General features: G+C 39.2%; 1 protein-coding gene and 1 pseudogene across 1 annotated transcript; both read left to right on the top strand.

The window, feature by feature from the left end:
• The first annotated feature begins 49,292 nt into the window (after positions 1-49,292).
• On the top strand, positions 49,293-50,817 carry LOC122039998 (annotated as a pseudogene).
• A 7,092-nt stretch (positions 50,818-57,909) lies between these two features.
• LOC122042268 (cystathionine gamma-synthase 1, chloroplastic-like) lies at positions 57,910-63,670 on the top strand. The gene is made up of 11 exons (XM_042602285.1): positions 57,910-58,382; positions 59,011-59,114; positions 59,304-59,377; positions 59,463-59,631; positions 59,864-59,923; positions 60,080-60,283; positions 60,356-60,442; positions 60,818-60,925; positions 62,938-63,033; positions 63,118-63,236; positions 63,360-63,670. The coding sequence occupies exons 1-11, from the start codon at positions 57,947-57,949 to the stop codon at positions 63,487-63,489; spliced, it is 1,587 nt and encodes a 528-aa protein (XP_042458219.1). The 5' UTR covers positions 57,910-57,946; the 3' UTR covers positions 63,490-63,670.
• Positions 63,671-72,089: the final 8,419 nt, after the last annotated feature.

The raw sequence follows: 72,089 nt of genomic DNA, 5'->3' as shown, positions 1-72,089 counted from the left end.
GCTGGATTCAGGCTAGTGTTTGAGTTAAATAAATATGTATTGACAAAAAATGGTCAATTCATAGGCAGAGAGTTCGTGAAGAATGGTTTATTCAAAATGAATATAAAGGTTGTTCACTGTGAATTCAAGGACAATAAAATTATAAATTTTGTTTATTTGGTTGAGTGTTCCAATTTATGGCGTGTTAGACTTGGATATGTAAATTATAACACTTTGCAACTGTTGGTGCAACCTTAGGTCAAGGTTGACCTGGGTGACCAGACTCGAGTTGACCTGACTCGAGGTATATTTTGATGTTTGACAAGAATGGAGAAGTTATACTTTGATGTTTGACAAGAATAGGAACTTGGGGGATTGTGGGTGCAACCTTTGGTCAAGGTTGACCTGGTTGACCCGACTTGAGTTGACCTGACACGGGAAAAGTCCAAGTATGGAGACTTGGCACGGAAAAGTCCAAGCAAGGAGCTTGGCACAGGGAAAGTTCAAGCAGGGAGCTTGGCACGGGAAAAGTCCAAGTATGGAGACTTGGCACGGAAAAGTCCAAGCAGGGAGCTTGGCACGGGAAAAGTCCAAGTATGGAAGTTTGGCATGGGAGGTCAGAGAGGGCTCGGTAGCTCGTTCTCTGGACCGGACGTGGAAGTCGGAGAGGGCTCGGTAGCTCGTTCTCCGGACTAGGTCAGAGAGGGCTCGGTAGCTCGTTCTCTGGACCGGACGTGGAAGTCGGAGAGGGCTCGGTAGCTCGTTCTCCGGATTAGGTCAGAGAGGGCTCGGTAGCTCGTTCTCTGGACCGGACGTGGAAGTCGGAGAGGGCTCGGTAGCTCGTTCTCCGGACTAGGTCAGAGAGGGCTCGGTAGCTCGTTCTCTGGACCAAGAAGACGTTAGGGTTTAGGGCTGGGAAGCTCTAAAACCAACAGAGGCATTGGATCGGTCTGTTGACCGATCCAGTGATACTTTGGCTGTCTGGATCGGTCCAGTGATACCTTAGTTATCTGATCGGTCTCGTGACCGATCAGTAACCATACAGTAGCTCTCTGTGGATTATCTGATCGGTCCGGTGACCGATCAGTAAGAAGAGAACAATAGGGGGATCGGTCTGTGGACCGATCCACCTATGGCCTGATCGGTCCACAGACCGATCAGGAATCGGCAACCCCTCACTGTGAAGAGTTGGGATCGGCCTGGGGGCCGATCAGACTAGGGCCTGATCGGTCCACAGACCGATCAGGGATGTCCTGGACCGATCAGGCTATGGGCTGATCGGTCCAGGCCTAGCCGTTGAGACACAACGACTAGATTTCTGTCTTCTTCTTCGCAGGTTGAAGTTATATAACGAGGTGGAGGGCCTCTACAGAACTTCTTCTTCTTCTTCTTCCTCCTTGCGATCTGAGCTTTGTTGAGCTCTCTACTGCTGAAACTTCGTGTGAGCTTCCCTCGGCTGGGTCTCCAACAACAGTTGCTGCTGTGGTTGGCATCCGTGAAGTTGCTGCTTCATCAACAGTCGACGAGAAGGAAAGCAAACTAGTGTTTTTACATTCATATTGTTCTTGGCTTCTTGCTGTATTTCTTGTACACTGATCTTGTTGTTGCAAGAGAGATTGTGGCGAGGTTTCTCCACCCAGAAGGAGTTTTTATTAGCCGGTTTTCCGGGGTCTCATCCACCGACGGATTGATAGGATTCATCCACCTTACGGACACGCCGAGGAGTAGGAGTATCATCTCCGAACCTCGTTACATCGTCGCGTTTGAGGTTTGATATTCTTCCGTTTCGTTTCTATCTTTTATTTCCGCTGCGCTAACTCAAATTGTAGGAAGAAACGAGAATTTGGGGTCGGCTATTCACACCCCCCCCCTCTCTAGCCGCATCCGAAGATCCTAACAAGTGGTATCAGAGCAAGGTCGCTCTTCGTCGGATTAACACCCGGGGGAGCACGAGCTAGAGAATGGATCAACTTGGAGAAGACATCACGATTCCACCCTTCTACGATCGCGACGACTTCGCGTATTGGAAGGTAAGAATGAAGTATTTTCTTATGACTAACCTAGTATATTGGAATTGTGTACAAGTAGGTTTTATTTCTCCGATGGATAAAGAAGGAGAACCTCTTGAGAAGAAGAAGTGGACGAAGGAACAAATCCACCAATCCATAATCAACGACGAGGTAACGAAAATCTTTGAATTTTCATTACCTAATGATATCTTGTGTAAGATAGGTGGATACAACAATGCCAAGGAGTTGTGGAACAACTTGGCTAAGTTCCATGAGGAGAGCTCCAATTCAAGTCATGAAGAGGAGTCAAGTGAGCCAAGTAGCTCACATCATGGAGGTATGGAATTAGAAGTTGAGGGCTACTCAACATCTAAGGAAGAAGAGGAGGAGAGTTCTTCTTCAAGATTGGAGCAAGAAGAAGAAGCCTCTACCTCCGGAAGGGATGAAGGAGAGAGCTTATATCCATCCTCAACCCTAGGTAACTCAAGCAACTTAATTTCAAGTAAATTACATATAATGTGCTTTGAGTGTAGGGAATATGGGCATTACAAAAGTAAATGTCCAAAGAGGATTAGGAAGACTCCACCGGCACCAAAAGTCAAGGAAGCCGGAGTCCCGATACGCAAGGGCAAGGAGCACGTGGTGTGCTTCCAATGCAAGCAAAGGGGACATTATAGGAGCCAATGTCCAAGGGGGAGGCAACCTCACAAGGACAAGAGATCAAGCACATCTATAGGGGGAGCTAAGGCAAACCCTAAGGTATCCTTTAAGGCACATTCTTACAATTCCAATAAGACACATGCTAGTAGTGTTATTGCAATTGTCAATAGTGATAAGCATGATAACTATAGAAACCGATACTTGTCCTTAGGTGCCAAACATGTTAGCCTAGATAAGGACAATGCTAGAAATGCCAACCCTAGAGTTAACTCATCTAAGGTTAAGGAAAACCTAGATAGGAATCCCAAAACAACTAGACATAAGCCTAGGAATACCTCAAAGAAAAATGGAAAATTAAAGCTTGAGGTATTAAAGAAGGAAAATCAAGTCTTGAGGTCAAGACTTGACACTTTAGAAAAGGCTCTTAAGAATTTGGAGAAGTCAACTCTAGGGTCTAAGGGTCAAAAATCAAAGCCCAAGGACATGAGAGGTTTGGGTCACAAACCTAAGTCTCAAGTGGTCAAGCCCGCTTATCATAATGTTCCATTCGATTATGGAACAAGACCTAGGGCTAAGAAGACCATCACCAAGGTCACAAGGGGAGTCACCCCTAGAGTTGATCTTGATGAGTCCCAAATGACCAAGGCTTTAAAGCCTAGGAGGGTCATTAGGAGGGTTGCTAGGGAAGTCATCCCTAGTGAATATTTAGTGAACCCAATGAGCTCAAATAGGTATTGGGTTCCTAGGAGCGTGATTCCTTCACGCTAGATGGATTAGGGTGTGCCAACCTTAATTGGATAGGTAGTTAACCTACTCATGGCAAAATGTGGCATTTTAAGAATTTTCAAGGTGTAATCAAGCCTTGAAAATGAAATTGAAAAAAAAATATAAATATTCCTAAGGTGATTAGGATGTGCCAACCATATTTGAGGAGTTTCCTAGGATCAATCTAATTGGCACATAGTGATCTAAGAATCTTGAGTATATGATTTTAGGTCTATTACACTTAGGAATATAGAATTTATGGTAAAATGATCAAAATTATCAAAAATGACAACTAAGGCTAGAATTAGGTATTTTCTATACCTTTATATGTTAATTGCCATACATTGTTTGTCATATGCCATGTCATGACATCATATTTATTTTATTATCATTTGAAATGTCATGATAATACTTAGGTTAGTGATATGTCATGCCTTATTTAAGTTTCATACTTGATGACATGACATCATGACATTGGTACATGTTTCCACTTATGATATTATTTTATACCATGTCATCATCTCTTGCATTTATGATCAAATAATTTGATTTAAGGATAGAAACACAATTTGATATGGAGATCAAATTGTTGTTTAGAAAATGCATGAGAACTTAGCTTAAGATGACCTAAACCCATATCTCACATCAAAATTGATTTGGATGTGTTTGATACACCTTAGATGTGTGTGAGATATTAGGATTATGAGTTAGGATCAAGGTGCATAGTTCTTGTACCTAGATGAGCCTAATTTGAATTTGAGGATCATAGGGAAAACTTGTGTACAAGTCATGTACATTTAGTCCTAAGATTGTGGTCCTAAATTGAATGGTTTAAGATCATTTCAAAATTGATTTGAAAAACCTTGATGAAGCTTTTCTAGTGATAGCATTCATCATTGAGCAAGTTGATACAAAGATGGATTAACCTTGAGCTATTTCAAAGTCTTTCGAACTTTGTATCAAGATTTAAAAATGGAAGTTATTTTCTTAGAAAACTATTTTTCCATGATAATATACGTTATGAGGAATGTATCCTCAAAACTTTACAATTTTTGGAATTTTCTGTAATTTTTTAGGGGTTTCTGAATTTCGGGAGAAAAATCAGAAATTCTTATCAGAGAATCGTGGACCGATCAGAGAAGAATCTGATCGGTCCAGGGCAGTGTGGATCGGTCACTGGACCGATCCAGGGCAGTGTGGATCGGTCTGGTGACCGATCCAGTGAAGTCCTGATCGGTCTGGTGACCGATCAGAGCGTGCCAAATTGCTGATTTTCGACTGTTGTCTGAAATTTCAGCTATGGAAGTTGTGTTTTAGATTTCTAAAGGGTTGAAACTCTCCAAGACATTGTTGGTGCAATGGTCAAGGAGGAGTTGACCTTTAGGGGGAGTTTTACCTATTGGTCAAGGGGGAGTTGACTTTTAGGGGGAGTTTTTACTCGTCAAGATTTCTGAGGATGAGTGATATGGGATTATCACTGAGTTGATTGTTGATCTTAGTATCAAGGGGGAAATTAAGTGTTTCAATGAAAGGTATGAGACTTTCATTAGGAAGAAACTCTTGACCTTGATTCACTCCTTTTTGATGTGTGTCAAAAAGGGGGAGAATGTCTAGAGAATGTTCAAGGAAGAACATTGGAGTTTGGGGAGAATGTTCGAGGAAAACATTGGAGAACTATTGGAAAACCTAAGTTAGGTTATCAGGTTAACCTAACTTGATTAAGGTTTTTGTCAAACATAAAAAAGGGGGAGATTATTGGTGCAACCTTAGGTCAAGGTTGACCTGGGTGACCCGACTCGAGTTGACCTGACTCGAGGTATATTTTGATGTTTGACAAGAATGGAGAAGTTATACTTTGATGTTTGACAAGAATAGGAACTTGGGGGATTGTGAGTGCAACCTTTGGTCAAGGTTGACCTGGTTGACCCGACTTGAGTTGACCTGACACGGGAAAAGTCCAAGCAGGGAGCTTGGCACGGGGAAAGTCCAAGCAGGGAGCTTGGCACGGGGAAAGTTCAAGAAGGGAGCTTGGCACGGGAAAAGTCCAAGTATGGAGACTTGGCACGGAAAAGTCCAAGCAGGGAGCTTGGCACGGGAAAAGTCCAAGTATGGAAGTTTGGCATGGGAGGTCAGAGAGGGCTCGGTAGCTCGTTCTCTGGACCGAACGTGGAAGTCGGAGAGGGCTCGGTAGCTCGTTCTCCGGACTAGGTCAGAGAGGGCTCGGTAGCTCGTTCTCTGGACCGGACGTGGAAGTCGGAGAGGGCTCGGTAGCTCGTTCTCCGGATTAGGTCAGAGAGGGCTCGGTAGCTCGTTCTCTGGACCAAGAAGACGTTAGGGTTTAGGGCTGGGAAGCTCTAAAACCAACAGAGGTATTGGATCGGTCTGTTGACCGATCCAGTGATACTTTGGCTGTTTGGATCGGTCTGTCGACCGATCCAGTGATACCTTAGTTATCTGATCGGTCTCGTGACCGATCAGTAACCACACAGTAGCTTTCTGTGGGTTATCTGGGTCTGGTGACCGATCAGTAAGAAGCGAGACAACAGGGGATCAATAGGGGGATTGGTCTGTGGACCGATCCACCTATGACCTGATCGGTCCACAGACCGATCAGGAATCGACAACCCCTCACTGTGAAGAGTTGGGATCGGTCTGGGGACCAATCAGACTAGGGCCTGATCGGTCCACAGACCGATCAGGGATGTCCTGGACCGATCAGGCTATGGGCTGATCGGTCCAGGCCTAGCCGTTGAGACACAACGGCTAGATTTCTGTCTTCTTCTTCGCAGGTTGAAGTTATATAACGAGGTGGAGGGCCTCTACAGAACTTCTTCTTCTTCTTCTTCCTCCTTGCGATCTGAGCTTTGTTGAGCTCTCTATTGCTGAAGCTTCGTGTGAGCTTCCCTCGGTTGTGTCTCCAACAACAGTTGCTGCTGTGGTTGGCATCCGTGAAGTTGCTGCTTCATCAACAGTCGACGAGAAGGCAAGCAAACTAGTGTTTTTACGTTCATATTGTTCTTGACTTCTTGCTGTATTTCTTGTACACTGATCTTGCTGTTGCAAGAGAGATTGTGGCGAGGTTTCTCCACCCAGAAGGAGTTTTTATTAGCCGGTTTTCCGGGGTCTCATCCACCGACGGATTGATAGGATTCGTCCACCTTACGGACACGCCGAGGAGTAGGAGTATCATCTCCGAACCTCGTTACATCGTCGCGTTTGAGGTTTGATATTCTTCCGTTTCGTTTCTATCTTTTATTTTCGCTGCGCTAACTCAAATTGTAGGAAGAAACGAGAATTTGGGGCCGGCTATTCACCCCCCCCTCTCTAGCCACATCCGAAGATCCTAACAGCAACGACTTATGAATTTAAATTTATTGCTAACATTTAATGTTAATCCAATACATAAATATGAAATATGTGTTAAAGCTAAAATAACAAAGTTGTCTCTCCATTCAATGGAAAGAAGCACGACCCCTCTAGAATTAATTCACAATGACATATGTGACTTAAAATTCGTGCAAACTAGAGGAGGCAAAAGGTACTTTGTTATTTTCATTGATGATTACATTAGATACTGTTATGTGTATCTATTGAAAGGCAAAGATGAAGTCTTAGAAGCATTCAAAAACTATAAGAATGAAGTTCAGAATCAAATTGGTCAACGAATTAAAAGAATTCGAAGTGATCTATGAGGAGAATATGATGGTCCATTTGATAAATTTTGTGAAAAATTTGACATTATTCATCAAACGATAGGTCCTTACTCTCCTCAATTAAATGAGATTGCCGAGTGTAAAAACCAAACTTTTAAGGAAATGATGAATGCTATGTTGATAGGTTCAGGCTTACCCCAAAATTTATAGGGGGAAGCTATTTTATCGGTAAACTGTATTCTCAATAAAGTCCCTCAAAAAAGGAAAGATAAAACTCCTTATGAGTTATGGAAGGGTCATAAGCCTTCTTATAAATATCTGAAAGTGTGGGAGTGTTTGACTAAGATGGAAGTGTTGGAACCCCAAGGTTGTTTTGATATGATCAATAAAGTTAAGTTAGGTCTTATGGTGTTTTAACCTTGTGTCTAAGTGTGCAAGAGCTTAGGAGCACAGGGAGTCGAGCAAAAGACACAACTAGCGAGAAGGACAACACGGGAGAGAGCCGACGGGCTCGGTGAGTCCGAGGGACAAGGTGCTGCAGAAGACTACACAGGCGGATGAGAAGGAAGTGCGCGGCTTTTTCGAGGGACGAGAAGGCGGAACGGAAGATGGCTTGAGAAGGCCGAAATTGGATTCGGGTGAGCCTTATTTCGGTTGGCTGAAATCACCCAAGCGAGCGGAGCTAGAGCGAAAAACCCGGACCGAGGCGAGTAGCACCGGAGCAGAGGGCCCGGACCAGTGGTCCAGGCGCTCGGACCCATTCCGAGCTCCCGGACCCAATTCGGGCGCTCGAAATCTGATTTTGATTGAATCGCGTTTGATCGCGATCCGTTGCGAAGGGGATAAAATTTTATCCCCTTCCAGGCGCCTAGAACCCTCCAGGCGCCCCGACCAAAGTTATAAATACAACATTGGTCCAGAAGCTTTTCAATAGAACAAGAATTAGCAATACAACACTTGTGAGCTTCCATTTCTAGTTTAGCTTCTCTTTTTGCGCTTTCACTGCTGTAAGAGGCTTCTTCGCCTGAAGGAGATCTTTTTAGTGTACGATTCATTCCTTGGATTAACAACCTCCTCAGTTATAACTAAGTCAAGTCTGTGAGCTTCTTCTTTTAGTTTATTGCTTTCAACTTTATGCAAGTGTTTAAGTTATAAGTTTGAGAAGGGTCTCATTATATTGAGACAGTACTAAGAAAATTTAATATATATGATCTTTCCCTTGTAAAAACACTGATGGACTTAAGCTTGCACTTGGCTGAGAATCATGGTTAACCTATATACCAATTGAAATATTTGAGGATAATTGATAATTTTATGTATATCACTAACTGCACATGTCCGAATATTGCCTATGCGGTCAACAAATTAAGTAGATTTACAAGTAATCCAAATGATGACCATTGGAAGACATTAATAAAGGTTCTTAAATATTTAAGGTATACCTTAGAGTATGAATTACATTATACGAGATATCCAGCGGTACTAGAAGACTATTGTAATGCAAATTGGATATCTTATACAAAATACTTTAAATCCACCGGTGGATATATATTTACCGTTGGTGGTGGAGAAGTTGTTGGACCGTTGGGCCGGCTGGAAGGGGGGTTGTTGGATATCTTGTAAAACAAAATAACCCTTCTCGAACTCTTTAAGCTAACACTTGTATATATAAAGTAAGCTGATAAATTAAAAGCATAAAGAAAAAGCGAGGCACGAGGATTTACTTGGTTACAACCGATGTGGTTGTTAATCCAAGGAAGATTAAGCTCACTAAAAACTCCTTCAGGCGGAGAAGCCTCGTACTGTTGGGATCGAAAAGTAGCTAGAGGGGGGGGTGAATAGCTCTTCGTGTGCTTGTCGTGGGCATTGCTCATTTTTCAGAGATTTGCAGCGGAAATACAAGAAACAAAAGCATACAACGCTAACAAATGGATTTTACTTGGTATCCACCTCACAAGAGGTGACTAGCCCAAGGATCCACACACGCACGCACCCTCCACTATGAATAACCCTCTTTTATGGTAACTACCAAAGGCGGAGAAGCCCTACAATCTCTCTCTACAAGAAGAAAGCAAAGGGAAAACAGATACAAGAAATATCTTACAAGATAAGCAATGAAAACCCTAACCCTAGCTTTTCTTCTTGTTGTGTTCTCGCCTCTTGACTTGGATGTCTCTCCAAGATCCTTCAAGAACTGGCGATCTGAACCTTAAAGAGTTGCTGTGGAGATGCTGTAAGGATCGGAGATGTATCGGTGAAGTTGTTTTGAAGGAAATGAACACCTGCGGCCTTTAACGACGCCAACGGTCAGATCCCGATCGATTGGAATGCTTCCAATCGATCGGGGAGGCTTTGGATCGATCCACTGATCGATCCAGAGCGCCTCTGTGCTCTTGGAATTTGCCTGGATCGATCGGCTGATCGATCCAGGGCTTATCGCGCGAAGTCGCAGCTCCCAATCGATCCATTGATCGATTGGGACCTCTGGATCGATCCACTGATCGATCCAGCAGGCTTCTGTGCGCTCACGGCTGCCTCCCAATCGATCCACTGATCGATTGGGATGAAGGCTTCTCGCGGGGACACCCCAATCGATCGACTGATCGATTGGGCTCCAGCCAATCGATCGGTTGATCGATCCAGCTATTGGTTTTTGCCCAAAACCAAGTCCCAAAGCCCCCAAACCAACATCCGGTCAATCCTTGACCTGTTGGAACATCATGCCTAGCATCCGGTCACCCTTGACCTGCTAGGACTCCCTCACCAAGTGTCCGGTCAATCCATTTGACCCACTTGGACTTTTCTTCATCTTGCCAAGTATCTGGTCACTCCCTTGACCTACTTGGACTTTTCTTCATCTTGCCAAGTATCCGGTTACTCCCTTGACCTACTTGGACTTTCACCAAATGTCTGGTCAACCTTGACCCATCTGGATTTCTCCCGTGCCTGGCTTCACTCAGCAGGACTTCCATTCTGCCTAGCTTCACTCACTAGGACTCCTCTTCTGCCTGGCTTCACTCACCAGGACTTTCACCTAGCTTCACTCACTAGGATTTTCATTCTTGCCTAACATCCCAGTTAGGACTTCCCAGTCAAGTATCCGGTCAACCTTGACCTACTTGACTCTTCTTCAACCAACCTGATCAGACCCTGATCAGAGGGGAATTACACCAAACAATCTCCCCAAATGCACAACTGCATTGTCAAACATCGAAACCCAAACCAAGACTCAAGCTTGGTCAACCAGGTCAACCTTGACCTGAGGGATATTGCACCAACAATCTCCCTCTTTTTGATGTTTGACAATACCACCTTTAAGTTAGGCTAATCTCATAGCCTCAACCTCCTTCATGCCACTAGGTAATGAAAGCATAAGTTAAACCTTTCATTCTCCTCCTAAGAGGGCAAACTCCCTCTAGGTAATGAAGTCCTAACTTAAACCCTTCATTCTCCCCTTATTGGCACACATCAACCCCACCTTTGGGCACACATCAACAAATTCACTTGTTGAAAACTCTCCCCCTGAAGAGTCGCTCATCGTTGTTCACAACTTCACTCGTTATGATCAACACGATAATGAAGGTCCCATACCCTTCACTATCCTTAACCATACATTTTCCCATTAATGTAGTCAAATGCCCATCTCCGAGCATTGTTAACTTAACCCACTTGAACCACTTGAACAATGAGGATATCCAGTCCCCATTAAAGTTCAAATGCTCAACCTTGAGCATGTTCTGAAAAGAAGGTTAACCACCTTCCAAGGTTCATGAAAAATAGTTTTCATGTCTTTAAGAGTCCCTCCCCCTAAAGAGATGGTGGTAACTTTTGTCATTGCACCAACAATGACTTGGAATCTCTAAACCTTTAGGAAACCCAAATTTAGAAGTTTTGAAGTTCAAATGTTCAAAATTTGATACAAACCTCAACCTAACTTCTACTTAGTCTTCCTTAGCCAATCCTTCCTTGTTTTCAACATGAAAATACCCTTTTTATGTATACAAATATATTTTAAGGGGTTAGGAATGGTTACATCAACTGAACCTAGTTTGGAATGCTGAAATCAGGCTTTCCCAGCCAAAATCAGCTTCCTCAATCGATTGGAGTTGGGTCCCAATCGATTGAACTGCTTTGAATCGATCCACTGATCGATTCAGACAGTCTGGATCGATCGACTGATCGATCCAGCGAGCTTCTGCTCGCAAGAATAGCCTTCCCAATCGATCGCCCGATCGATTGAGGCACTCCAATCGATCGGGTGATCGATTGGAGTTCTGATAGTTGCTGAAATTCCATTTCAGTCAACTTCAGAAACCCCTAGAAAAATCTACAAAAATCCAAAAATTGTGAAAATTTGTGTAGACATTATTTAGGGCATATATTATAATGGAAAAATAATTTTATAAGAAAATACTTCATATTTTCCAAGATTGACACAAACTAGAGAACTTGCAAAAACTTTAGTGTTTTCTTCTAGTTTGTGCTCAACTATTCAATGATGATTACTATCAAAAGATAATCTTCATCAAGGTTTGCCAAAAGCATTTTAAAATGATTTTCAAAACCAATATCCCACCATGTTCCTTGGGCTTAATGCACATGACTTGTACATTAGCTTTCCCAATGATGGGAAAACACATAACTATGCGTTTTGATGAACTTAAAACTCAAAGAAATACACTAAATCAACATGTTGAGTTTTGTTCATCATCCTAACATCTCACTTGTATCTATTGTGCACAAAACACATACAAGTCATCTTATAGGTCTTTGTGAGATGTAAAATTTGGTTTTGTCCTAATCTAGGGATCATGCATATCTATCTAGGCATTTTGTGGATATTGAACATCCACCTAGGATGTCACTTGTTGGCTTGTTGATAAATGTCATTTGCCCTTAATTTTAAGGAAATAATCATAATGCATGATAATTTTATGGCATACATCAAAAAGAAATAATTTTCAAAAGAAAATTTTCTTATAACTACATGATGTATGTATGGCATGACATGGTATTTTTGTATTTTCATGATAAGGCATGAGTGCAAAAATAAAACATGATGTCATGGCATATAATGGGCAAACAATCATGGCAAAGTCTAGCATAAATAAAATACCTAGATTACCTATTTAAGTATCCTTAATCTTAGCTAATCCTAAAACTTAAACCCTAGATTGCCCAAAGTGCTTCAAGAGAGTGCCAAAGCCTAAATGGGCATTTCTAATTCTCTTGATTAATTTATGCCAATTGAAATTAAGCTTATTTCTCAAATGTTGGCATATTTCATTTTTCCACAAGAGTAGCACTTTAAATTAAGGCTCAAATTGCCTTTAATTTCCTAAGAACATACCAAAATCCCAACTTGGTAGGTCTTATGATTTTTCAATATGTGTCATTTTAAAATAAAACCAAAACTTCTCAAATTTGGCACATTTTACTCTTTCAAGGAGTAAATCATAAATCCATTTCATTTTCAAAAGTTGATAATAACCTTGAAAATGCTCCTTGAGTGTCAATTTCTTCAAAGTTGGGTTTACTACCCTTCTTCTTAGAGTTGACACTCTCTAACCCATCTATGGGGTAGAGAAGATGCTCCTAGGAACCCAAAACCTATTGGTGCTCCTTGGATGCTCTAGGTATTCACTAGGGATAACTTCCCTAGATACCTTTCTAGTGACCTTGTTTGACTTCTTAGAAGCCTTGGTCACTTTTTCTAAGTCAACCCTAGGGATTGCTTCCCTTGTGACCTTGTTAGTGACTTTCTTAGCCTTCTTAGAGGTCTTAGTCACGTTTGTCGTTGCAAAGATACTTCTAGGGATAACTTCCCTTGTATTATTGACTTGACCTCTAGACTTAGGGTTGGTTCTATAGCTATATGGAACCCTATGGTAAGTAGGTACATCCTTTTTGATTTTAGGTTTGTATCCCAAACCTCTATGGCCCTTGGATGACCCTTGTAGTACTCCTAAACCTAGGTTTTGCTCATTTTGCCATTTTAGGATATTTTCCATCCTTTTTAGGGTCTTTTCCATTTTATCAAGTCTTGACCTCAAGACTTGATTTTCTTCCCATAAATCCCTAGATTTAGGTTTTCTATTTAATCCTTGAACATTTTTATTTCTAGGCTTATAGTTATTGACCTTAGTGTTCTTGCCTAGATTTTTATCTACATTCCTAGCCCTAGGTGTAGTGGTTTTAGCATGGAAAGCTACATGATTTTCTTTAACTTTATCATGCCTCCTATTTTCATGGTAAATAGCATTAAAATGATATAGGTTAGTACTAGCATGCTCTTTACCATAATTTAAAGGGGTAAGCTCAATAAAAGTTACCTTTCTTTTTACCTTGGAGGCTCCCCCTTGAATTGAGCTTCCTCCAAGAGCCTTGACCACCTTCTTCTTCCCCTTAGGGCATTGACTTCGGTAATGCCCCTTTTGATTGCACAAGAAGCACACAATGTGCTCCTTGCTTTTCTTTATTCAGGGGATGGTCTCCTTGGGCTTCTCCTTGCTCTTTTGTGCCACTTGGCCCTTCTTCTTGGCCAATTTAGGGTATTTACTTTTGTAATGCCCTTTTCCCCTACATTCAAAGCATATAATATGATCTTTATTATTAATTGAAATTGTTATACCTTTGCTTGTAGGGGTGACATCTTCTCCTTTTGATCCGGAGGTAGAAGCTTCCTCTTGATCCGACGATGATACTCCTCCATTTGATTTTGCTTGACTTATGGAGGTGGAAGCTTCATCATCCTCTTCTTCTTTTGACCCGGATGTAGAATCTTCTCCTTCTTCTTGATCCGGTGTCACCAAAGATTGCTCCCCCTCAATCCTAGAGGTGGAGGCTTCATCATCTTGTACATGGAACAAAGAGTATGCTCTCTTCTTGTTCCCTTCATTGCATTCCCTCGAAGATGAAGCTTCTTCTTGAACTTTTTCTTCGGAAGTTGAGCATCTCTCAACTTCAGAGTCCTCCTCTTGATCTTGCTCCAATGAGTCACCCTCTTTGGATTCCTCTTGATTCGGTACAGTGGAGGGGATCTCATGAATTGATGCCAACTTGCTCCAAAGCTCCTTGGCATCCTTGAATTCTCCAACTTGAGCCAAAATATTGCTTGGCAATAAGTTGACCAAAAGCTTGGTCACTTTATCGTTTGCCTTGCTCCTTTGAACTTGCTCTTGACCCCATTTGCTTTTCTTGAGAGGCTTGCCCTTGGAGTTTGTTGGACCTTCAAATCCTTCCATGAGAGCAAACCATTGCTCTATCTCCATCATCAAGAAATTCTCGATTCTTGATCTCCAAGAATCGAAGCTTGTGGATGTGTATGGTGGAGCCACCCTTGTGTCAAATCCAAGTCCATCTTAGAATTGCATCTTGAAGTTGAGCCTTTTGATGAAGTCTTCAACTTGTAGAATTTCTTCAACTTCTTCACCCTCTAGCTTTGCTTGTTTTGTTTGCCCCTTCTGGTGATGATTCCGGTGAAGAGCGGCCTCGCTCTGATACCACTTGTTGGGACCGAAAAGTAGTTAGAGGGGGGTGAATAGCTCTTCGCGTGCTTGTCGTGGCCGTTGCTCGTTTCTTCAGAGATATGCAGCGGAAATACAAGAAACAAAAGCATACAACGCTAACAAATAGATTTTACTTGGTATCCACCTCACAAGAGGTGACTAGTCCAAGGATCCACACACGCACGCACCCTCCACTATGAATAACCCTCCTTTATGGTAACTACCAAAGGCGGAGAAGCCCTACAATCTCTCTATACAAGAAGAAAGCAAAGAGAAAACAGATACAAGAAATATCTTACAAGATAAGCAATGAAAACCCTAACCCTAGCTTTTCTTCTTGTTGTGTTCTCGCCTCTTGACTTGGATGTCTCTCCAAGATCCTTCAAGAACTGGCGATCTGAACCTTAAAGAGTTGCTGTGGAGATGCTGTAAGGATCGGAGATGTATCGGTGAAGTTGTTTTGAAGGAAATGAACACCTGCGGCCTTTATCGACGCCAACGGTCGGATCCCGATCGATTGGAATGCTCCCAATCGATCGGGGAGGCTTTTGATCGATCCACTGATCGATCCAGAGCACCTCTGTGCTCTTGGAATTTGCCTGGATCGATCGGCTGATCGATCCAGGGCTTATCGCGCGAAGTCGCAGCTCCCAATCGATCCACTGATCAATTGGGACCTCTGGATCGATCCAGCAGGCTTCTGTGCGCTCGCGACTGCCTCCCAATCGATCCACTAATCGATTAGGACGAAGGCTTCTTGCGGGGACACCCCAATCGATCGACCGATCGATTGGGCTCCAGCCAATCGATCGGCTGATCGATCCAGCTGTTGGTTTTTGCCCAAAACCAAGTCCCAAAGCCCCCAAACCAACATCCGGTCAATCCTTGACCTATTCGAACATCATGCCTAGCATCCGGTCACCCTTGACCTGCTAGGACTCCCTCACCAAGTGTCCGGTCAATCCCTTTGACCCACTTGGACTTTTCTTCATCTTGCCAAGTATCTGGTCACTCCCTTGACCTACTTGGACTTTTCTTCACCTTGCCAAGTATCCGGTTACTCCCTTGACCTACTTGGACTTTCACCAAATGTCTGGTCAACCTTGACCCATCTGGATTTCTCCCGTGCCTGGCTTCACTCACCAGGACTTCCATTCTGCCTAGCTTCACTCACTAGGACTCCTCTTCTGCCTGGCTTCACTCACCAGGACTTTCACCTAGCTTCACTCACTAGGATTTTCATTCTTGCCTAACATCCCAGTTAGGACTTCCCAGTCAAGTATCCGGTCAACCTTGACCTACTTGACTCTTCTTCAACCAACTTGATCAGACCCTGATCAGAGGGGAATTGCACCAGACAATCTCCCCAAATGCACAACTGCATTGTCAAACATCGAAACCCAAACCAAGACTCAAGCTTGGTCAACCAGGTCAACCTTGACCTGAGGGATATTGCACCAACACGTACAAAATTGAAGCGCAGAAACATAAGCTTAACTACAACTAAAGCGTACAAGTGTTTGGAAATGAAATGCTAGTGATTATTGAAAAGCTTCTGGACCAAGGCTATATTTATAACCTTGGTCGGAGCGCCCCGAAGGGTTTCGGGCGCCCTGGGGGGATAAACTTTATCCCTCAATGATCAGATCGAGTCAAAACTCGATCCTGGTCAAAAGGCTGGTCCGGGCGCCCCGAACCCCGAAAGTCAACTCTGGTTGACTTTTTCGTTAGGGACCTCTGCTCCGTTTCAGTCCCGTCTCGGTCCGGGTCTTCCGCTCTTGATCCACTTACTTGGGTGATCTTTGCCATCCGGAATATGGCTCACCTGAACCCAACCTCCGGTCTTCTCGAGCAGGCTTCCGCTCCGGCTCCTCGTCCCTCAAAGTCGTCACATGATTCCTTCTCGTCCGCCAGCGTACTCGTCTGCAATCTTCGTCCCTCAGTCGCACCGAGCCCGTTGGCTCTCTCCCGTGCCGACCTTCTTGCTTGCTGCGTCTCTTGCTCTCTGAGCAATCTTCCGCTCCGACTTCTCGTCCCTCGGAACCAGCGCACGCTTCCTTCTCGTCCACCGGGGTACTCTTCCGCGGCACCTCGTCCCTCGGACGCACCGAGCTCGTCGGCTCTCTCCCCGTGCCGTCCTTCTCGCTAGCCGCGTCTTCCGCTCGAGTACCTGTGCTCCTAAGCTCTTGCACACTTAGACACAAGGTTAAAACAACACAGGACCTAACTTAACTTGTTAATCACACCAAAGCAACCTTGGAGTTCCAACAGAAGTGTCATGGAAATCCACGAAACAAACTTGCATAGCTTGATCAACTATGGAATATGAGTTTATAGCCTTAGATAAAGCCGCAAAAGAAGTTGAATGACTTCGTAACCTCTTAGAAGATATCCTATGTTGGGAAAAATAGTGTCTGCTATGATGATATATTGTGATAATCAATCGACAATTGCAAAGGCACAAAATAGCTTGTATAATGGTAAGTCACTACATATTTTTCGACGACACAATATCATTTGGCAGTTCAACTCTAACGGAGTTATCTTTGTTGATTATGTCAAATCAAAAGATAACTTGGCGGATCCATTTACAAAAGGTTTGACTAGAGATCAAATATAGTGCACATCAAGAGGAATGAGATTAAAAATCTATAATCAAGAACATTTATAGTGGTAACCCAACTGTAATGATTGGAGACCCCAAGAAAGGTTCAATGGGACAACAAAATTATAAAAGTTTATATGAGCACTTGGACTAGTTCTTCTCTCATTCCTTGGATGGATGGAAAAGTGCTACCTATGATATGTTGTGAGTTAAGTTATAAACTTTTAATGACTCCTATACTTGAAAAGGTAGGGTATGGTAAGATACTCTTTATAGGAGGTCATAAAGAGGGACCGCTTCAATAAAATACTTATGAATCCAAGATGTCGTCAATGGCCAAAACAGATTAAATAATGAGAACTATAAAGAAGTGGGAAATGTTATTGTGTATGCACCATTGTCTTGGTTTACACTATTAGTGTGGTTAGCATTAACGGTCTAACTCAGGTTTTGATGAATGACAAAGTAGGCTAAGTTAGTTTCATTGTGATCTAACACTTTAACTAAGTGTGCAGGAGATGCCCAGACTGGTCGACGGGCTGACCGGATGTCTGGCACGAAGTCCAGCTAGGTCAACGGATCGACTGATAGTTGGCACGAAGCCCAGACTGGTCGACGGGCTGACTGGATGTCTGGCACGAAGTCCAGCTAGGTCGACGGGCTGACCTGATAGTTGGCATGAAGTCTAGATGGGTTGACCGAACGTCTGGCAGGTAAGTTAAGGTAAGTCACTAGAGGAGAGTGGCTGTGAGGACGCGTTCTCGGATAGGAACTTAGGCGTCGATCCAACTTAGATCCATTTCGGAAATCTAAGTTGAGATCGTGACTAGATTTCGGTCTCAAGTAGATGAAATCTAATTATTACTCTATTTTACTATAATTGTGCTAACTTCTGTTTTGCAGGGTAGCTTAGCTATTATTTTATCTCGGACTAACTCTTTCTTGCAGGAGAAGGACTTTATGGAGAAAGGTGGTCCGGGCACCCGGAATTGGTCCGAGCGCCCGGAAGGTAAATTTTATCCCCGTAAGTCGTCATAACGTGGAGCTCACTGGTTGGCTGGGCTACGTCACAGTCCAGGCACCCGGAAGGGATCCGGGCGCCCAGAGCCTCCTATATAAGGAGGGTGAGCCCTGAAGCAAAGAACAACAATGACATCTACTCTACTGCACTATGCTCCTGCGACGCTGCGAAGCTCCTCCTACAATGTGCTGCCAAGAGTCTTTTTCTTTCTTTATTTTGTTGTTGGTATTTGCTTTTTAAGTTCATGTACTTGCATTTATAATCTTTTGTGAACTGCTAGTGAATTGTCCAACGAAGGCACTCAACAAGTGCGGACCTTATCGTATGAGTCGACGAAGGCTCTGAACCAAGTAAATTGATTTGTGTTAGCATTGTTTCGCTTTGATTTTTCTCGCTGCTTACTCTAACTCGCTACGAATAATTTTTCGATCGATATTCACCCCCCCTATCGACTTCACGATCCAACAAGTGGTATCATACCGCTCTGGTTTGGTGTAACCACCAATCAGACAAGGAGGTGAAATTTTTTTTCCAATTTTTTTCTCGGCTTTAAGTTTTACGTTATAATCCAAACTGGTATCATTACCTTTTTGGAAATTTTTTTTCGTAGCAATTAAGCTGAACTGGTGCAACACCAATTTAGTTTTAGATTCTTTTTAATTTAATCCTGCACTACTAATCCAAGACCAAGTCTTGGGATTTCTTGTTTCCTTATTTGTTTTTGTGCAAGGTAAAATATCTCAAATTGAAGGCTTCAGCACAGTCCGCCCCCCTCTATTCAACGGTGACGATTTTCTTACTAGAAGAAGCGAATGGAGGTCTATCTGAAGATCAATTTCAACTAGTGGTTCAGCGTCACCAGAGGATACAAGGCACCAGTCGACAACTCCGGAAATCTATTGGATCCAGAACAATGGACTCCTGACATGAAAAAGAAAGCCTCAACGGACTTCAAAGCCCTCAACATGCTGCAATGCGGACTGACGAGGGAAGAGCTGAACTGAGTGGGCCCACACCAAAATGCGAAGGAATTATGGGACAAGCTGGTTGAACTACATGAAGGAACAAGCGACGCCAAGGTAACTAAACGTGACCTTCTTTTAAATAAACTCTTTAATATTAAAATGCAGGAAGAAGAAACAGCAAGTCAGCTCCATGCGAGGATCAAAGACATCCTCAACGGACTTCACACGATAGGCTACTAAATGGAGAATCACGATTTAATCAGGTACGCTCTAAATGTGTTTCCTCGAAATGCATTGTGGGAATCCATCGTGGATGCCTACAAGATTTCAAAGAATCTCTCTAAGTTAAAATTAGACGAGTTGTTTTGCAAACTTGAGTTACACAAGCAAACTAACGCCAGAACCGAGAAAGGTATCGCTTTGTTTGCAGGTTCCTCCAAAGAAAAGACAAAGATCAAGCCTGAACCTGAAGATGAGTCTGACCAAGATTCAGAAGACGAAGAGTACCTGGTGAACCTGATAAGGAAGATGTTCACCAGGAGGAAGAAGAACTTCAGCAGAAAAGACTTGCAGAAGATCAACTCCCCAATTGAAACAACGAACATGACTTGCTTTGAGTGCAACAAGAAAGGCCATTACAAGAACGAGTACCCGAAGTTGAAGAGCGACAAGTTGAAGACAACTAAGAATAAGGCTCTCAAAGTAACATGGGGCGACTGATCTTCAGAAGAATCGGAAGCCGAGGAGCAGAAGCACCAAAGCCACCTTGCGTTGATGGCCCGCGAGTTAGAATCAGAGGAAGAATCGGAAGACGGGTTCGAACTCGAATTGAGCCACGAGTTCGTACTCGTTTCTGAATATCCTGAAGAGGTATACCATAGCTTAAATAAGAAACTTTTAAAGTTATTTCATGTTTAGATAAAAAAATTAACTGCAATTGAAAATGAAAATAAATTGCTCCTTGAGGGAAACCAAAACCTCAAGGAACAAATCACAAATCCTAATCCAACTCAAGATTTAACATTTAAGGAGGAAAATTCAACACTAAAAACAGAAATTAATAAATTAAAAGGGCTTTTAGAAAAATTTACAACAAGATATAAAAATTTAGATCTTATTTTAAATAGTTAAAAAGCCGTTTACAATAAATCCGGACTTGGCTATAAGTCAAGTTCGAATAAAACGTTTATATAACTAATAACACAACATAAACAACAAACTAAAGCTTGGTTCCGAAATCATGTTTAACCACGCAAATAGGAATTAACCAATATTTTATACCCAAAGATAAAATATACTATGTAAAATCAAATAAACTATATCAAAAGTCAAAATACAAACCTAGACCAACTAAACCAAAAACAAACTATTTTAGAACCTACCAAAAATCAGACTATCGTCAAGTTAAATACAATTATAAAAGTAATCGACATAAACCCAAAACTAAAACCTAAATCAGATCAATAATTCAGGGAGAGGCTCCAGAATAGCTGGCACCTCCAAAATTAATCTACCTGACAGGGTAACCAAAAACTAACCTACATGATAAGGTAATTAGAACTAGTTTAAAAATGGACAACAATTTAATTTGACCAACAGTATTGGTGAAGTTTTGGATGATAGTACATTAGGGAAACTCTATCTATGCATGTCTAGGAAGATATGACTTCGACCTGGTGCATTTGGCTTAGTGGAACTGACCGAAGCTACCCCTTACGGATCTTAACTAGTTAGATCAAGGTTTTGTACTAAGTTCAGTGAATAAGAAGACTATTTGGAAAACCTCAAAGGCATGGTTGCTCTAATGATGTCCAAGTGACTCACCATAGCCCAGAAATTTATCCAGAGAATGTCAATTTGTTGAGCTCAAAGCTAAACCTGAATCTAATACAAAGTTAAACCAAACCCTAAAAATTGAACTTAACTTCATCTCATAAAAATTATAGGTTTCCCTTGATTGAAAACATAGATCGCGTGAGATGACTAAAGATTTCAAATTGAATCGAATCCAATAAAATCGAACCAAATAAAATTAAATTAAATCTAATTTAAATAAAAATTAAACCAAATCAAATTAAAATTGAAAATTCAATTTTAGATTAACTTTAAAATTCGTTTAAAAATAATTTAACTTAATTACTTTTTTTAAAAAAATTATTTAACTTAAAATTATTTTAAAAATTAATTTAACTTAAAAACTATTTTAAAAATATTTTTTTAAACTTAAAAAATTATATTAAATCTTTTTAACTTAAAAATTATTTTAAATCTTTTTAACTTCAAAACCATTTTAAACTTAAAAAAATAAAAATTATTTAACTTAAAATTATTTTAAAAATTAATTTAAATTAAAAATTATTTAAAAAAATACTTTTTTAAACTTAAAAAATTATTTTAAATCTTTCTAACTTAAAAATTATTTTAAACTTAACAAAATTATTTTAAATCTTTTTAACTTCAAAACCATTTTAAACTTAAAAAAATTATTTAACTTAAAAAATTATTTTAAAATTAATTTAAATTAAAAAATTATTTTAAAAATTCATTTAATTTAAAAAATTATTTTAAAAATTCATTTAACTTAAAAATTATTTTAACTTAAAAATTCTTTTAAAAATTAATTTAACTTAAAAATTATTTTAAAATTAATTTAACTTAAATATTATTTTAAAATTTTATTTAACTTAAAAAATTATTTTAACTTAAAAATTATTTTAAAATTAATTTAACTTTAAAATTAGTTTAACTTATTTTAAAAATTAATTTAACTTAAAAATTATTTTAAAAATTAATTTAACTTAAAAATTATTTTAAAAATTAATTTAACTTAAAAATTATTTTAAAATTAATTTACCTAATCTTAAAAACTATTTTAACTTAAAAATTATTTTAAAATTAATTTATCTTAAAAATTATTTTAAAAATTAATTTAACTTAAAAATTATTTTAAAATTAATTTAACTTAAAACTTTTTAAAAATTAATTTAACTTAAAAATTATTTTAAAATTGTTTTAACTTAAAAATCATTTTAAAAATTAATTTAACTTAGAAATTATTTTAAATTAACTTAAAAAAAAGGTACGGTCAAAAACCAAGGGCGGGTGCCCCTGGTATTGCCTTCCAGGGCGCCCGGAAGGCACTCCGGGAGCCCAAACCGTCCTATATAAGGGGTGACAGGAGCGCCCTCTCTCCTTGTACCTCCTCCTTCCACTCTTGCCAAGGTTCTCACCTAACTTTAACGCGAGAGGGATTAAAATTAAAATTTTTACTTTCTTCTTCGGTTATTATGCTGATGCAAGTCAACTGAGGTCGTCATTTCTAGTATTTTTATTCACGATGTGTCGGTAAACTTTTGTTCCTCTTCTAATTTTTTTTTATATTTTATATAATTTATTGCTTAGTCTAGTTTTTCTTTGATAAAGTAGGAAGCGTCTTAATACTGGTGTTGGGCCCTCCACTGCTAGTACTGACCCTAGGTTCCCTACTGAAGAACTTAGGATTAAGTTTGACTCAACCATTTATGTGCTTATCTGGACTAGGTGTTTAGATAGACAATTTTTCTTGCGCTCTTGCATCCCGGCTGTAGAAGTCATTGACTACTACGGCTTGCAGAGACTTGTTTACTATACCAGTTCAGTAAACATAGGTTTATGTGTTGAATTGTACAACAATTTAGTCAAGGTAAATGACCTTACATATACTACTAGGGTAGCTGGTACTGATATCACGCTATCCCCAGCTATTATCCAGACATTTTTAGAGTTACGACCATCTACATGCACTTTACAGTGTTACCTTTCTAGGGATCTACCATTTGGTGATCGTTACTCGCATACTACCCTTGATATAATTTATTCGTACATTTTTTGGGGAGAGCGAGTACCTATTGTTATTATGTTTAGGTCAGTGTCCCTTCCAGTTCATGACTATGTCCTCTATAGGGTGTTAGTCTCCTATATTGTACCGTTGACCACTCGCGACGTCGGGATGATGCGTCCATTTCACTTTTTTCTTCTGTATGCTTTTCGCCATAGATTAGATATAGACATTAGCCTACATATCTTTTAGGTCATTATCTACTTAGCCGAAGTCACCACCAGCGCACGAGTTCATATGTCGTACTGTCACATTTTGACGGCATATATTGCCTCCCTACATATTGATGTCGCCAGAGGTGATGCCCGAGTCTTGATTGAGTTTGACGTTTTAAGATCTAGGAACTTCTCTTTAGGAGGTATCCATACCGATAATGAGGGTGTCATGTCCTGGCGGAGAGGGGCATAGCACCAGCCTGACCCAGATGCCCAGGAGGAGGAGGCAGAGCAGGATGAGTTTATGATCGCACTATTCGGTGAGGTCGCTCCTGCTCCTGCACCGCCCCCAGCCCGAGCACCACGACCCGCTCCTCTCACACTAGGCGACCTAGTTGCCAGACTAAAGCTATCTATGACGAGTCTCCGTCAGGAGGTCTCCGATTTTCACCGAGGTATGCGGCAGGAGGTCTCCGACTTACGACATGAGATGCGGTAGGAGGTCTCCGACTTACGACATGAGATGCGGTAGGAGGTCTCCAACTTGCGACGAGACGTGCAACAGGGATCTATGACCTTCGAAGTGACCTATCCAGCTCTCGAGAGGATGACTAGACCCTTCATACTGAGCTGATAGAGATGTTACGCTCCTTGGGGTCGGGACCACCCTCCTCATCATCCCGATAGACTAGATCGCTACTTCTATGTGTACTTTATCTTGACTATTGTATTTTGACTTATTAATATTTCATTTCAGATATTGACTTATCTTGTTCTGATTAATAGACTAGGATTCTTAAATTGCAGAAATTGTTTTCAAAAATAGTGTTCTTAAATTCTAGGATAAAACCTTTATGTTTTCAAAATTTCCCATCTCTAGAATTTCAAAAATCAGTTTTAGCCTTAGAATAGATCAATTCCTTAGAAAGCATGCTCCTATAGATCTAAGGTTTGAGCATCTCACCAACACACTAGGGCTAACTTGTTTGTGTATTTCTAAACTTAGAAAAGGGTGAGATGTATAGGCAGATTGCCTAGACTTAAGATGCTTATTTGAGTGTATCGACATAAGTCTGAGCGTTAAATACAAACCATACATCAATCAAGTTAAGTTATTCAGCTTAGTCAAACACTAACTAATTACAATTAACTTAATCTGATTAACCAAGTGAAAGCTGCTATCCTCTGATAGTTAGCAAGTAACTAATCGGTTAGACAGTTATTTTTTGATGTCAGGTGTTGGACCCCGTGGTAGTTTTGATGTGATCAACCAAATTTAGGTTAGGTCCTGTGTGTATGATCACTGCGTCTAAGTGTGCAAGAGCTTAGGAGCGCAAGAAGTCGGGCGGAAGACGCAACTAGCGAGAAGGACGACACGGGAAGGGAGCCGACGGGTTCGGTGCGTCCGAAGGACGAGAGAGCTGCAGAAGAGTACTCCGGTGGGCGAGAAGAACGTGCGCGGCATTCGAGGGACGTAAAGTCGGGACGGAAGACTGCTCGAGGAGAAGGCCGGGAACTGGGTTCGGGTGAGCCCTATTCCGGATGGCCGAAATCACCCAAGGAAGCCAAACCAGAACAAGTCAACTGGAAGTTGGCATCAGAGCACAGCCGTTGGTGACACGTCAGCATCACATCAGCCAGCGGTGAAGTGATCGGTCGACCGAACCCAAGTTAACCTGACGCCAAGTCGAGTGAGATCATCGAGCCAAGTCAGAGAAGCTGATCGATCGACTGAACCTCCTGATCGGTCGACCGAATCGAAGTTTATCCAGAGACTCAGTCGAGCAATTTGATCGGGCCAACTCAGCTGGAGACCGTTGGTTAATCGGTCGACCGAACATAAGGATCAGTCGACTGAATCCAAGCTCGATCCACAGAGACTGCACCTGGATGGAAGACTGGGCAGGTACAGCAGGTTCGGTCGACCGAACCTGGGGATCGGTCGACCAATCCCTCTCGAGTCAAAACCTGATCCCGAAGATCAGGTCATCCGATAAGCTCTAGAACCCCTATATAAAGCAGGGTCTCGGGCAACTTTAGTGAATAACGAGAACAACGCAAATGAACGAAAAAGCAACTCTTGTACTCTCATTCTCTTAGCAACTACTGTGCTGTCAAAGTGTAAAAGGCTTCTCCGCCTTCAGAGAAGGAGACTCTTTTAGTGCGCCTTTCAACCACCTTGGATTAACAACCGTTTCGGTTGTAACCAAGTCAAATAGCTGAGTTTCATTTATTTTCTGTTATTTTGTTTTGTTATTAAGTGTTGCTTTATTTTAGAGTTGAAAAGCTTTGAGGAGGGCAACTTTTAGTTTCAGGCAATTCACCCCCCTCTTGTTGGTCCCCGCTGCTCCAACAAGTGCTATCAGAGCCAGACCATTTCAGAAGGATTAACCGCCGACTAAAGAACAACGATCAAAGATGATGGCCGGAGCGAATGAATATCCTCCAAAGTTCGACGGAGATTTTGCTACATGGAAGCGAAAAATGGAGGTATTTTTTAAAACTGAATTTGATATACTTGTAATAATGAAATATGGATATGCAACGCCAAAAGATAAAGAATAAAACACGTGGAGCAAGAAGGAGCAAGCCAATTTTGTCGCCAATGGAAAGACAGAATTCCACCTGCTTAGCGTGCTACCACCACAAGAGGTAAGTCGAATCGGAAGCTACGACTCCGCGAAAGACGTCTGGGAAAAATTCCTGGAGCTTCACGAAGGTACCTCGGAAGCTAAGCTAGCGAGGCACGACATCCTCCGGACTCAACTTACGAACCTCCGGATGAACCAAGGCGAGAAGGTAGCGCAACTCCAAGCAAGGATCAAAGAGCTGATCACGCAACTAACCAATCTTGGAGAAGAAGTAACGAACTGGGACTCGATCCGGTACGCGCTCAACGCCTTCCCGAGAACTCCCGAGTGGGCCTCCTTAGTAGATGCGTACTACATCTCTAAGGGCTTCGAGGTAAGTACTCTAGAACATTTGTTTTCTACTTTTGAACTTCACGAATCTCGAGTTATAGAGCCCAATGGAGTAGAGAAGACTAGTCAGAACATTGCTTTAAAGGCAAGAATAAACGGTTCTGACTCCGAAGCCTCGGTCGACGAATCCAAAGTGGCACTACTGGTAAGACGCTTTAATAATTTTTTTAAATATAATAAATTTAGATCGCAGTCGAAAAAGCTCCAACAAAAGAAAAGGGTGGTTCGTTACTACAATTGCAACGAAGAAGGATATATCAAAGATGACTGCCCAAAACTGAAGAGCAAAGGCAAAGAAAAGAGTAAGAAGCCAGCTCAACCCAAACATAACCTAAAGGCCACGTGGGATGATTCATCGTCCTCCGAATCTAAAGTCGAAGAATTCTCGGGACTAGCACTAATGGTCAACCATCAACTAGAAGAAACGTCTAGCTCAGAAATGAGCATAGATGAAGGGGGAGGAACAACAGAAGAAGAAGAAAACTATGATGAAGGGGGAGCATCGCAAGACGAGGTAAGTAAGGTACGTGCCCTAAATCCTAAACAGTCCTTTCGTTTTATTAAAGCTCTTTCTAAATAATTAGTTAAAGTAGAAAAGGAAAATAAATATTTGAAATCAGAAAATGAAATTTTAAAATTAGAAATTAAAAAATTGAAAACTGATGCATGTTTTAAAAATATTTTTCCACATTCAAAAATAAAGTTATATGGAAAATTAAATTGGTACATAAGGAAGCATCAGGGTCAACTTAGGAAAATACCAAGAAACTATGTACCCCCTAAGTTTTTAATTAATCCTATAGGAAGGAATCTTTATTGGATTCCAAAATCCATGCTAGATTAAAATTAAAAAGGTTAAAGGCTTTTAGAGAGAAAATTAAACAAGGAATTTCCTTATGCGGCATTGATTAGAAAGTGGTTGTTGCTCCAATAATCAAGAAGGCCTAGTGTCTCGCCACTGCTTGGAAGCTAAATATAGAAATGAAATGTTTAATTAACTTTTTGATAAAAGCAAAAAAAAATTGAATAATGCTTTGAAAAAGATTTTTTTTGGAACTTTGAAAATTTTTAAAACTTAGAAAGTTTTTTTTCGAAAATGCTTGCACTTTGAAAAATGTTTTTATACTCAGTAAATTTTTTTTTCCCCTAAGTTAAATTTCTTTTAACTTAGAAAGGGGGAGAATATTTGTGTCCCCGTTTTTTGCTGTGATCAAAGGGGGAGAATAAAGCTAAGTTCAGTTAAGGGGGAGTTTATCTTAGTATAAATTTTTCATCTTGCAATTTATTTTAAAATTGCAAATTTATGCCTGAATTGTTAGTTTAGTAATTTATTTAAATTACTATCTCTTTGTTTTACCCTAACCTGAACTTGGGTTGATGCACAACAAAAAGGGGGAGATTGTTGGACCCCGTGGTAGTTTTGATGCGATCAACCAAATTTAGGTTAGGTCCTGTGTGTCTGATCCCTGTGTCGAAGTGTGCAGGAGCTTAGGAGCACAGGAAGTCGAACAGAAGATGCAGCTAGCGAGAAGGACGGCACGGGAAGGGAGCCGACGGGCTCGGTGCGTCCGAAGGATGAGAGAGCTGCGGAAGAGTACTCCGGTGGGCGAGAAGAACATGCGCGACGTTCGAGGGACGTAAAGCCGGGATGGAAGACTGCTTGAGGAGAAGGTCGGGAACTGGGTTCGGGTGAGCCCTATTCTGGATGGCTGAAATCACCCAAGGAAGCCGAACCAGAACAAGTCAACTGGAAGTTGGCATCAGAGCACAGCCGTTGGTGACACATCAACATCACATCAGCCAGCGGTGAAGTGATCGGTCGACCGAACCTCATGATCGGTCGACCAAACCCAAGTTAACCTGACGCCAAGTTGAGCGAGATCATCGGGCCAAGTCAGAGAAGCTGATCGGTCGACCGAACCCCCTGATCGGTCGACCGAACCGAAGTTTATCCAGAGACTCAGTCGAGCAATTTGATCGAGCCAACTTAGCTGGAGACCGTTGGCTGATCGGTCGACCGAACATAAGGATCGGTCGACCGAATCCAAGCTCGATCCACAGAGACTGCACCTGGACGGAAGACTGGGCAGGTATAGCAGGTTCGGTCGACTGAACCTGGGGATTGGTCGACCAATCCCTCTCGAGTCAAAACTTGATCCCGAAGATTAGATCATCCGATAAGCTCTAGAACCCCTATATAAAGCAGGGTCTCGGGCAGCTTTAGTGAATAACGAGAACAACGCAAACGAACGAAAAAAGCAACTCTTGTACTCTCATTCTCTTAGCAACTACTGTGCTGTCAAAGTGTAAAAGGCTTCTCCGCATTCAGAGAAGGAGACTCTTTTAGTGCGCCTTTCAACCGCCTTGGATTAACAACCGTCTCGGTTGTAACCAAGTCAAATAGCTGAGTTTCATTTATTTTCTGTTATTTTGTTTTGTTATTAAGTGTTGCTTTATTTTAGAGTTGAAAAGCTTTGAGGAGGGCAACTTTTAGTTTCAGGCAATTCACCCCCCTCTTGCCGGTCCCCACTGCTCCAACATCAGGTCAGGGGGAGGATTAATTCAACTTATTTTCATACTTAATACCAAAATTATTTTCCAATATAAAAGACTTCATCAAATTCAAGCTACGAATACCCAATCTGCCAAGAAGACCAAGAAACATCAAAAGAAACAAACTCGGCAACAATTCAAACTCCAAGTAATGCATATACTTGCCATATATCATAGGGTATTAATGAAAAAACATCAAAGTACCAGAAGCGAATCATGAAGACCTCTAAGCACCCTAAGGAACAATGAAAACATCTACTACCACACCTAAACCTATTCCTTCTAATCATACCTCACCGAAATCAACCTACGAATACAAATATGTCAACGGTTCAAAAATAAACACCTTGATGTATAAACACTTCTTTAAAACCACAAGGCCAGAACTCCAGGCACAGCAAGGAGATCATCAATTGAAGCCTAATCTATTAGAAAACCATTTCAAGATTTCAAAACAAAAAGGAAAAATCAAAATTTCCATCATATGCAGTTTAAACTACCAAAATCTGTCCGAAAAATCTAGAAACACTAGGGAAAGGCAAGAGCAACTCTAGTCAAGACTCAATCCACCAACAAATCTAGCAAAATCCACAAGAAGGAACCAAATCAGTAACAAATCCCATAATCTGATGCTGAAAACCAAAATGAGCCGTAAGAACAAGCAAAAGCAACATGAAGACCTCGAATCGCATCTCAATCCACCCCAAAACAACCATCACAATCGGCATATCCCACTTCTCCTAAGCATCTAGCCCTTACCTCATGGAAAACATACTATCATAAAGGTGTACTTGCCGGATCAATTAGGGCACAGCGTAAAGAGAGGAGGCCGGCGGATACTGTGGTGGTGCTCGAGCGAGGGAAGGAAGACGATCGCCGGCTGCTGCGGTGCTCGTGCGCGAAGAAGGGAGGTCGCCGGTTGCTGTGATCGCTGGCTAGGTGGCTTGCGTGAGGGAGGAGGGCAGGAGGCTGTGGCTTGAGAGAGGAAGAGGCCGGCGAAGGTGAGGGCTCGGGGTGAGGGAGGCCGCGCAGTTAAGGCTCGGGAAGGAGTTGGCACCGTGTGGGGAGTTAGGGCAAGGGAAATTCTCCTTTTATAACTTAGGGAAGTTTGATTAAACCCTAGATCTGTTTCTCAATTAACTCCTACCTCCGGGTATTCCAAACGGGTTTTTTCTTGAGCCCATAAATGTACCCTCTCAAAATACGTCATACGTGCTCCGATTAATTCCAAAAAAATTCCTAAAAATTCTAATAAGGTTATTTGTCTATTAAACCTTATTATTTAATTATTATTTGTTGCCGTATTTTACAACTTCATCTTGTACTGTTGGTACTGAAGTTAACGTGTCATCTCTAATTTCTTCTAGAACTATTTCACTCATGGGCTTATGGTTTATTACATAATCTTCTTCTAAAAATCGAGCATTGGTGCTAACAATGATCTTCTGATTTTTAGGGTTATAAAGCAAACCACCTTTCGTTCCCTTAGGATATCCCACAAACAGACAAACTTCTGTACGTGATTCCAACTTGTCAGTATCTCCCTTCAGCACATGTGCTGGACTACCCCATATCCGGATATGATTCAGACTAGGCTTGCGCACATTCCATAATTCCATGGGAGTAGAAGGAACTATTTTAGAAGGTACTATATTCAGAATGTACATTGCTGTTTCTAAAGCATATCCCCAAAACGAATTCGGTAATTCTGAATAGCTCATCATTGATCTAACCATTTCCATAAGAGTTCTATTCCTTCATTCTGCCACACCATTCTGCTGGGGTGTACCAAGTGCAGACAATTGGGATTGAATCCCGACTTCTGATAAGAAATTCCTAAACTCTCCAAAGAGGTATTCGCCACCACCACTACAAGAAAAAAGCCTAACAACAACAGTTTTTCACCGTTGTCGTAGCCCCTTTAGAGCTGTTGTTAAATGTCGTGTTGTTAAAAGGGGTGCCCAAAGACAATAATTTTTAACCGTTGTCTTTAAAGGCAAAGACAACATTTTTACAACGGTGAAAAACTGTTGTCTTTTCCTTCAAAGACAACAGTTTTTCACCGTTGTCTTTGAGCGTCTACCTTTAATAACAGGGCCTTTAACAACAGTTTTAAACTATTTACGACAACGATGAAAAACCGTTGTCTTTTTTAGATAAAAAATAAAAAAAATTAATACACAATTTTCTAATATTATAAATCATTCAAAATACTAAATTTCAAAATAAAATTTAATATACAATTTTTTAACATTCAAAAATAATATCTATAACATTCTGAAGAAATTTCATAGGCAACCAACAAAATTTCATAAGCAACCAACAAAATGATAACACTATTAAAACAAAGATAGAACAATATAACACGAGATTTTCTACTTAGATGTCGGTGAAGAGGAGGGATTGCAACTCCTAGTGCTCCTTAATTTGTTAAAGTCTCTCCATTTTTTTAGCTTGTCAGCATTCTTCCCAATACTCTTGAGGACACCTATTCGAATAAAGATATATATTACAAATTAGAAACTAAACTGTACGCGTGATTCTAATTGCACTGCATAAATGTTACATAACCATAAAAACCATTTGATATAGTCATCTAACAGAAGTGCAAAAAGTATTATCTATGTAACATAAATGGTAACCTCTTGAAACAATAGTAGGAATGGCTGCAGTAATTACCTGAAACAACATAAATCGTTAGTTTTGAAGGTAGAGTAGAGAGATGTCATGCAACTTTTAGAAATCAATGCAACATAATTTTAAAGAATAACATTATAGCAGGATAAAGATGCTAAAAAGAGCAGTAGATTGAAACTAAAAAAACCACCAAAGAGTCTTTAATATATACAAAACACCTTTTAGCTTCATGTTGAATACAAAGTGAACATAATCGAATGAATCGAGATGCAAATATTGCAAATGTAAGTTAGAAAAAAAAACTAAGAAATGATAAAGTAACTGTAATTTAATCTAACTTACGATTTAATTCTAGATTTAAATCCTGTGGTGCTTGACTAAAACCCTGTGGCTCACCAGCATTTTTAGGGGGTAAATCATCATTTCTATAATTATCCACAAAATGCTCACTTCCTTCTGAATTCTGTACAGGAAAAGAAAAAGGAAAACAAAATAGACAAGATTCAACAATTCTGTGGCAAGAAATATGTAGCAAGCGATGCACAAATTACACATTCAAATTGACCTTGTGTATATGCTGAGGCGATGCATTGCCAAATTGCTGACTAGATGGAAATCCATTGCTTGGTTGTGTGCCCTAACAAAAGATAAAAAAAGCATGACATTATTAGGCCAACCAAGCAAAAGAAAAGCCTCTCCACAACATTATGTTATGGTTCATAAAAAGGAAACATTCTGTATTTTTTTTTATTTGTCTATGAAATACAGGTGATAGAGCATACATAAGTGTAGCTCGAGAGGCCTGAGGAAATTGATTGATCAGGATCACCACCTGGAGGACCTGGTTCAGGTTTCCGGACTTCTTTAAGAGCTTTCCTTATATCTGCAGCTTTCCAAACTGCATACTTCTGTTTTTGCTCAATCTAGAAAGTAGAGTATGATCAAAATTAGTTCGCTTGCTCATATTGAACCAAAAAAATAGTTCTTTATAAAATGGCAAAGTGCAAAACTTACTTCAGGCCGAAGTTCACCAAATTGATATAGTATCTCAAAAAAGATACTTGCAGCATAAAAAGTTTTTGCAGTATTCCTGTAATATTACTAGTACTTAATTTCCCAACCATTGTGAGACTAAGAAAAGCCAGTGAAATGTCTTAATAGATATGCCTAGATAGATAAGAAAATGATAAAGAAACATGTTCCTTCACATACAGATCTGCACGACCAGCACGATCTTGCTTATCTGCCTTTGCAAAAAGATTTGATGCAAAACCCTCCACATAAAGGTTGTCCTCAGGCCCTAACTGTAATGACTTTTTGTCCTGTGCAAAATCACATAATATGAATCAAAATGAAGCAAATTATCATCCAAAATATAAAAAGAGTATTAAAACGAAATACAATGGTGATTCTCTTCAGATATTAGGGTTGGTTGCTTACCTTCGAAGCCCTAAGGCAACCTCACGCCGGCGATCGGATGGCTCTAGCTTGATCCCACGGCACCAGAACAAAAATTAGGGCACGACTATACCTCAGACGCCGGCGACGATCCAGGGGAAATCGGAGCACAGGGAACTTACGCACTCCCTCGATCAACGGCGTTGTCGATCTGTCCTCAAGCCAAGGCAATGACGGCTTTGCGAAGGAAGGGAGAGCTCGGTAGTGTCGGCGTCGCGTGAGAGAGGAGAGGGAGGACTCGGCGACGGAAAAACCTAGGGCTCGGGTGAAAAGAGTTGAGAAGAAGAAGAGATCAGGATGATCCGGGCTTCGATCTCTAGCAAGCTCCGGCGACATGCTACTAGTCGACGTCGACGATCATCAGAGGTAGAACTCTGTTGCCCGTCGCCTTAGTGTTGTCCGCGAGAAAGAACAGAGGAAGAAGGGAAGAAAGGAAAAGGTTCGGGAGAGGTGAGGAACTCGGATCGGGATCGACGTTAGGGAGAAATAATAAGAAAAGGAATATAAATAATTAAACATTTCCTCAATTAAACGGGTATCCCAAACAGGCCTTATCCGTACCCGTAATTTCGTCCCCTCAAAACACGTCGCATGAGCTTCAAAAAATTTCCAGAATATTTCTAAAAATTCTGAAAAAAATCTATAAGGCTATTAATTAAATAACCCTATTTAATTAATTTTCCGATATCTCATAGAGGAGCTCGACGTCGGCAAGATCGGGAGAGGGGAAACTAGGGCACGGGAGAGGGGAAAGGGCGGCGGTGCGACTGCAATATGAAACTAGGGCACGGGGAGAGCTGTGTCTTCGGGAATGTGAGGGCAGCGCCGGCTGCGTCGGAGGTCAGCAATGAAGAGGAGATCGCGGTGACGGTGAGATCGGCAGGAGAAGAGGAGGAATGGGAAAAAAAATGAGATTGTTTAGATATATATATGTAGGTTATTAAATAAATAAACTCCCACTTTATTGGTACTCGAAATAGGCTTTCTCTAAGTTTAATCGATTTACCCTATTAAATGTGTCATACCGACTCCGTTTATATTCTAAAAAATTTCTAAAAATTTTTAAAAAATTCTACCTCCCAAGGAAGCGCCGAAAAGTCGATGCGCTAACACTTTAAAGGCAAAGCAGCGAGAGCGACGAGAGCGTCTTTCGCGGAGGAGTCGCGAAGGAGGAGTCGGAGATAGGTTTTTGTTCGTTGAAGGGTCACAGAGAAGTGGGTTTTAGGTTTTTTTTCAGGAAGTTAAAAAAATTGTTGTGTTTTTAGGATTCAACAACATTCAATAGACAATAGTTTAATAAAACTATTGTATATTATCACATAAGCAACACTAAAAGACAATAGTTTTTTAAAACTGTTGTCTTTGACACACATTAGACAACAGTTTTTTGAAAAACTGTTGTTATTTAAAAAACATTATGGTGAACAACAACAGTTTTCAATAAAACTGTTGTTACATGGAAAAAAGACAACAATTTCTTGAAAAACTGTTGTCTATTAGGTGTGGTTAAATCCAAAATTTCTTGTAGTGCACGGTTAGACCGTAGTGTCTTGATACTTTTACTAAGACGTTTCTCCACATCATCCCTATATTCTTTGAACTTGTCAAAGCATTCAAACTTACGGCGCATCAGGTAAATGTATCCGTATCTTGAATAATCGTCTATAAAGGAGACAAAGTATTCATAACCTCCTCTTGCCTGGATAGACATAGGACCACACAAATCATAATGAACCCGTTCTAACGCATCTTTGGCTCTATACCCCTTGGCCTTAAAAGGTCTCTTGGTCATTTTACCTTCCAAGCAGGATTCACATGTTGGAAAGTTTTCCAACTCTAATGAACCCAATAGTCCATCGGCTACAAGTCTTTGAATCCTATACTTAAGTTAATATGTCCAAGCCTTAGATGTCAAAGATATGTTTGGTTCATTTCCGAAGGTTCTTTTCTCTTTTTAGAGTTAGAAGATGTGTTATTAATTTTCATATTTTACTTTGTGGGAGAAATTGGATTAAAGTGTATAAATTGCCAACCAATAATGCACCAGAACAGATAATCACCTTATTTCTCTTTATAACCACATTGTTACTAAAAGAAACTGAATATCCATCCAGATACAGTTTAGAAACTGAAATTAAATTCTTTCTAAAACTGGGTACATAAAGACAATTTCTTAAAACCAAATTTCTATCACTATCAAAAGATAAGTAGACGTCTCCCACTGCAACAGCCGCCACCTTAGTAGCATTGCCCATATAGACGGTTATCTCTCCATCAAATAGTCGCCGGGTTTCCTGGAACCCCTGTAAAGAATCAGTGGCTCCCGTATCTACACACCAGGTCTTGGTAGATAACACCGCTAAACATGTTTCAACTACTAGAGTATGAGATATACCTTTATTGTTACGATTCATACGAGGACAATCAGCTTTCCAATGTCCGGGGCGCTTGCGGATGAAGTACTTGCCCTTGACTTCTTCATTCCGACTTTCCATCTGACTGAGGTTTATTCACCTTCTTTCTTAAAAGAGACACTTCTTCTTCTTCTTGCCTTTCGACTTAGAAGTAGAACCATTTTCAGCATAGTGAATCTGATAACTGTGACGAAATATTCCTTCTGCTGCCTGTAGTTCTGTCAGAAGTTCCGCCAACGTATACTCTCTTTTGTTCATGTTATAGTTCAGGCGGAACTGCTCAAAACTTCTGGGTAGCATTTGGATAATTATATCGACCTGGGTTTCCCCATCAATTTCTCCTCCAAGGATTTGTATTTCATTTAGATAAGCCATCATTTTGAGGATATGGTCCCTTACGGGTGTCCCCTCAGACATGGTGGCTGTCATTAGCTTTCTCATTGCCTCTTGCCTAGCAGTCCGACTCTTGTGCCCAAAGAGTTCTTTGAGATTGTTCATTATATCATAAGCTGTTGGTAAGTCTTGATGCTGATGTTACAATACATTTGACATTGATGCCAAAATGTAACACCGCTCCATCTCATCAGCTTTTACCCATTTCTTATGATACTCAATCTCCTCTGGGGTAGAGTCACCGTCAGGTGCATCAAGGCAAGCTTCAGTCAGTACAAACTTATAGCTTTCAGCAGTAAGAACTATGTCCAGGTTTCTTTTCCAATCAATATAGTTGGGACCAGTAAGTTTGTTTTCTTTCAGTATAATGGCTAGTGGGTTGAAAGTCATCCTAAGAATCACAAAAAATAAACTTTGGTCAAGACTCTAAATTTAGAATAATATTGATTTCTCAAACAATACTATTTTAAATTAACCAACACCTCAAATCACCGTGAATATTGCATGCCACGTTAGTGTGGACGTATACAAATTCATCATTTGTAAGAGGAGGGTGTAACCCATTAATTTTATTATCTTGTCATTCTAACTTTATGACAAATAAAATTAATAGTTAGTTTCACTTTGGTCACACAAGACAATAGCAGTGACTCCATTGGGGAGGATACTATTGAATGTATCTAAGTGTATACCATTACTTGATACTAAGTCCATTAAATAGGATTGTGCTCCTTCAGTTGGAGAAGATCACACGCTCCTAAATAATTTCCTATAACCATCCATAAAAGGAAGTTTGATCTAGTGATCCGCAACAAACTCATCCGTTGTGAAGGGAGGCACTCAGAGCCAACACGCAGGCTTGTTGCATCACTTACAAACCAGTAATTGAGACCATGGGATTTATTAAAATCCCTCTCCCACTTAGTTATTTAAAAATGAGGATTTTTAACCTATCCTAGCATACATCACATGCATATAAACATCACAGTAAATAAAAGTAATAAATTTGGAAATTAATTTTCCAACTATTATGGCATTTTCCATCACTGTCTTTAGTATGCTCCAACCTTAGCTGCTGCCATCTTTAGCCACCATCATCGGGTCGAGTTGTTGCATCCTTCTTGCTTCTTATTCCGCTGCGCCTCCGGTGCTCCAAAAGTACCACGCCTTGCAAGAATCTGATCCGCGACAAAAATAGAATTTTACATATATCGATCCTATATTCCACGAGGGAATGTACATGTATTCTAGATCGAAAAAAAATAAAATTCCAAAAAAAAATAATACAGCTCCTGCTGTATTTTAATACACACAATCATGCACACAAATAATACCCTTGACATGTCCAATGGTCCAATCACACACAATATCAATAAGCCATAATAGTTGAAGCATGCAACCAAAGAGTTAGCACATCCTACTATTTTCCTGCCTAAATTATGTATGACATGTGCATAACCTATTTGAATTCTAAAAATACACAGAGGCAAACCCTAGCTCTGATACCAATTGTTGGTTAATCCTAGGAAAACGTACCGGTTCCACTGTACAAAATTTTTGTACAAGTGTCGAACCTTTCCTTAAATAACCTATTGTGTTCTTTAGAAGTTAAATTAGGAATCACAGACGGAACTTAACATCATTGATTCCAAATTTAACTTATTTGTTCTTAATGGTTTAGATTTGAATTGCAAGCAGAACTTAACACTATTGATTCAAATATACCTAGGTTATTAATTCCATAAATATTAATTTCCAAAATTGGCTTCCAGAATTGCATGGCGAGGCACATGGCCTTCTTGGATATGGGAGCAACCACCACCGCCTAGGCAAAGTCTTTTAAGGAAAGCTAATATTTATTTCCTTAAATAACTCTAGGTTAACCAAAAAGAACAATCGAATCACAAATTCAAAAAAGAAGAAAACACAAAATCAAAAAATAAATTCTATTAAACTAGATCTAATTGCCTCTTGTATTTAGAATTCATACAAAGAAAAATAACTAGTATGACACGGAAGAAAAATACTAGTTATACCTTCTCTTTGTAAGCTAATGACCTCAAGATCTTCTGCCGTATTCCTCGCCTCGCCTTGGACGTCGTGTGGGCAACGATCCTCCAAGATGAACACCACCTAAAAGAGTCCTTCCTCTTCCTCTAGAATTCGGCCACCACCACCACCAAGGAGAAGAGAGCAAAGGGAAAGAGAGAAAGGAGAGGGCCGGCCACCAAGAGATCACCCAAGCAAAAGAATAAGAGTTGTGTCTCATGAATCCCCCTCACCCCTTCTTTTATATTACTTGCCCAAGGCAAATAAGGGAAATTTTTTTACAAAAAATAAAATCATCCAAAAGTTTTTCCTTTTCCCTTTTAATTTTTTCTTTTCTTTCCTCTTGATTGAATCAATCACCAATCAATGGTTGTGATCAATCCTATTTGGTTTAGGATTGGGATTGGCCGGCCCCTTGCTTGGACACCAAGCAAGGTGGCCGACCACCATATTTAGGAAAGAAAAATAATTTTTTTATAAAATTTTACAAGAAGAAAACTCTTATAAAATTTTACAAGCTCTCTTTTCTAGAGTTAAAAAAGGAAAGTTTTAAAAATTAAAACCATATTTTAAAATTTAAAACTTCTCTTATAAGATTTCCTTTTTTAACATGATAATAGAAAATTTTAATTTTAAAACTTATCTCCCTTTTTTCTTAAACCATGAGGATGGTTAAAAAAGGAAAATTTTAAAACTTTTAAAAACTCTCTATTAAAACATGTGGCCTAATTCAAATAAGGAAAGTTTTGAAAATTAAAATATCTCTTTTAAAACTTATAGTTTTCTACAAAGAGAAGATTTTAAAAATTCAAAACAACCCTCCCTTTTTGAATTATTGTGGCTGACCTCTTCATGCTTGGTCACCAAGCAAAGGGTCGGCCACATACCTCTTCATGCTTGGTCACCAAGCAAAGGGTCGGCCCCTATAGGAGAGGATGTGGCCGACCCTTGCTTGGTCACCAAGCATTGGACCGGCCCACTTCTTGGACACCAAGAAGAGCCTTACATTTGGATGGACTTGAGGCTATAATGAGGCTACGACAGGGACCTAGAGGAGAAATTGGTTTTGGCCTTCCGATGAGCTTGAGTATCCCATGTGTTGGTGCAACCTTAGGTCAAGGTTGACCTGGTTGACCAGACTCGAGTTGACTTGACTCGAGTTGTGTTTTGATGTTTGACGAGTTATGTTTGACAATGGTTGTATCTTGATGTTTGACAAGGATACAAGCTTGGGAGATTGTGGGTGCAACCCGTGGTCAAGGTTGACTTGGTTGACCCGAGGTGAGTTGACCTGACTCGGAAAAGTCCAAGCAGGGAGCTTGGCACGGGAAAAGTCCAAGCAGGGAGCTTGGCATGGGAAAAATCCAAGCAGGGAGTTTGGCATGGTGAAAAGTCCAAGCAGGGAGCTTGGCACGGGAAAAGTCCAAGTATGGAAGCTTGGCACATGGGAAGTCGGAGAGGGCTCGGTAGCTCGTTCTCCGGACTGTGGTCAGAGAGGGCTCGGGAGCTCGTTCTCTGGACCGGATGGAAGTCGGAGAGGGCTCGGTAGCTCGTTCTCCGAACTGTGGTCAGAGAGGGCTCGGTAGCTCATTCTCTGGACCGGATGTGGAAAAGTCCTGGTAAGTGAAGCCAGGCAGACGGGAAAGTCCTGGTGAGTGAAGCCAGGCAATTGGGAAATCCTGGTGAGTGAAGCCAGGTGAAAATCCTAGTGAGTGAAGCTAGGTGGAAGTCCTGGTGAGTGAAGCCAGGCAGTCGGAAAGTCCTAGTGAGTGAAGCTAGGCAGTTGGGAAGTCCTGGTGAGTGAAGCCAGGCAGTCGGAAAGTCCTAGTGAGTGAAGCTAGGCAGTTGGGAAGTCCTGGTGAGTGAAGCCAGGCAGTTGGGAAGTCCTGGTGAGTGAAGCCGGGCAGATTGGAAATCCTGGTGAGTGAAGCCAGGTGAAAACCCTAGTGAGTGAAGCTAGGTGAAGGTTCTGGTGAGTGAAGCCGGGCAAGGGAAAATCCAGATGGATCAAGGGTGATCGGACATCTGGTCTTGAGAAGATCAAGTAGTTCAAGGGAGTGACCGGATACTTGACACGAAGAGAAAAGTCCAAGTGGGTCAAAGGGATTGACCGGACACTTGGTGGGGAGTCTTAGCAGGTCAAGGGAGTGACCGGATTCTAAGCATGATGTACCAACAGGTCAAGGTTGACCGGATGTTGGTTTGGAAGGCTTGGGACTTGGTTTGGGCAAAAACCAAGCTCTGGATCAATCAGTGGATCGATCCAGTGATACACTGGTTATCGGGATCGGTCTGGTGACCGATCAGTAACCACACAGTGAGCTTCAGTGTTATCGATCGGATCAAGACCGATCGAGGTCGATCGAAGAAGGCACCGGTGGGAAAGATGATCGGTGCGGGACCGATCAGGAGTCTCGATCGGTCACCACAACCGATCAGAGACGCACCTCTCTTATAGAGAGGTGGGATCGTCCGAGGACCGATCGGGGCCTGATCGGTCCCCATGACCGATCGGAGAAGCCTGGACCGATCGGGTGGAGCTCGATTAGCGTTGTGACTCAACGGCTAGGCTATTTCGGGCTTCTGTGTTCTGTTCTTTTTGCTTGCAGGTTCGCAGGTCGGTTCAGGATATCAGAGGTTATAAAAGGAGTTCGAGGGCTTCTACAGTGGGTAACGCTCTTACTCTTCTTCTTCCTCCTTGAGCTGCTGTTCTTCTGAAAGCTGTGCTTGAGCTTTGCTGAGCTCCGAAGCTTCGGGGGAGCTTCTTTGACTGAGTTGCTTGCTGGCATTCGTCCGTGAAGTTGGTGCTTCATCCGGGACTTCAGTCGACGAGAAGGCAAGCGAGTATTTGTACATTCATTGTATATTTTGTTCTTGTTCTTCTTTGTATCTCCTTATTGCTGCTGCAAAGATTGTGGCGAGGTTTCTCCACCCACAAGGAGTTTATATTAGCTGGTTCTCCGGGGACTCATCCACCGACGGATTGATAGGCTTCGTCCACCTTACGGACACGCCGAGGAGTAGGAGTATCATCTCCGAACCTCGTTACATCGTCGAGTTCAAGTTTGAGGTTTGTCTTCTTCCTTTTCTTTTCTACGGTTTCATTTCCGCTGCGCTAACCCTAATCGTAGGAAGAAACGCGAAGAATTTGGGGCGGCTATTCACACCCCCCCTCTAGCCGAGTCCATCGATCCTAACAAGTGGTATCAGAGCGAGGTCGCTCTTCGTCGGATTCACACCCGAGGGAGCACAAGCTAGAGATGGATCAATTCGGAGAGGATATCACGATTCCACCCTTCTACGATCGCGACGACTTCGCGTATTGGAAGGTAAGGATGAAGTATTTTCTTATGACTAACCTTGAAAATTGGAGTTGTGTTCAATTAGGTTTCAAGCCTCCAATGGATAAGGAAGGAAAACCACTCGAGAAGAAGAAGTGGACAAAGGAACAAATCCACCATTCTACAATCAACGATGAGGTAATGAAAGTATTTGAATTCTCATTACCTAATGACATTCTATGTAAGATAGGTGGATACAACAATGCCAAGGAGTTGTGGAACAACTTGGCTAAGTTCCATGAGGGGAACTCCACTTCAAGCCATGAAGAGGAGTCAAGTGAGCCAAGGAGTTCACATCATGGAGGGATGGATTTAGAAGTTGAGGGCCACTCAACATCTAAAGAAGAAGAAGAGGAGAGTTCTTCTTCAAGTTCGGAGCAAGAAGAAGAAGCTTCTATCTCCGAAAGGGATGAAGGAGAGAGCGTTCATCCATCCTCAGCTCTAGGTAACTCAAGCCATTTAGTTTCTAGCAAATTACACATAATGTGCTTTGAGTGTAGGGAATTTGGACATTACAAGAGTAAATGTCCAAAGAGGGTTAGAAAGACTCCACCGGCGCCAAAGGTCAAGGAAGCCGGAGTCCCAACACGCAAGGGCAAGGAGCACGTGGTGTGCTTCCAATGCAAGCGAAGGGGACACTATAGGAGTCAATGTCCGAGGGGGAGGCAACCTCACAAGGACAAGAGACCGAGCACGTCAATAGGGGGAGGGAAGGCAAACCCTAAGGTAACATTTAAGTCTCACTCTTGCAATACTAGTAAGATGCATGCTAGTAGTTTGATTGCAATTGACAATAATGATAAGCATGATAATTATAGAAATCGATACACATGCTTAGGTGCCAAACATGTGAGCCTAGATAAGGATAACACTAGGAAAGTCAACCCTAGGTTTAACTCATCTAAGGTTAAGGAGAACCAAGGTAGGAATCCCAAAACAACTAGACATATGCCTAGGAATACCTCAAAGAAAAATGATAAATCAAGTCTTGAGGTATTAAGGAAGGAAAATCAAGTCTTGAGGTCAAGACTTGACATTCTAGAAAAGACCCTTAAGAATTTGGAGAAGTCAACTCTAGGGTCTAAGGGTCAAAAGCAAAAGTCCAAGGACATGAAAGGTTTGGGTCACAAATCTAAGTCCCAAATGGTCAAGCCCACTTATCACAATGTTCCATTCGATTATGGAACAAAATCTAGGGCTAGGAAGACCATCACCAAGGTCACAAGGGGAGTCACCCCTAGAGTTGATCTTGATGAGTCCCAAATGACCAAGGCTTCAAAGCCTAGGAGGGTCATTAGAAGGGTTGCTAGGGAAGTCATCCCTAGTGAATACTTAGTGAACCCAATGAGCTCAAATAGGTATTGGGTTCCTAGGAGCGTGATTTCATCACGCTAGATGAGTTAGGGTGTGCCAACCTTACTTGAATAGGTAGTTAACCTAATCATGGCAAAAGGTGGCACTTTAGGAATTTTCAAGGTGCAATCAAGCCTTGAAAATGAAATTGAAAATTATTCCTAAGGTGATTAGGATGTGCCAACCACATTTGAGGAATTTTCTAGAGTCAATCTAGTTGGCACATAGTGATCTAAAAGTCTTGAGGATATGATTTTAGGTCTACCACACTTAGGAATATAGAATTTATGGAAAAATGATCGAAATTATCAAAAATGACAACTAAGGCTAGAATTAGGTATTTTCTATACCTTTATGTGCTATTTACCATATATTGTTTGTCATATGCTATGTCATGACATCATATTTATTTTATGATCATTTAAAATGTCATGATAATGCTTAGGTTAGTTAAATGTCATGCTTTATTTAAGTTTCATACTTTATGCCATGACATCATGACATTGGCACATGTATTCATTTATGATACTATTTTATGCCATGTCATCATCTTGTGCATTTATAATCAATGAAATTGATTTAAGGTTAAAAACATAATTTGATATGGAGATCAAATTGATGTTTAGAAAATGCATGAGACCTTAGCCTAAGATAACCTAAACTCATATCTCACATCAAAATTGACTTGGATGTGTTTGATACACCTTAGATGTGTGTGAGATATTAGGATGATGAGTTAGGAACAAGGTGCATAGTTCTTGTACCTAGATGAGCCTAATTCAAAATTGGGGATCATAGGGAAAGCTTATGTACAAGTCATGTACATTTAGCCCAAAGATTGTGGTCCTAAATTAAATGGTTTAAAATCATTTCAAAATTGATTTGAAAAACCTTGATGAAGCTTTTCTAGTGATAGCATTCATCATTGAGCAAAGTGATACAAAGTTGAGTTAAACTTGAACTATTTCAAAGTTTTTCGAACTTTGTATCAAGTTTTGAAAATGGAAGTTATTTTCATAGAAAACTATTTTCCCATGATAGTATGTGGTATGAGGAATGTATCCTCAAAATTTCATAATTTTTCGAATTTTCTGTGATTTTCTAGAGGTTTCTGAATTTCGGGAGAAGGAGTCAGAAATCAGAAATCAGAGTTGTGGACCGATCAGAGGGGATTCTGATCGGTCCAGGGGTGCCTGGATCGGTCACCGTGACCGATCCAGGGAATTCCTGATCGGTCTGGTGACCGATCAGGGCGTGCCAAGTTGCTGAACTTCGACTGTTTGTCTGAAATTACAGCTATAAAAGTGGTGTTTTAGAGTTCTAAAGGTTTGAAACTCTCCAAGACATTGTTGGTGCAATGGTCAAGGGGGAGTTGACCTTTAGGGGGAGTTTTACCTATTAGTCAAGGGGGAGTTGACTTTTAGGGGGAGTTTTTACTCCTAAAGACTTGAGTGATATGGGATTATCACTAAATTAATTGTTGACCTTTGTATCAAGGGGGAAATTAAGGGTTTCAATGAAAGGTATGGGACCTTCATTAGAAAGAAACTCTTGACCTTGATTCACTCTTTTTGATGTGTGTCAAAAAGGGGGAGAGTGTAGGTTTGAGGAGAATAGAGAATGTTCAGGGAAGAACATTGGAAAACCTAAGTTAGGTTATCGGGTTTACCTAACTTGATTATGGGTTTGATTATGGGTTTTGTCAAACATCAAAAAGGGGGAGATTGTTGGTGCAACCTTAGGTCAAGGTTGATCTGGTTGACCAGACTCGAGTTGACTTGACTCGAGTTGTGTTTTGATGTTTGACGAGTTATGTTTGACAATGGTTGTATCTTGATGTTTGACAAGGATACAAGCTTGGGAGATTGTGGGTGCAACCCGTGGTCAAGGTTGACCTGGTTGACCCGAGGTGAGTTGACCTGACTCGGAAAAGTCCAAGCAGGGAGCTTGGCACGGGAAAAGTCCAAGCAGGGAGCTTGGCACGGGAAAAGTCCAAGCAGGGAGCTTGGCATGGGAAAAGTCCAAGCAGGGAGTTTGGCATGGTGAAAAGTCCAAGCAGGGAGCTTGGCACGGGAAAAGTCCAAGTATGGAAGCTTGGCACATGGGAAGTCGGAGAGGGCTCGGTAGCTCGTTCTCCAGACTGTGGTCAGAGAGGGCTCGGGAGCTCGTTCTCTGGACCGGATGGAAGTCGGAGAGGGCTCGGTAGCTCGTTCTCCGAACTGTGGTCAGAGAGGGCTCGGTAGCTCGTTCTCTGGACCGGATGTGGAAAAGTCCTGGTAAGTGAAGCCAGGCAGACGGGAAAGTCCTGGTGAGTGAAGCCAGGCAGTTGGGAAATCCTGGTGAGTGAAGCCAGGTGAAAATCCTAGTGAGTGAAGCTAGGTGGAAGTCCTGGTGAGTGAAGCCAGGCAGTCGGAAAGTCCTAGTGAGTGAAGCTAGGCAGTTGGGAAGTCCTGGTGAGTGAAGCCAGGCAGTTGGGAAGTCCTGGTGAGTGAAGCCGGGCAGATTGGAAATCCTGGTGAGTGAAGCCAGGTGAAAACCCTAGTGAGTGAAGCTAGGTGAAGATCCTGGTGAGTGAAGCCGGGCAAGGGAAAATCCAGATGGATCAAGAGTGATCGGACATCTGGTGTTGAGAAGATCAAGTAGTTCAAGGGAGTGACCGGATACTTGACACGAAGAGAAAAGTCCAAGTGGGTCAAAGGGATTGACCGGACACTTGGTGGGGAGTCTTAGCAGGTCAAGGGAGTGACCGGATGCTAAGCATGATGTACCAACAGGTCAAGGTTGACCGGATGTTGGTTTGGAAGGCTTGGGACTTGGTTTGGGCAAAAACCAAGCTCTGGATCGATCAGTGGATCGATCCAGCGATACGCCTGAGTATCTGATCGGTCTGGTGACCGATCAGATAACAAACAGAAGGGTTCTGTAAGTCATCTGATCGATCTGGAGACCGATCAGAGAAGTTGAGCCACCTATTCTGTGAGTGAACTGATCGGTCTGGGGACCGATCAGCATGGAGTCTGATCGGTCTCCACGACCGATCAGAGACGCAGCCACCTCTCTTACAGAGAGGTGGGATCGGTCCGAGGACCGATCATACTAGGGCCTGATCGGTCCCCAGGACCGATCAGAGGTGCCCTGGACCAATCAGGGTGGAGCCTGATCGGTCCAGCCCTAGCCGTTGTGACTCAACGGCTAGGCTATTTCGGGCTTCTGTGTTCTGGCCTTTTTGCTTGCAGGTTCGCAGGTCGGCTCAGGATATCAGAGGTTATAAAAGGAGTTCGAGGGCTTCTACAGTGGGTAACGCTCTTACTCTTCTTCTTCCTCCTTGAGCTGCTGTTCTTCTGAAAGCTGTGCTTGAGCTTTGCTGAGCTCCGAAGCTTCGGGGGAGCTTCTTTGACTGAGTTGCTTGCTGGCATTCGTCCGTGAAGTTGGTGCTTCATCCGGGACTTCAGTCGACGAGAAGGCAAGCGAGTATTTGTACATTCATTGTATATTTTGTTCTTGCTCTTCTTTGTATCTCCTTATTGCTGCTGCAAAGATTGTGGTGAGGTTTCTCCACCCACAAGGAGTTTATATTAGCCGGTTCTCCGGGGACTCATCCACCGACGGATTGATAGGCTTCGTCCACCTTACGGACACGCCGAGGAGTAGGAGTATCATCTCCGAACCTCGTTACATCGTCGAGTTCGAGTTTGAGGTTTGTCTTCTTCCTTTTCGTTTCTACGGTTTCATTTCCGCTGCGCTAACCCTAATCGTAGGAAGAAACGCGAAGAATTTGGGGCGGCTATTCACACCCCCCCTCTAGCCGAGTCCATCGATCCTAACACCATGCTCGCCCCGAACACACAACTCAAGTTCATCGATAATAACTCATTCCACTAGAGAGTTATTACCGCACTACCGCACCAATTCCAAATTACATTATGGGCTCCTTCTTATCATGAGTGTGTTAGTCTCCCTGTGTTTAAGATTACGAATGCCCACTAATTAAGTAAGTTACTGACAACTCACTTAATTAATATCTAGCTCCAAGAGTAGTACCACTCAGCTTTATTGTCATGTTGGACTAGGTCCACCTGCAGAGTTTAACATGGCAATCCTTATGAGCTCCTCTTGGGGGCATTCTCAACGTAGATAATTAGGACACAGATTCCTTCTATAATCAACAACACACTCTATAAGTAATATCATTTCCCAACTTATCAGGCATATTGATTTATCGAGCTAAACCTCACCCTTTGATAAGTTAAAGAAATAAATATTAAATATATGTGTTTGTTATTATATTAGGATTAAGAGTACACACTTCCATAATAACTAAGGTTTAGTTTTTTTACTAAGTTAGTACAAAAAGAACTTACCTAAATGATCCTACTCAATACACTTAAAGTGTATCAGTATAATTTATTAGTCAAGATAAACTAATACTTAATTACACTACGACTATACTGATGATTTGTTCCTTTCCATCTTAGTCGCGAGCAACTGTTTATATTTTATAGAGAGCCGACAACATGATTTTCTGAGTGTGACACCACACTCCATGTTATTTACTATATAAATTAATTGAACAATTATATTTAACAAATAAATACAGAAATTGACCAATGTGATTCTTTTATTTCAACAAATAAATGTTTACAAAAGCTAAGCTTTTAGTATACACTCTAACAGTCTGCCTCCGCCATGAGATTTGATCACACGCACGGCTAAGAGCCTAAGACAGCGGTCGTGGCAGTGGCCGCGAGACAAGATCAAGTCGACAGACATCCTATGCGGCACATGGCGGTTGCAGCGTGAGGAAGAGAGAAGAAGATTAGGGATTTTGGATTACTTGCTTTCTATGTCCTCGGCAAGATACGCAAAAGAGAACATGAACATGAGAATATACTTCAGTTTATTAAAATAAATAAAATTTTAATTATCTAATAAATTTCTTTCTATTTTATATAAATTTAAAACTGATATTTTTCTATTTAATTTTTTTAAACAGATTTTCTTTCGACAAATATAAATTCAATTTCAAATATGTATTAATTTATCAAAATTTAAAACACATTTTAAATTCTATTTTTAAAATATGTTTTTGAAACCTTATTTTTTTATGCAAATATCAAAACATAAATTTTATTACTTAATTTACTAATTTTTTTCGTTTTTTTCTTTTGTCTTATTACTCTTTTATTTGTATGAGTAAATGTTGTTTGAGGCACACATTTGGTGGATTAAGTGATTATTGATAAAAAAATTTTAAAATGCATCTACATCCAAAACTAAACGAAAAATATTTTATGAAAACAAATTTAGCTAATTATTCTTTAAACTTATTATCAGAGTACATAAATAAATCAGAATCGATACCTCTATTAGTCGAGGAAAATCTGGATAATTACGTTTGAGAACGTTCGATTTCATATTAAGTCGAGTGCTTCATTTTGACATGTCGTTTCAATGACCCATTAGGAAACTTTACAATGCTTATATTTTGCACGTAATTTTCCGCACGGAAGAGTGATATTCTCAAAAATTTTAGTAAAAATAAATGATTTTAGAGGAGTATAGCATCCTTTATAGCAAAAATGTGATTGCATTCACCCCAGACGTCCCTCACAGCCCGTCTCTAGATTATGTGAATAGAGGTAAATCATGAGATCAACTTATAATTGACCGCCAAGTGGCTAAAAAGTGATTTTTTTTCTCAAGGGCATGCGCAGGCGGAGAGCATCTTAAACTTTAAGTATTGTCATAGATACTTCCTTATGTTTCAGGTATCTGAACTTCCTCGAGCTCATTATCGGTAAATTGAATATCATGATCTTCATTCAGATTGACTATTTCTTTGCCCCTTCGAGATCGAGATGGTGAACTTCATCTATCCATTATAATTGTAGAATTGAAGTCGAAAGTGAGTTGAATTGAGCTCGAAAGCGATCGAGATTTAAGAATAGAGAAGATGATGTGAAAATGATGAAATAATTTTTTTATTTATAGAGTTTGGAGAGTAACTAGTGTAGGACCAACATAGGAGAACCTAATCTTCCGGAGAACATAATTTTTGACTCGTAACTCAGAATTAGGCTATGTCTTGGGGAACCTATAACCATCAAATTTCAACCCCAAAATCAACCATTTAGGCCCATTTCAAAGCATCTGAAGATATTTTTACTATTTTTAGTAATTTTCATATTTATGGTATTTTTGGTATTTATGGCTTATGATTTATCTATATCATTGTAATGTTTTTATTAATTTCTTTATGTAAAAAAATTTCCTTTTCCGATCATTTTCTTTCCTTTTTTTATAAGAAAGGAATAGAAATTTGTATTATTAAGAATTCTTTCTTTTGTTCAATCTTAGAGTTATATAAACACCTATTTAGATGTTGTAAGAATTATCCTCTATTATTAACAATACTTCTATTTTTGGCAAATGACGGTTTTTCTTTGTTTTCTTTAGATTTTCTTCCTACTTTTTCCTCAAATTCTCATTTTCGTTAGCTCGCGTGATAATTGCTATCTCGTCTGCATTAGTAATAGTAATGAAATCATAGTCATTGATAAAAAATAATCAAATAATCTCAACGGTTAAAAAATACAAAAAAAATACCCTATTCTCTCAACGATCAAAACCACCGATTAATCGGAGGTTCCAACGATAGGCAATTCCAAATGCTATAACTAAAAAAAAATCCATCGAACCGTCAATTTGAATCGGTGGTTAACTAATGGAAGGTTAGTTAATTCAGCTCATGAATGATAATCGACTCGGCCCCTATTGAGCCAGTTACGATTTAGACTCGACAATCCAAGTCAACGGATAACTAGCTCGTTGACCCGATTACAGGCTAGAGCAAACTTATTGTTAATATTTCTGATTAAATTAAATGATCCCTTTCTTCTGATCAAACTTTAGCAAGATGGCACTGCGAGGTGTTTGGCACTTCAGAAGCTGATAGTGAGCTATTGTGATTGAGGAGGAAGTAGCAGGGGGATTAGGTATAATTCTTATTGTTTTTTTTTCTTTCACCAAAGTTATCCATTGCATGAGTCGATGTAAGTCAAGTTCACCTTTCCTTGCACCTTGTCAGTATCATATCTATTTCATGTAGCTTAGATATTTATTTATTTTTCACGGTAATAGATCCTCATCCATGTTTGCAGCGCTGCAAGTTTTGGTTGAGCTTGTGAGTTTTGCCCGTGTTTGATACCTGAATTCATGATGATGTTGTTTTTATTGACGGCGTATTTACATTTCATCCCTTTCAAATGTTAATGTTGTTTAGATTAATGGTGATTCATTATATTTTCAGTTGATTCATGGGTATTTGTTATGCATTGTTAGATCTGTTCATTGGCAATTTGATAAGTTTGACACTTGTCTATCTCCATAACAATACTATTGTATCATAGTCTATAATGGTTCCTGTATTCATCTTAAGATGCCTGAAATGTTTTGGAAAGAAACTCTAGTTCACTGGATGCTGCTTTTTTTAGTGGCTACTTTAACAGGTAAAGAATGTTTAATGGCTTTTTTGGTGTCATTTGACCAATTTGTGGATTCTAAACTCTAAACTTTTGGATTAACATGTAATGTTCGTCCCTGCTATTAATCATTTCAAATGGCTCAAGTACATAGTATAGTCATGTGAAATATTTCCTTCCACCACAATCTTTATGCAACAAAGTTTTTTCCTACTATGAATTAGGACCTTGCTCAGATTTGAACATCTCCATGTCGCACTTGGGATACTTTCTTGTATTGTTGTTCTGAGACATTTTCTAGGAATGCATTTTGTTATTCGCTTAAATTCCATTCTTTTTCATCATCTCAGTGGGCAATGTATCATTCACTCTGATACTCGCATTCACAGTTGGCAATATTTGTCCCATGATTTCATAATATGGTAGAAGGTCTGTGTTCCTTGATTGTGTTTTCGATATTTGACCAGATTCAGACAATTAACAGGGCCTTTATGGAAACACATCTGCCAAACTTCAAGGAAAAGAATCCTCAGCTAGAGGTAGTTACAGAGGTCATTCGAAATCAACATCCTCACCTCAAGGGCATCTACAGTTAGAAAATTCTTTGCTTTTAGCACTCTGTACATGCACAAACATGAGCTGGAACTTTTTCTTCTGGCACGTCCACACAATTTGGTTCAAACAATTAGCTTGAAAGAGGCTCAAGTTAATTATTTGGATTCAATGAACAATTAGCTTGAAAGAGCCACACAATTTTTATGTTTGCCAAAGATATAATTCTTCACTGGCTTGCAGAGAACCATTGAGAACGAGTGGAGAAATTTAACGCCGGAGAACGTTCTGCTGCATACCACCAGACTAAGGAATTCACTGGGAAGGAAAGTTGTGAAGCTGAGAACAAGACATGTCACAAGGCAACCCAGTGTTCAAGGAACATGGACGACTGCACTCAAATTCTAGATGGGTGTCTTTTTATTGTGTTGTTTTTGCGATAAAATGATAAAAAAAAAAAATAGTCTGGTGCACGAAATTCCCGTTATGCGGGGTCCCGGGAAAGGATCCATTGTACGCAGCCTTATTCTGTTTTTTGCAAGAGGCTGTTTTCAGGATTCGAACCCGTGACCTTTTGATCATAAAGCAACAATTTTATCGTTGCGCCAAGGCTCCCCTTCTTTTGCGTTAAAATGATGTCGAACTTAATTATCATCCATGTTAATATGGTCATGAGTGAGATTCCTGCTTAAACTTACGAGAAAACGGAGAATGACTTCAATCAAAACCCAGTCAGATAGCTTCTCTTTCAACTTCTATAAGTATCTAATTTAGTTAATCTGATGTTGAAGGATAAACTACTAGTTAATTTTTGATCGTTATTAAGGAGGATAATTATATGGTTTTATAATGTGTGGATCAAGCCTGCTACAATCATATCACATTGAAATTGAGAAAATTTAAAAGGGTGTTGTTTTACGAAATAGTTAACAGGATGTTCGATTTTAGATTACTATTGGAATGATATTTTAATTTGTATTTTCTATCAAATATACTCGCCTTCACTCACCCGCCAAAAAAATTGAATAATTTCTAAAATATTAGTCAAGCATGTCCATTGGCATTTTAACACGCATGATATTTTACTTGTAGATCATTTGCCTACAAAATTATAATTGTCATTTTAACTTGAATATGCATATTGATCGTCAAGCATCTCCCTCCGCATCAAGATATTAGTGCATTTGTTATATGTACTAATTTACTTCATTCATCATTTAATGAATGATGTAAAGAGATTTTATATGTATCAACTAGAAGTTTTTCCTCCAAAATTGGCACTCTTTTATCTCCTTAGTTGAAGTCTTTCTCTCCCTTTTTTTCTGAAACCTTTTTTCTCTCAAATGCGTGTCACTAGGTTATAAAGGAGATGATGCCTCACTTAATGCCCAAATAGTTAGACGATTATGAATTTATTATAATAAGGTAAGAGATTAATTTTTAATGGACGTATATTTTTAGAATTTTTTTTTCTATCTCTTAGTTAATTTGGTGGACAGTTATAGGTTGAACTCATGATTTATCTCCTTTCATATAACTTGGGATGAATTACGAGGGGTGTTTGTGGTGAGCGTAATTAGGAATGTAAACGAGTTGAGCTTGAGCTAGCCTTGGGTTGAGCTTGTCTTGACTCATTTTATGCTAGCTCGGCTCTGGCTCGAGCTTGATCGAACTTGTAAATTGGAGCTTGAGTTTGACACGATCATTTAATCCAAAGCTCGAGCTCAACTTGAAAAGCTTAAGTCCGTATAACATGAGCTTGATAAATAATATTATATATATAGATATAGATAAAAAGCTCAACAAGCCATCGAACTAGTATTACTGGAGCTCGAATTCGGCTTGAATATTAAATGAGTTGACTCGAGCTTAGTTAAAATTAAGCTCGAGCTGAGCTTTGACCAAGCGACTCACGAGAGACTTGATTTGTTCACACCCTTCTTTGTAATTGTCTTTGCTACAATAAATGAGCTGGTATTGATTCCTCAAAATTCAATAGAGAGTTGATAAAGGATTGTCGTGGGTTTGCGCGCGGGGGGGGGTTATTTGTTCTCATGGACATAGTCGAATTGATATTCGGATGATAAATTTATAATAATAGAGCAAGTTTTGAATTATTATGGATGCATGTCCTTGGGAAATTAATTCCTTCCACCTATGAGATTGTTTGATATCATGATTTATTCCTTTTTACAAGTCTTGGGGTGGATAATAAAAGAACGTCTAAAATGAGTGTTATCATCTTTATTGCAACAATTAAATAAGACAATCTTGGATTTGAGACTTGTAAGGGTGATTTCTCTTTAGTAAATAGCGGGGCATAGAAAGTGGACTGTTTGAATAGGTCATCATAAATGCTTTTCGATTTATTTTGTTGTTGATGAAAAATTTTTTATGGCAAGATTAGTCATCTTTTAAATTAATCAGTATAAATTGAATATTTAATATCAAATAAATAAATAAATACCATTAGGAGCCGTATAAATAAATAAATACCATGAGGGGCCGTGGAGGCTACTTTTGTTGATGTCATTGATAGAAGAGAAGAGAATGAAATGTTTTCTCTTTATTTTTCATGGGTAATAATGTTTTTTAAAACATTTTACTAAACAATGCATCTAATTTATTGAATATTCAAATGACGTAATATGATTTAACATTTATTAAAGAACATGAGGGACGAGAGTAGAACTATGAGTGTTGAATAATCGGTCCCTCAACTATGAGTGTTGAATAATCGATGCCATGAGGGACGGAGTAGAATTTAATGTAAGTCGACTCGACTTTAGAGGTAGTTATAGTCGGAGTCAATAGATTGGTGATGAACATCAATTGCTTGGTGACCTAAAAATTTAATATTCAAAGTGTAGGTTTGATTTAAGTTATCATGTATAATCTTGATTATATGTATAATCTTGATTATATGATTATCAAGTAATCACATAATTAAATTTATGAGGAATAAAACATAATCAAATGTTATTTGGTTTAACCTAGGTAATGTAATAAAATTTCTTTGTTTAAAGATTTTAATAAATAATCTAACTTAATATTTTATTATATTATCCTCATTTACAAAACTAACTATATATATTGATCCTGTCCGAACCAAGAATCAGCGGACGCTGGGCACGTGGCGCTCTCTGCTGGATCCTCGAGTGCTCCGGCGAACCTGCAACAAAACCGAGCCGGGAGGGGTGCCCCGGCGACGGTCCTCCGACACTCAAGTCAGGTAAGTGGTGGAGAAAGTGGCTGCCAAATTTGTATCATGCGTACCTTTGGCGAAGTAATAGCCTCTTTATATAGGACGGAGAAGGAACTGATGCACGCCCCCCGAGGTGCGTACGTGTCAGCAACCCATACCACGGTATGCACTTGTCAGAGAGCTTACCTGACACCATGCTGCCACAGTCCGAGCATGTTCTTTGATGGGACGGCAGGACCACCCGTTGTCAGACTAGAAGTATGGCACAGCCATACGACTTGACGGCTGTCAGAAGATGTCCTCGTCTTTTACCCACCGTCTGACTGGGGTGCCCGGCCCGCCGGGCGGGCGATGAACGTCGTCCGGACGGCCTTGATTCTTTGCGCCGTCCGGGCGGCACCTCCTTCCGCTCGGTCATTACACACTGCTTTATTTGAGCGTCGGACCCCTGGTCCCTACCAGGGTGCCTTTTACTATCAGGTTTCCCTTTCTTCTGAGTCCGGTCGGCTCGCCCTTTTCCGGCGAGCCACTGGACCCTTTGACCTCCCCTCAACGTTGACTCCTTATGGGGTTCCGGATTTTTACCGCCGGATCACATATTATTATTATTATTTTAAATTCTATATTTTTTTCTTTTTAATTTTTAATTTTTTTTACTTTTTTTCTATTTCCATTACATTTTTCCATTTTTTTTATTTTTTTATTTACATTTTTTCTATTTTTCTAATTTTTTAAAATTTTATATGTTTTTATATTTTTTTTACGTTTTTTCTATTTTTTTATGTTTTTCAAATTTTTATGTTTTTTCTATTTTTTAATATTTTTATATTTTTTTATATTTTTATCTTATCGGAGGATATTTTGATAAAAAAATTCATTAATCTCGGAATCATGAAAAATCTTAATTTTTTTAGTTTTTCTTATTTCGGGTTGCATTCTCTTTTTGCTGACGTGTTGGACATGTAATATTACTTGAGAATCATCGATTACTTAAATCAAATAGAGTTTTTATTAATAATCTTGAATGAATAATCAAGATTATCAAGGATAACTTCAAATATAATTTTAATATTTAATAATATTTAAGTTAAAACGAATGAAATGATATTTCACTTTCATATTAAGCATGCAGGTAAAGTTTTCACAAATCAGATGACTAGATGTAAGACCGTAAAGTTTAAAAAGTCCGGAGGTTGGATTAGAAAAATTAGGCAAATTAGGAGACCAGATGTAAGAAAAATGAAAATCCGGAGATCTGGGATTTCTAGGTACGAAAGTCCTAAGAACAAGGTTCTTTGGCACGAGGTAACAAAAATCATGGGTAGATCAAATTAGACGATTTCGATCATTAGAATGGCTAAAAATAGGGTCATGCAGTGTCACTCATAGCTCGTGGTCGAGTGAGGTGGTTGTGTAAAGTCGTCCGTGGCTAACGACCGAGTGAGACGACCATGACACAGCCCTAGGCTAGCTGCATAGGGCAATCTGTGACTTTAATGGTTGAGGATAGAGATGTGAGACATAATGAAAAGTAAAGTTTTCCATTTGATTTTAGATAAATAAAAAATTATTTACATATTAATTAGATGAAGAATTCATGAATCCATCTATCTATTATTTTATAATAAATAAATTATGAGTAGATAAATAATTCATCATCTTTTATTATAATTAACAGTAAATAAATATTTCTATACGGAAAATTTTAATATGTCCTTTCAATAATAAATCGGGCATAAAAACATTCACAGTGGGAACTTTTTGACGTGGATGCAACAAAAGAGCTTCCTCCCATAGTGACAGGGAGCTCCTTGATTAATTTTGAGAAAGTGACTCTGCTTTCATGGTGCTATATGTTTGGTCGTTTTTTTTTTAATTAAATGATTTTTGTTATTTCCATTAAAAAAAGAAAAAAAGTGAAATATTAAAAAAAAAGTTAGGGAAGGTTAATTTTTAACTGTTATTAATGTTATTTTAAATTAGTAATTTATGAATTTAAATTTTATAAAAATTTAATTATATATAATATAAAATATGTAAGAGATATAAGAAATATATATAATGAAAAGGGTAAGAAAAAAAACTTATTGAAGGGTTTTTATAATGAAAAGATGCATGCGATTTTTTATTTTTGATGTTTAAGGAGCTTTTGGAGGATTTTTACGACTGTGAATGCCTTGAGTGTTTACCTTTGAAATAATATTTGTTTAAAAAAAAAATAGAAAAAGGTACGGATAACCATGAAATATTTCAACACTCACTTAAGCAAAATAAATTGCATTGATATATATATATATATATATATATATATATATATATATATATATATATATATATATAAAAGGTCCGGCCGAGCAGGGAGGAAGTCAAAGGTTCGGCCGAGTAGGAAGGAATCTCTTGCCCGACCGGCCTGGGTAGACCCCGGATCGGCACAAAGACAGCTCGACCTCGGGTCGAGCTTCCGACGCTCACCAACTCCTTTATAGAGGAACCGCTTGCCGAGTAGCTGGGCTGCTAGGTCGAACGGCAGAACAACTAGCTGGTGCCCCCATCCGAGTATATGACCGATAGGCCCGCTTGTCCGGTCCGAGGCACGTGTATACCCGGACGTCCGGGAGGCCGAGCGATCTGCCCGACCGACCCGATTAAAAACAAAGGGCTTAGAAGAGGACAAAAGGGGCAGCTAGTGATATTATTCTCGAGACGTCTCCTGCTGACAAGCAGCATGGTCGGCGGCCGGACCGTACTAAGGATTGTACGGAGGAAGTTTCCGCTGCCATGACAGAGATATGCTTGGACGATTGAGGTATGATATCAGACATGTTTTTCTGACACAACCATTCTAAGGTATGCTGTGAGGAGCGTGCACGCCTTGGGAAGCGTGCACGCCTTGGGAAGCGTGCACGCACCTCTCCGGGGTCCTATATAATGACCCTAGGATTCCGACGGAGGTATGATTTTTCTCCTATTCTACTGTAGCCACAGTCTCTGTTTTACTTGTGATTCTTCTCACCGTCGTCTGACTTGAGCGTCGGAGGGTCGTCGTCGGGAATCCCTTCCCGGTTCGACTTGGTTGCAGGTTCATCGGAGGCTTATATCACCGTGAAGATCATCCGGGAGTAGCAGAGAGCATCACATCCCCAATTCCCATCGACTCAGTGCACAGACAAGATCTATATATATATATATATAGAGTTTTGATCTCCTGCGCGACGCGCACAGTCGCGCACTGTGCGCGTCGCGCAGGAGATCCAGCTTTGTTTTTAATTTTTATTTTTAATTTTTTCATATTTTAAATTAAAAAAATCTATTAAAAAATTAACATTTCCTTATATAAATTTTCTAATACATTAATATATCCCCTCATCATATTATAATACTCAATAAATACTTAAATTAATTTTATTTTAATTTTTTTTAAAAACCAAACACTATAATCTAATTGAGAAATCTGAATCTCAGAGGTAAAATCTAAAAAACAAAATAGTTTTGATATTATAACCCAAATCCTGAACCCTAAAAATTAAAATTTTAAAAAATATTTTAATTATTTTTTTAATTCAATAATAAAAAAAAATTAAAGAGAAAAAAAAGCGCTGAAATCCTGCGCGACGCGCACAGTCGCCCACTGTACCGTCGCGCAGGATATCAGCGCTATATATATATATATATATATATATATATATGTTTTTTTTTTTTTTGGTATGTCATGTCTCGTGAATATTTTACAGTTTTTTCGTTTTAAATTTTTTTATGTTTAATATTATAATTTAACTCTTAAGTTTCAAATGTAAAATTTAATTATTATAATTGAAAACTTAAAAAATAAAAAAGTCGATGATACAGAGACGTAGATGTCACGTTATTATTATATTATATTATATTATATTATATTATATCATTAGCCATTTAAAAGTTTGTTAAATAATTAAGTGAGCGTCATTTAAGTTTATCTTAGTGTGTCAATTCCATGTAGCAGTGTAAAGTATGCGGTTAACCTCACCGCAGTGAATCTCAATTCTTGTTCTTTTCACCCAGCTCTCCATAAATGGGTCCCACCCTTGTCTAGGTTTCTATGAAGTTGGGTATATCGTATTCAAGTGGCCTTTTATCGAGTGAGAATGAACTGAGACCCAATGATGCCACGTAATCATCGGGTCCCACTGCTTGTCGTTTCTATTTTTTAGTTAGGTCACAGCATAATGATGATGCACGTGACGCCGCTCACTAAGTCGTGTCTCAAGTCGGGGATGATGTTATCATCTTTGCCTCCGTTTTCGATAAAAGGGAAGATCGGGAACGAGATATCCAATCTTGTTGATTCCGCGAGCTATGGCCGTCTCCTCCGCTTTCTTCCCCTCTTCGCTCGTCTCTCTTGCGGCCTCCGCCGCGGGCGACCGCGGATCGGCGTCTTCCACCGTCCCTCGAGTCTTCTCCGCCCCGATCCCGCGGTTCCCCCCCAACTTCGTGCGCCAGCTGAGCAACAAGGCTCGCCGTAACTGCAGCAACATCGGGGTCGCGCAGATCGTCGCGGCTTCGTGGTCGAACAGCTCGTCGTCGTTCGAGGCCCCACGATCCGCGGCCTCCGCGGACGCTGTTGTGGCACCCGAAGCCGTGTTGGATAGCGCCATCGGCGTTGGTGTCTCGGAGATCCTAAGCAGCCCCGTGGAGTCACAGACGCTGGCGGCGGGGAAGGCGAAGGTTTCTCCCTCTTCTGCGAAGGTTACAGCGACGCTCAGTTTCGACGGGAGTCTCGCGGTTCATGCTGGTGACTGATCTTGACTGTTTGCCCATTTGCTCATTTGATCAATTGTTTCTTTTTTCTCTTTCCTTTCATTATCTTAGATTTTTATGTTAAAAGATGAATATTCTTAGTTCGAAATGCTGCTGCCTTATCTAGATACTTTTTATGATTGTTTCCATCTATAAACAGAGAAAAGGATGTGACTTTAACCCTTCGAAGAATTCCTTTTTTAAACATTCAAAAATGACATTCTTCTAACTGATGTTTTTTTTTCGGTTTACAACATTCACTTTCATGATCTGATGGATTGATTTCATCTGGTCTTGAACCAATTCCTGTTGGAAGAGAATTTCAATACCTAGATTCCTAAAAAATTGTAATCGTAATTATTATGTTTTCAATTAAATGAGAAAATGCGAATTGAAAATTCATTTATCATGTTTGGAATCATAGATGAAGTGTATATTTGGCATTATAATACCCTGAGAGTCCAACACAAATCCAATTTTGATCGGATCTTAAAATCTTAATTTTTTGATAAATATTAAAATTTAATTCTCGGTTATTTTAGTATAATATTAGAAAGGAGTCCCAAATTCCATATAAGTTGATGCTTCCAAACAAGTGCTGATGATTTGTTATGGTATTGTAGGTGAGAGATATGGGCGTGGTATAATCACAGATGCCATTACCACTCCTGTTGTTAATACCTCTGCTTACTGGTTCAACAATTCAGACGAGCTGATTGATTTTAAGGTTTGGATCAATTTATCAACCGTTTGTTAAACAACTTTTAAGTACAATGGATCCTTCCCCGGAACCTTGCGTGGCGGGAGTTTCGTGTACCAGATTGCCCTTTTTTGTTAAACAACTTTTATGATTGTTCCATTTTTTTGTTCATTATTTAATGCCATGATTCTCAAAATCTATATCTTGCTTATGTAGGAAAAGAGACATACTAGTTTTGAGTATGGAAGGTATGGTAATCCTACTACACAGGCATTGGAGGAGAAAATGAGGTTGGCAATTCTTCTGCATCATGCGTATTTCACTTAACTGTTGAAAATACCTTGTATATTGATGTCTGTTTCTTTGCTGGAGCAGTGCCCTGGAAATTGCAGAATCCACTGTGTTTGTATCCTCTGGCATGTATGCTAGTGTGGCCTTGCTGTCTACTCTAGTTCCTGCTGGTGGGCATATTGTGATCACCACTGACTGCTATCGAAAAACTAGAATTTTCATTCAGAATGAACTTCCCAAGAAGGGAATTTCGGTATATTTTCAAACCTATGTGCATATGTGAAAATTTTTCATTTAATGTTTTGTAGTATTTGAATGTCTTCTAAAATTGATACCTATGCATCTGTGCCATGGAGATGATGAATATACAAAGAAGACTTAATAATTGCGGTCACGTGTCTATCTTAGTTTTTACACGCGTGTGCTGGCACAACAATTTTCTTTGTCTACTATGTCTTTGATTTTTTGTTATTTTTCAAATACAGGTTACGATTATTGATCCTGCTGACATTGGTTCTCTGGAAAGTGCACTGGATCAAAATAATGTGAGAAGCAATGCTGTTTGACATCCACTGTATTTGATATGTTTATTATGCTTTGTGAGAAAAACGCTAGTGTTCAATATTCTTGGTTTTTGATGTATTCATTATGCTTTTATGGTTCTCTCTCATTGCATTGCTATTATTACTTGTTGTGTACAGGTATCTCTTTTCTTTTCAGAATCTCCAACCAATCCATTCCTCCGATGTGTTGATATTGAGTTGGTTTCACAACTTTGCCACAACAAAGGGGCCTTGGTTTGCATAGACAGTACCTTTGCTTCACCGATCAATCAGAAGGCCTTGACTCTGGGAGCTGATCTAGTTTTGAATTCTGCTACAAAATTTATTGCTGGTCACAATGATGTAATTGAATACTGCAGAAGATTTAATCTTTTGTGATCTTCATTTCTGTCATTGAGATTACTTTCTTTATAGGTTATTGGTGGCTGCATCAGTGGTTCAGAGGAGCTTATCTCCAAAATTCGCCTGTATCATCATGTTGTAGGTGGTGTTCTTAATCCTGTAAGTGAAATATCCATTGGATCTGATAATTTTGTTCACAAAGTCAATTGCTAGTTTCAAATGTTCAGATTTAAGAGGACATATACAACTTTCTCTGTTATATATTTTCTTTTTTTTCCCCCTGCAAACTACATAGTAGCTCCTGTCATTCTACAGGTGAGAGTAACACATTAGTTTCTATTATTTTTTTTCTTTGGAAAAAATTGAATACCATGTGTAAGTTATCTAACTCCCTAGCGCAATATGTGTAAGTTAATAATTGGCGATCAATAATTTTCACAAACTTGTCTAAACTAGTGGTTATTGCATGTTATCTTTACAAACAAATGTTTTAGAAATTTAAAATCCACTCTGTTGATGTAATATGCTTTCCAGAATGCCGCATATTTGATTCTTCGAGGCATGAAGACATTGCATCTTCGTGTAAAGGAGCAGAATAGTACAGCACTTAGGATGGCCCAACTTTTAGAGGAACATCCTAAGGTATGTAACCCTCCCTTTTTTCATGTATATTTGAAAGTTTTTTTTAGGCATAGAATGGGATTAACCTGAGTTGATGTATTGTGAGTATTAGTATTAGCCCTCTTTCCTTTTTCCTCTTTGCAAATAATTGAGATTATTTCATGACTTTTATCATGTAACAAAAACCAACCTACGAAAACTTGATTTCTTGGGTTAGATCTATCCCTATTCATAAAGTTGATCAAAATACACTTTTCATATCCTTCTTGGAAAATTAAATATCAATTTCATTCAAAGGCAACCAAGAGTCTATAGTTAAAAGAATTGAATATGTTTGAGTGGAAAGTGTTAGGGTTTGAAGGAGGTTGAAAAAGATTAGTTAATTTAATGAAAAATATTTTTAAATTTTAAATTGAATGTTACTTGTAATAAAGCCTAATATAGAGCTCAACGGAATAGAGGCATACGATTTAGGTAGGTGAGTTTGAATAGTTGGGGAAAACACAACTTGACGATGGTGATGATGACTAAATCTTGGGTGAGAGTAAAACCTATTTGTGAATGACTAACACTTCATTACCTTCACTTTCTTCAAGAACTTGCTTGAAGCATCGGATTGATTTTCAGAATTTTGCTCTAGCAATGCATTAACTATCAGGTATCTGATAACTTAAAATTTCTACTATTTGTCAATCTCAATATCTTCCGTTTATGAGATCATCTTGCAAATGTCTTCTCCATCTGAAAACCTCCAATGCATAACCTTGCAAAGCTTTGGATTCTGTGGATCTCAGGACCTCTAAAGGAGATTTTATTTATTGCAAATGATGTGTTCCTTAAAATGGGAACCTTTTAAAGAATGATTTCTCAAGACAACGAGCCCTTATATCTCCCGTCGGATTTGCAGTTATATCTCTTCATATACCCTTACCTTTACCTAATGTTCACAGCAGTTCCACTTTATAGTAATCAAATGAGTGAACTTCTTTTAGGGTTAACAATATTAAAGGAGTGTGTAGGATAGTAGGAATATCTGGGCTTATATAATGGCTCTACGCAAGCCTCCAACACCATCTGTTCAGTTGCTATGTTACATTTTTCCTGCAGATGCGAGCACAGTCCACCTACCTAATATTTGATGTATCACAGGAGATGCACAACACATTGTTTTAATGATTATTAATTGCTGCTTTAGTGGTCCAATTGCAAGTCTCTGATTGTTTTTAAGGATTAGTAATTTCTGTGTTAAGTGGTTCTTATCTCTTACGTCGATACGGCCCTACGGTCTTCATGTTACACGAGAATAGAATCTGACGTATGCTAGAGAATTTTGTAACTGAGCTTCCCTTCTTACCTAGAGATCTGTGTGACTAAATACTTGGCTTTTCTGAGCAACTTTCCTTGTTTTCTTGTGTCCTATAGTGAGAAATTTGATTCACTACTTTTGTTGATTTAATCGCCATGGCATAGAATGTCAGAACCCGAGTCTAACTGTAGTACACCATTCAAAACCTAAAGCTAACACACTCAATTCAGTCGCTCACTATTAGCGCTGTGGAACTAGACTAGTGTTCTTTTTGCCAGAATCAACTATATGAACAAATATGACAAGCCGTCATAACGATTCAATGCTTATGCCTAAGTTGTGAATCAACAGAATTGTCATTCATGTCACTTTGCAACTTTCCTTGTTTTCTTGTGTCTTACATGCAAGAAGTTGATATAGTGAGAAATTTGATTCACTACTTTTGTAGATTTAATCGCATGGCATAGAATGTCAGAACCCGAGTTTGACTGTAGTAACCAATCAAAACCTAAAGCTAACACAATCAACTCAGTTGCTCAGTATTAGCGATGGGGAGCTGAACTAGTGTTATTGCTAGAATCAACTGTATGAACAAATATGACCCGCCGTCATAACGATTCAATAGTTATACCTAAGTTGTGAATCAACAGAACTGTCTTTCATGTCACTTTGCAGTAAATTGTGGTTCATTTGCCACAGATCTAACCTACTGTACTTCATTTCCCAGATAATCCGAGTTTATTATCCAGGCTTGCAAAGTCATCCTGAGCATCACATCGCCAAGCGTCAAATGGCTGGTTTTGGTGGTGTCGTCAGTTTTGAGGTTCGATCCTCGAGCCTTTATACGCATCAGCTGCATCTGCAGATTCATGTTCTTTCGGAACTTACACATTCATGCATGATACAGATGGCTGGAGACCTGGAAACTACTAAGAAGTTCGTTGATTCTTTGAAGATACCTTACATCGCCCCTTCATTCGGAGGCTGCGAGAGTATAGTCGACCAACCTGCCATCATGTCTTACTGGTAATATTCATGTTTCAGGCTTAAAATTTTTTGCTTCAGAACTAAATAAAGCCATAGTCGATTCGAAATCTAGCCAAAGAAATACTTTATTTTCCTTCGATCCTGACTCATTTACATGTGCAGGGACATTAGTGAGTCAGAAAGGGTAGCCATGTACGGAATCAAGAACAATCTGGTGAGGTTCAGTTTTGGAGTAGAGGATTTTGAAGATCTGAAGGCCGACGTCCTTCAGGCGTTGGAAAAGATTAATTAACTTGCATTCAACCAGATCAAACGGTTTCACGTGCTATTCCTACTTTTGTTTTTTGTTTTTCTTTTAGACTAAGGCAGGGAGCAATTGGATATTTGTATTGTTTAATGACTTTAATATTTCTAGTAATTTGCTTGTCGCATACTTTTTTGGGTGATATAATTATCTCCTGAAATTATTTACACATGATTGAATAAAAGCATTTATTTTATCCCATCTAAACATCTAAAGGTTAAAAGTAGAGTGGAAGCGGTAAACTATTTAGGAGAATAAATAAGAAAATTAAAATTTGAATCTATTAAATGCATACGTTGGAGGTTGATTTTCAAATGTATATAAATTATGTTTTAATTTATTCGATGGCCAATCAAGTAGGTAGATTGTCTAATTGTCTAGCCCTCTAGTTATAATGTAGCGGAAGTTAAAGTGGCAGTTGAAGAGTGCCAAATTGTTATAGGGCATCTGTGTGTTATGATGTATTTATAGAAATATTTTTTTTCTGAATAGGACATATAATTACAGAATGTTAGGCTTGGAATATTTTTTGATTAACTTTGACATAGAAAATTTTATAGTTACGATATATTTATAGGAATATGGCATAGAAAATTTTATAGGACCGAAAAGTTTGGTATGGAAGATAGTCTACTTTTTGAGATTAATGAGGCTTGGATATTTGAATTATGGAAATAACAAAAAATAATTGAATTAGAAAGATCTAATGGTCGTCTAATAATGTATATTTTTTAAGACGAATGCGTTAGAGGCTAGCTTTTGAGTCAAATTAGTTGTAAATTAATCAAGTAAAGTTTTATATCACGTAAATTTGTTCAAGATTCGGAACTAATGGTTCTAGGTTCGTGACCGTTAAGATTATTATTATTTTATTTTAAAAAATATTTTTGATATCCTAGATACCTTGTATACTCCCTTAATGTCCGATTTTTTTTTCAATTAAAATTTTTTTTATGTTCAATATTATAATCAACTTCTAAATTTTAAAAATAAAATTTTATTGACATAATTAAGAACTTAAAAAAAAATTGAAACCAATCACCGAGTGCACTTTGTGAGGGGCTCGTATTTGCCACCGAAGATAAAAACTCCCTATTTATACCGGGCTTGCACTTATATAATTTACTTATGTATAAGAGCTCTTATGATATAGAAAAATTAAACCTCACCAATTCACTTATATTTTTTCTTTTATCTTAGGATGTGACGTTATTGTTCACTTTCATTTTTTGTTTCTATAATCTTAGCTCCTTTATTATCAAAGTCTTTTATTATATCATCTTAAAGTTATATTTCTTGTATTTTTTTTTAGCACTTATTCAATTATCAAGTAATGCTTATATTTCCAAAAAGTCAAGATACAAAGTAGATCGTCATTCATTCAATATTTTACTTCTGAAACTAATGTCTATTCTACATTAACGAATAATACTGGACAAGTTAGAATTTCTTTTTCTACGATGAAAAGTATAAGAAAACTCTAAGTCTTCTACGACTACTATCATAGAATATCAAATTCTGGTTCGCTATCTTAAGAAGTCATTAAATAATTCAAGTTCTTGCTTGAACCTTGAGAATTTTGATAGATGCTTAATTCATTCTCTTGAGAGAAGTTGTGCTTTTGTAAATTTCAAATTAAGACTACTAATATTTTATGTTTTGTATATATTAATTTATAATTCATATTTTTAACTATAATTTTTATAAATATTATATAAATTATTTATACTATTTTGTATAATATTAGCAAGATTAGGAAAAGATGAATCTTTAAATAGAAGTAAAGTATCATGATACATAATTAACATTTCATATAAAAACATCTAATTTAACTCTAGGGTCTAAAGAACATGCAACTACTAAATATAAAAATATGATAAAAATATTTTTCTCATTTTATTTTCATTGTTAATACAAGATAAAAATTCATTTGTAATATATTCATTTAAAATTAAAATTATACTACAAAACTTCATCATAACTAAATGAAAAGTTAGACAAAAAAATAGCTAAAAATTTATTCGGTGACATTGTGTGAAAATAATTAAACATTAGTATTATTAGTACTTTATGAATAAAATAAACATAATAATTTTTTATATTGAAATGAATAGTATAATAATTGATATTTTAAATTTCAATGCAAATTTTAAATCTCATTTCATTAATTTTATAAAATTTATCTCATTATTTTATTATACTAAGATGATGCAACCATAAATAAAAAATAATAATTTTAAATGACTTAATTTGGTATTTTAATTTTTTTAATACATCTGAAACATATTTAAAACATGTCATAGGCCATGAATATGAAAAAAATAATATTAAAGTATTGGAACTAACATTAACAAATGATATTGAAAATATCGTAGAAGTTAATTTATATTATTCTAAAATTAAATATAATAATTGAGAGATGTTATGAGCAGTGTGTGATTTATCAAAAGCTTGATATACTAATCAATGTTCTTGAATTGTCCAAGAATTATGGACTCAATGATAAGTTATACTCATATATGAATAAATTTATTAATGATCACACCAAATATCTGAACATAAAAAATATATTATTAAATTATTATTTTTGCTTGATTTAATAATTTTTTAATTGTACTAGTAAGTATAATTTGGGTAACACATGTAGCCAATGAGTTAAGTGATTTTTAACAAAAATGTTCAAATGTGCATTTAGACCCCATACAAAAAAAGATATTCTACGAAAACAAATCTAGCTAATAATTTTCTTTATTTATTATTAGAATATTTAAATAAACTTGAATTGGTACATCTACTAGTCAATCAAAATCTAGATAATTATGTTTCAAAATGTTTGACTTTAAATTTTATCGGGTGCTTCGTTTCAACTTCTCGCTTCAATGACCCACAACTGCCACCTAATTGGAATTTGTATAAGTGACTTTGCAATACATGCATTCTGTTTAGCCGTACCGCCACACAACCAACCTCTCTTGGTGGCATGACCAAGATCGAGCTATCTCATATGGTGTTGTCGGAGACACTTTGCTGCCCGACCATGTCGTTGTACAGTCAATCTCTCCTGGTGGCACGACCAAGATTGAGCTATCTTATGTAGTGGTGTTAGAGATACTTTGCTGCTTGGTCATGCCGCCACACAACCAATATCTCTTGATCGCTTGACTAGGATCAAGCTATCTCATGTGGTGGTGTCAAAGACACTTTGCTATTCGACCATGTCGCCACGCAGCCATTCTCTCCTAGTCGCATGACCATGATCAAGCTATCTCATATGGTGGTATCGGAGACAGTTTGTTGCCCGACCATGCCGCCACACAACCAATCTCTCTTAGTCGAATAACTAGGATTGAGTTATCTGTCTTGGTGGTGTCAGATACACTTTGTCGCTTGGCCATGCAGCCACAAGGCCATCCTTTCCCAACTTTTCGGTTAGGATCAAGCTATCTCTCCTAGCTTGTTGGCTATGATCAAGCTATTTTACTTGGTGGCAGCAGAGACACTAACCTGCTCGGGTCAATCGAATTTTGGCTTTGGTATTCTTAGTACTCCCGACTCGGTGTGATTGAGTTTCTCTCCCCAAGCAGGTTGAAACCAATTTTCTGGCATATTGGTGTTCTATTATCCCCGAACGGGTAGAGGTTATTGCTCTGGTGTTTTGTGTCAAAGTTGGTGTTTTGGCATGATGGTGTTCCTGTTGTCCCCCATCTGGTTGGAGGTGCCTTGAAGCATGGCGCAGAGGCACCTCGGAGGCTTGGAAGGCGCCCTCGCATAGATAAAGACCGCGGGTTGTGGGGCTTATCGAGTCTAAAGTTCAAGGGATAACTTTTGCACTTGGAGGCGCCTCGGACAAGGTTGGAGGCACCCTCAATGCTCAATAAAAGTAATGTTCGACCAACAGCAAGTGACAACTCATTTTCTAAAGCTTCAACGATCCTTCTACTACTCCGACTATGTTGTGGTGCTGCTGCGCTACTACTCTGCGGCATCTGACCGCTGCAAGCATATCGTCACCAACATACGAGCGCTCCCACCTCTACATCTTTCATGTTGATAATTTTAATTAAAGTCATTTATGCTATTGTTTAAAAGGAAAGTGTAGGCTGTTACACTTCCTCATTTTTCATACTTGTATTTAATTCCCTCCCTCTTCCAACGGTTCTGGAAGAGGTTTATAGTGGATTGCTCATCAATACAATTTGAGGGATCGTGGGTCTTGAAGTAGGAGTTGTCGAAGGCTTCGAACTAAGTAAACCACTCATGTTCGGGTGTGCTTCTTTCTATCTATTTATCTTTTCTTCTATGAATAGTTTTCAAAAAAGAAAATTTTTAAAACATGTGATTCATCCCCCCCCCTCCCCCCCCCTGCGCATCAATCTACAAGTGGTATCAAAGTAGGTTCGCTTTGAATTGATGCAAACATCAATCGAGCAGGGGGCTTCTCTTATTTTCCTTTCCTTTAAGCCTCGTTCAATTTTAAGCTTTCTGATCTAGTTCAAATTGGTGCAATCACCTCTTTTTGATAAGTTTTCTCATTGCAAATACTCTAAATTGGTGTAATACCAATCGAGTCTTCTTATTTTTATCATCTCCACACTACTAATCCAAGACCTAGTTTTGACAACTCTTTCCTTTTATCTTCTTGTGTGCGAGTGCTAATCCAACTGGTCCAAGGCGAAGGATATAGTACTGTTCATCCTCCATTTTTCAATAGGAATAATTTTTCTATTAGAAAAGAAGAATAGAGGCCTGTATCTGGAAACATACATCAACCAATGGTTTAACATATGATGAGGGTATAAGGCTCCTAAAGATGAAGCAATTGGGATTCCACTTGACCTAGAAATATGGAACCTAAAGATGAAGAAACGAATCCAAGTTGATTCAAAAGCCCTGAACACCCTTCAATGTGGACTAAGAAAGTTCAACCGAGTTGGATCGTTCGAGAATGCAAAAGAGCTCTGGGACAAGCTGATCGAGCTACGCAAGGGCACTAGCGACGCAAAGGTAACGAAACAAGATCTTTTGCTAAATTCTTTATTTAACATTAAAATACAGGATGGAGAAACGACAACTCAACTACATGCGAGGATCAAAGAGTTCTCAACAGACTCAATTTGATCGACGACCAGCTAAAGAATAGGGGCGTAATAAGGTACGACCTGAATTCTTTTCCTCGAAATGCACTGTGGACATCTATAATAGATGCCTACAAATTTCGAGAAATTTGTCAAAATTAAAATTAGATGAACTGTTTTATGAATTAGAATTACATGAGCAAACTAACTCCAAACAAATCGAGAAAGGTATTGCTCTCCTTGAAGGTTCCTCCAAAGAAACAAAGTTCAGAACCAAACCTAAACCAGAAATTGAGTCTGACTCAGACTTAGATAATGAAGAACACCTAGTGAACTTGGTAAGAAAAATATTTACTAGAAGAAAGGACTTTACCAAGAAGAATTTATAGAAGATGATAAAATCTACCTCCAATAGCAACAAAGCCAACGTCAGTTGCTATGGGTAAAAAAAGAGGACACTACAAGTATGAGTGTCAAAATCTTAAGGAAGACAAGCCGAAAAAGTTCAAGAATAAGAAGGCTTTCAAAGCGACTTGGGATGAGTCATCTTTGGAAGAATCAGACATTGACAAACCAAAGCAGAACAATTACCTTGCACTGTTAGCAACTAGACCGGAATCAAAAAGGTGTCGGAACAAGAAGATGAGTCTGAGTACAAGTCGAGTCATGAGTCCATACTCGTTGTCGTAGGTTCCAATAATGTACAAACTATCTTAAGTAAAAAGTTTTTTAAAATTATTGTATGCCTACATAGAAAATTATTTGCTAATGAAAACCAAGTAAATGCATTTAGTAAAGAAAATGAAGAACTCAAAGAACAACTTGATCTAAATCTCAAAACTAAACAAGCTGAAAATATAAACTCAACTCAACTTATAAGACTTGAGAAAGAAAATTCTAACCTAAAAACTGAAATAACTAATTTAAAATAACTATTAAAAAAATTCACCACTAGATCTAAGTATCTAGATATGATATTTGAATCTCAATGAGCTGTGCACAATAAATTCAAACTGAGATACAAGTCCAGCTTGACAAATAAAACTTTTATTTCAATAATAACTCACACTAAAAATCAACTAAAGCATTAAGCATGGGTTCCAAAAGCTTGTCTAACCAAGTAGGACCAAACTAATATTACACACCCATAAATAAAATTCACTACCTAAAAATAAAAAATAAACCTAATAACTACAAATTTAACTCTAATAAATCAAATTGGAACACAAACTATAAATTTAAATCTAACAAATCAAACCCAAACTTAAACCACAACTACAACTCTAACAAAACAAATCCAAATACAGGCTACAAAACAAATCGACATGAACCTAAAACTTAAAATAAAACCCAAGTTCAATAATTCAGGGGATGCCCCAAACTAGTTGACACCTCCAAAATAATAGTTCACCTGATTGGATAATTAGGACTAGATTAAAGAATAATTTGACTCTTGTCCAACCTAATACCAGAGGAGGGATGAGATGATATTACGATAGGAAAGCTTATCTAGGGAGTCAAGGTAAGGCATACCCTTCTTGGTCTACTTAACTATGTGAAACTAACCAAAGCTATCTCACTACATCCTAGACTAGTTAGACCAAGGTCAAGCGATTTTGTATGGTAAGTAAGGTAAGTCATTAGAGGAGAGTGATCTAGTGAAGTTGAGTCTCAATTAGGGGATTTAGACGTTGGTCTAGTTTATGTCCATTTTGGAAGCCCAAACTTAGACCATGACTAGATCCTAGTATTTGAAAGAAGGATCTAATTAATAATACTATTTCTAATTTGTGCAAACTTTGTTTTACAAGTTAAATATTTTTCTGTTGGACTAACAAGTTTTGTAGGAGCTATGATGCACAAGATAAGCTCAGGTGAGCAGTGCTTGAGGCGCCTCTAGTGCTGTTGGAGGCACCTCGACTGCCTTGGCAGAAGACTCACATAGAAAGTCGTGAGGAGGCACCCTCGCGCAGATGAAGATAGCAGGTTGCAAGGATTATCAAGTCCGAAACTCAAGGGATAACTTTTGCACTTGAAGGCACCTCGGACGAGGTTGGAGGCGCCCTCAATGATCAATAAAGGCAATGCTCGACTAGAAGCAAATGACAAATCATTTTCCAAACCTTCAACGATCCTTATGCTATTCCAATTACACTGTGTTGTTGCTGCGCTACTACTCCGCAACTTTCGATTGTTGCAGGCATACTGCCACCAACACGAGCGCTCCCACCTCTACATTTTGTGTGTTGGTAATTTTAATTAAAGTCATTTGCTTTATTGTCTAAAAGGAAAGAGAAGGCTGTTACACTTTTCTATTTTTCATACTTATATTTGATTCCCTCTTCCTGCAATTCTAAAAGAGATTTATAGTAGCTTTTCCATTAATACAGCCCGAGGGATCATGAGTCTTAGAGTAGGAGTTATCGAAGGGTTTGAACCAAGTAACCACTCGTGTTCGGGTTTGCTTCTTTCTTTCTATTTATCTTTTCCACTGCATACTATTTTTGAAAAAGAAAGTTTTTAAAATACATGATTCACCCTTTCTCACGTGCACATCAATCCTATAGGATTACTATTCTGGGACTTCTATTCTAGTGTTATGGTATTCTAATGTTGGGAGGAGTGTTTTGGGAGTGTGAGTATTCTTCTTATTATTCTCTGACTCTGTGGGATTGAGCTTCTCTCCCTAAATGGATCAAAATCATTTTCTGATGCACTGGCTTTCTATGAACTCAGGATGGGTGGGGTCTGTGTTATACTATTCTCGTTATCCCCCAACTCTGTGGGATCAAGTTTCTCTCCTGGACGGGTTGGATTTGGATTCGAGTATTGACGACAGTCTTAGTATTCTTATTATCCTAGTTTGGGATTGACTTACTGTAGTTATGATATTATCGTCCCCACTAGGGATTAGCTTCCTATGGCTCTGGCTTAAGCCCTTCTCCCATAGAAGGCACAAAAACCCTTCTCTCGTAGAAGATGCACACTTGCACTAAAATCCTTCTCATGCAAAAGGTGTGTCTTGCTCTTAAACTGTTTTCTCGAAGAAGACACTTTGGCTCTCAAATCCTCCCCTCTTGTGGAGGCGGCAACATTCTCTATCAATCCTGCGTCAACACTCTTTCTTTCAACTCTTTTAGCTATGTGGATATGGATTAGTGGCGGTAGCTCAGTGTTCATATTCTCCCCCAACTTCGGGTCAATACGAACTTGGCAGCAATTTTGTATTCCCAATTCCCCCGACTCTGAGTTAGTACGGGAAGATCAATAGCTTAGTATTCTTACTCCCCCCATTCCAGGTCAGTGTGGACTTAACAGTAGCTTGGTATTCTCCCCTCGACTCGAAGTTCAAACTGACTTTACAGTAGTTGGGTATTCTTATCCTCATCCGACTTGGAGTTAGTAGGGTCTGCATCATTGTTCTGCTTGATAATATTTTCTTATTATGTATCTTCTTCACTCTTTAGCCATTTTCTCTTAAAGGAAACACCTTGGCTTGAGAACAACTTCTTT

The sequence above is a fragment of the Zingiber officinale genome, chromosome 2A (assembly GCF_018446385.1).
Source record: "Zingiber officinale cultivar Zhangliang chromosome 2A, Zo_v1.1, whole genome shotgun sequence".
Taxonomy (NCBI): domain Eukaryota; kingdom Viridiplantae; phylum Streptophyta; class Magnoliopsida; order Zingiberales; family Zingiberaceae; genus Zingiber; species Zingiber officinale.
Note: the sequence above shows the minus strand (reverse complement) of the source record. Positions and strands in the feature narration are given on the sequence as shown.

Bases quoted from the DNA above. Each gene is read 5' to 3' on its own strand.
- LOC122042268 (XM_042602285.1), top strand. From the start codon at position 57,947: ATGGCCGTCTCCTCCGCTTTCTTCCCCTCTTCGCTCGTCTCTCTTGCG. The intron at 59,632-59,863 runs GTATATTTTCAA...TTTCAAATACAG, and splicing joins TTCCCAAGAAGGGAATTTCG to GTTACGATTATTGATCCTGC. The intron at 63,237-63,359 runs GTAATATTCATG...TTACATGTGCAG, and splicing joins CCTGCCATCATGTCTTACTG to GGACATTAGTGAGTCAGAAA.